The 72,089-nt window shown below is 43.1% G+C and overlaps 1 protein-coding gene across 4 annotated transcripts; it reads right to left on the bottom strand.

The window, feature by feature from the left end:
- Positions 1-30,828: 30,828 nt before the first annotated feature.
- On the bottom strand, positions 30,829-54,023 carry LOC147429423 (IAP-like protein 1). Of its 4 annotated transcripts, none has more exons than XR_015185861.1 (8): positions 53,760-54,023; positions 34,189-34,444; positions 33,978-34,104; positions 33,542-33,867; positions 31,671-33,474; positions 31,335-31,579; positions 31,132-31,260; positions 30,829-31,042 (listed from the first exon to the last, which is right to left on the bottom strand). XR_015185861.1 is itself a non-coding variant. In XM_086495666.1 (8 exons), the coding sequence occupies exons 3-8, from the start codon at positions 34,405-34,407 to the stop codon at positions 31,204-31,206; spliced, it is 2,778 nt and encodes a 925-aa protein (XP_086351792.1). In that variant the 5' UTR covers positions 34,408-34,444; positions 48,633-48,737; positions 53,760-54,023; the 3' UTR covers positions 30,829-31,203. The 4 variants fall into 4 exon arrangements, 2 of the variants coding, with proteins under 2 accessions (XP_086351792.1, XP_086351791.1); XR_015185862.1 differs by having other exon boundaries at positions 30,829-31,036; XM_086495666.1 differs by adding an exon at positions 48,633-48,737 and having other exon boundaries at positions 30,829-31,260.
- Positions 54,024-72,089: the final 18,066 nt, after the last annotated feature.

Raw genomic sequence — 72,089 nt, 5'->3', positions numbered from 1 at the left:
CCTCTGCTGTCTCCTGTGGTTGGACTCTATGGTTGGCTGTTGCAGCCACTGGGGTTTGTCGGGCCGAGCTTGTTTCCTCTGACTCGTTTACTCTTGCTTGCATACGCAGCTTCTTGTCTTTAAGGCGGGCTACTTCGATTGCCAACTCATATGTTGCAGGAAACCTTCCCTTCACCTTCTCTCTAAGCGGCGACCATAGACCAGCAATGAAACGGTCCTTCTTCAGGAAATTAGCCGCTCCTTTGCCTTCCTCCAGTGTGGCAACCCATCTGTCCCATAGGTCCACAAACTTTGATTCATAGGTGGCATACTCCAGCAGGCCTGCCTGCTTTAATTCTGTCAATAGCTGCCATAGCTTCTCCGAGGTTGTGCCTCCACCAAACCTCTTTACAAAAGCAGCCCTTAACACATCCCATGCATTCTTGGTAGCCTGGGGAAATGAATTGTACCAGGACTTGGCCTCTACTTTCATCAGTAGAGGAAAAAATCTAAGTCGTGAAGCGTCGTCATCTTTGTTGGAGACGACACAAGCAATGTCAAAATCATCCAAAAAGTTGGTGGTGAGATCCTCTCCCTTCTTTCCATTGAACGTGGGGAAAGAAACACTTGCCATGGTGGTGACTCGGGAAATTACAAACCCTTTTTTTTTCTCTTTTTTTTTTAAAAAAAACATCAACAGCAACTGCTCATAGGGGTTTCTTTCAGGGGCGAATGGATAGGCTAAAACAAGATAAAAATAGAGACATTAAAGGAATGATGGTAATCTAGTATGGGGAGAATGATGGGGTTCGGGGAATTGAGGATTTCTCCTAGTACTGCCGCACCAAATAGGTAGACGATCTTCTGTTGGTAGAAGACTTTCCTATCCACATAGATGTTTACATGCATATGCTGCAGGAATCTGAACGGGAATGCCGTCGGCCCGTTTTCCATTATGCACAAAGGGTGAAATACCTACTTACACTCTTACCGTGCCAGTGTTGATGAGTTGGCACATCCACAAGAGGTCGTGACCTTTCATGGGTTCTACCCTTCCTTCGTTGCTCAGCACGTAAGGGGTGATGGCGACGCGTCTGACCACTCCCAGTCTCTTGGCTAACAGCAATTGTAGGTAATTTCCGTAATCAGCGTGTTGCATGAATTCTACTCCATCTAGTTGCAGCTCATCTCCATCCCACTGGGTCTCTCCCGTGGTAGAGAGCTTCTTCAGGATGAGTTGTACAGGGAGGGGAGGAAGGTCCTCCACTCGCTTCCCAAAACAGTGAGAGCAGTAGCCAAACCACTCCTCTCTAGGACATGGGAATCTTTTCACCACTTCTTATTCTGGATTGTCGAAGTGGATTGGTAGCACTCGCATACGTCGTGCAAATCGGTAGGCGACCTTCCGCCGCTTTCCTTCGGGTGACTTCTTCTTTGACAAAGTGGGTACAACCCGGCTCTCTGAGCTTGAAGCACTTGCTTGGCCAAATGCTTCTCCCTTCGGGGTCATGTGTTTCCAGGCTAGCCTATTTTCTCCTTGCCCTTGGCTTGAGTAGCCCCTTTAGGCCACTTCGGGGTTTTATCTTTGACTGCTGTCTCTTTAGGGAAAAGAGGCCTTACCGTCTGCTCTCCTTCCTTGACGTGAATGACCTCCTTGCGATGAATGTCAATGTAGAAGACTTCAGCCCTTCCGCTGCCTTCGTTGCTGGCACTCATTGACCGTGTGCCTTGGTTGACAACAGTGATGGAACCTCACCAATCTCCTACCTGATGCTTTCAATTTATAGTTAGAACGAGCGATACAAGATGGAGAATTTACCTCTTGAATGTTGATGACACTGCAGCCTGGCAGCAGCACCTCAATGAAGGTGGCTACGGCCTCCTTCGTCTCTTCTTCTTCCGTCCTCCAGTTAGAAAATTCCTTTAGCCACTTGTCCTTGATTGATAGTGGGCGTCACTTTCAGCATTGTAAACTGAAGGGATCTTAGAAAATCCCTCTTCAGTGGGGGCACCAAATGAGGGACGCAAAGCAGACCCCGAACCCCGACGGCCTCTAAAACGCCGGGGGCCGAATGGCTCGCCTCGAGCCTGCCACGGTAAAGCGAACAGGGGGCACCACCTAGCTTTGAGAGGCTAGGACGCAAAGCCCACGATGATATGAACACCGCAATCCTACACACACACACACACACACACACACACATACACAGAGAGAACATTCGCAATTGATAAAAACAACCTTGGGGGTGTGAGGGTGAATTATTTCTACAATATTTACAAGGTGGCGTGCCATGGTGGTAGAGAGGTAGGAGGAAGAGATGGTGCAACCTACTTGGTGCGTTCTCTAGGGCGACTCAATGACTTCAAATGTTCATTGCCAAGAGCATGCATACGTGTGTGCATCGACCATTGGAGTCGAGAGATGGGTGTGAGTCCCTTCACATGGTGCAATTTCCAAGGCAAACCCAACACACAAGACCCTAAACCCTCTCCCCGTGATGGTGTCAATCCCTCCCACTACACTCTACCCAATGCTTGGTTCCACACAAGTTGCCCCCCCCCCCCCCCCCCCCCGATAGTGACCTCTCAGTGCCAATTTATAGGTGTTGGCTGCTTGGATTATGGTAATCCCAGTGTGGTTAAGGTAATCTTAATCGGGGAGACAAAGAAAGTGGTGGGCCCGGAGTGGTTGACCCTTGCTTTGTTTTGGGAATGGTTATTAAAAGATGGGAATCTCTAGGTGGGCCTTTGTTATTCTCACCTAGAGAGAGGATATTTACAAAAGGGAAATTTACAATGGCTTGGATGAAAATTGAAGATAATGGTAAAATAACCTAAAATTACTGAGATGGCATCGAGGTTGCGTGTTGCCGGCGAATGGCGAGCTGCCGGTGTGTTGGTGTCGAGCGTACTTCTTTTCGGAGTCGGCCAGGGCATGACTTCGGCGCATTTTCTATTTTTGTCATTGGCGGCGCGTGCTTTGGATCCTTCTTCTTCCGTTTGTCGATGTCGTAGGCGTTTATGCATGTGTGTATGTATGTATGTGTGGGAGCATGTGTGTGTGTATATCTTTTTTTTGGTGGGTGAGTGCGTATATGTATATGTATGTGCGCATGCGTGCGTGGGAACACGGGAAAGGGGGAGGGGGGTTATATAATGTATATATATATATATAATTTATATTTTTTTTTCTCTTTTTTTTCCTGTGGCGGATGGCGGACTGTTTGCGCATGGCGGAAGGAGAGGGGGGAGGAGTGTGGTGGGGTGTGTGTGTGTGTGTGTGTGTGTGTGTGTGTGTGTTTCAACTGCTGCCGAAAGGCGAGTGTGTGTGGGTGTGTGGTATGCTACGGATGACGCGCGCGAGAGTGTGTGTGAATGAGTGGTATGTTGCGGACTGCGCATGGGAGAGAGAGGAGAGGTGGGGGGAAGGTGTGGTGGGGTGTGTGTGTGTGGGTGAGTGTGTGTGTGTGTGTGGCTGTTGCCGCAAGGCGAGAGAGAGAGAGAGAGAGAGAGAGATTTGCACTTGCGGCATCTGGATGAGAGAGAGAGAGAGAGAGAGAGAGAGAGAGAGTTGGCGTGCTGCCGCAAGGCGTGAGAGGGAGAGGGGGAGGGTGAGGGGTGAGGGGATAAGGGATAGAGAGAGTGTGTGAGGGAGAGTGAGGGAGAGAGGGGGTATGGCGGGGCATGGGTTTGTTTGGGTGAGAGGAAGAGGGGGAGGGTGGTGTGTCTTGCATGGGCTTCAGGACGAAGGACAACTAAGTCAATGGGGGGGGGGAATATATCCGCGGGCCGGGGGGGACAAAATGAGGTCGAAGGAGGGTGGGGAAGAGGGAGGGGGGGGAGAGGTAGGATAGGGTAGAGGGTAAAGAGTAATGGGAGAGGGGTGAGTGTAAGAGTGAGGGGGGGGGGGGGGGGGAGTGGTGTCACGCGCCTCACACCGAGGGAGCACGAGAGAGGGGTTGGGGGGTTTCTTCCTAATTTCTGCCTGGCTGGGGAGAGTAAATCGGGGGGGGGGGGGGGAGAAGAGGGGGAGGATGGTATGTAAAGAAAATGAGGGGAAAGAGTGCGAGAGTTTTATCTGATGCCCGTGGGGCGGGAAGGGAAAGATGAGTTACGGTGGGGGGGTACTAAGAGTGGGGGGGGTGAAATGAGTTTTTTTTTTTCTTTGATTTTCTAAAAGCCGGCTATCACCATCACCAACTCACTTTATTCAACAACAAGGTAAATCAATTTGAAATTATTACAGTTTTTTTAGTATTCCTGAAAAATTTGCAGAGACTTATAACCTTTAAGAACTTTTTTTTTTGGAGCACAATTTGAACTCGTCTCCCCTGCTAATGGGATGGTGCTTCTATTTATGTCATGGATATCATATTACTTTTATTCTACTAACTCTCTATAAATAAATAGAGTCTTATCTATCTGCAAGTTGTAGAGATGGAATCAAGATCACAATGGATCCTCCCATCACATATCTGTATTTGAAGCCATTTAAACAAGTGAGTGGCATAAAATGGTAACCATCTTTTTGCAACATTTATCAGCCTACTCAACGTCCTCTTCCTCATATGTGTATATATTTTTCTACGCTATTAAGTTATCTAGAGTAAATTCTCCCTCTTCGTTTAACCTTTGTGGCAACACATACATTATACTCTTCCCAAAAATGTCACCTTAGTCATATATTTATATTACCACCCTTTTCTTTTTTGCTTTGTAAATAGAATAAGCATACAATAACCAACTATATAGCCCCAAACTTTCTTACCTCTTGTGAATTAGTAGTAGAAAAATAATATATCCATCTTCCACCCCATATAGATAAATTCCCATGGAAATTAACTCTCCACTTGTCTTTACCAAAGATTATGGTCCCTCTCTACAAGTCTTCTATGCCCCCTACCTAGGTGGCCCAATATCTCTTAAGAATATACATATAGTTACTCTCCTTTCAAAAAGACTCCAATTGTATATTCTTTTCACAAGCAAATAATATTGGGCCCTCCTCTATTTGTTTAAGCATCATAGCCTTTTGAAAAAGCATGATTCCCCTTAGATGCATACAAGCAAAGGGCCCATACAAGAAGACTTGGAAGCAAAAGGTTCCCTAGCCTAGTGTGGACCTTCCAAACCGAATTCCTTGGTGCATGGGCGTGAAGAATAGTCCAAATTCATATCAAACATGTTGAGAAGGTCAATTTTGCCTTTTGAAGCATGTCATTCCGAGCTACAGGTAAAAAGTTATGGTCAAAATAGTGTAAATCTGTCAGATTCGCAGCAAAAGGGAACTGTAAATCAAGTAAATCAAGAGGGTGAGATCTTATTTTTCCCCTACTCATCTTCTAGAAGAGAAATGAGTGTTCAAGGTCACTTGCATGTGATGGGACCAACCTAAAGATGCTTTCTAAATGCCAAGACAGACAAGTTGAGATACCCCGCAGGAGCCACCCGTAGGGCCTCATGGTGGGGCCCACCTACATTATGCACCCCTATGGAGCCTTCACGGTCTAAAATGCTATTTTTGGTGAATAAATAGTCCCTTTTATGTCCAATATTCAATGAATGGTCAAAGGACACTTAATTAGGTCTAATCACTTACTCTAATTAAGTGTAGCATAATCCCACTCCTACACAACTATAAATAGCCCCCCTTGGAGAGACTCAAGAATACACACCTATATTTTCAACTTCATGTTGTTTCTTGATCAATAGTAGAGAAAACCCCAACTCTCCCTCTTTCACATCCTCCCTCCTAACCCTCCTCTTTGGAGGAAGTGCAACTCTATTCTCCACTCTTTCCATTCTACAATCTCTTACTCCATCAACCCAATAAATCATTTGTAGCACCTCAATAACTTGTAAATACATCATGATCTCTCTCATGGTTATGTCAATGATCATGAAATCATCTTCAAAACTTTCAAGTGTCGCAATTCGTGATGGTTAGCCAGCGTCTGTCCTCCCCTTAAAAGGTGTGCGAGAAATCAAGTAAGTGTTCTATTCTCAATTTACCATTGGTTTGTTTCTCCACACTTATTCAATTGGTCTAAAGAAATTTCTCACTCCAACTCCCTTTTGCTTCATTACATATGCATGTGGCTACCTCTCATGGTGATTTTATTTGTGTCACGGCATTGCATAGATGGAGATGAGCTCTCTATGCAAAGTGTGTCAGTTTGATGTAAGTGATTCTCTTGTGTGTTTGAGAGGCAAGTCTTGTGCGCATGATTTTTTGATGAGTGCTTGAGAGAGGAAGAGTTTGGATGTATTACGGGTATTCTTATGGGGAGAAGGTGAATGCTATTCCACAAATTGCATATTTCATTTTGATGCACGGCATTGGGTTGCATAATCGTTGATGGTGTTCAAGTGTCCAAAGTGTATATAAAGTAAGGGGGTTTTCAAAGTGTGTTGCTTGAGTGGGTGAGTGCAAGTGTTATTTTGATTGGTTTCCTTCTCCACTCCCAAAATAAGGTGGTGCCCCAAGTAGTGTGCGTACCTCTTTACGAACATTTTGTGAGGGTAGGCCCATTGGTTTGGGTTTAGAGGCCCCATTTCAAAAAGCTCACCCTCATAAAGTGGTGCCCTCACTGAGGAACATATTTCCAAGTTACCTTCAAATTTTTTAGTGATGAACAATGGAGTTCCCATCTATCCATTTCATTTTGCACAACACATTAGAGTAAATGTTCACATAGATAGAAAAGTCTTTTTCCAGCAACGCATTGTTTTTATGTTTGGTGCAGAAAGACTTGGAGAAATACTAGCATCACCCAATCCAATTATACTTCCAATCATCAATTATGAAACTTCTTTTGATGTTCACGTTTTCATTTTGTTTTAAAGGCAGGAACAAGGAGTGGTGAAGGGGTGCTCAAGGGCCATATGAAGGAACGAGGTCTTCAAACCAACAACGAGGAGTAGCACATGAATCATGATCAAAACAATGAACCTTTTAGGCCTATTGCTCGGCAATCCATTCATATAATCATTGCAACTAAGTTTAGGTTTCAATCTATCATAAGGAGGATATTCGGATCCACTCGCCTCAATGAAATCAATGCTTCAATTAATCCATTTATTCTACCTATGATAAAGTACAAATTAACAATGGATGTGTACATCTTCATTTTAATGTAATCAGATTTATAGTGTCAACAATCTTGTGCGGCCCGTAAGAGAAAAGTTTCTTTAAAAAAAAGAAAATTCAAAAAGTCTAAACAAAATGTCAAGTTCTTTTCCCACGTTCTATGCAAGAAGTGGGGAAGATGCGCAAGAGTTTCTTGACAACTTGGAGATGGCACATCTCATATCCGGGAGAGATGAAGAGGAAGTAAAGCTGCGAGGCTTCCCGTTGGTTCTAAAAGCAAAAGCTAAAGCATGGTATGAGACCTTGCAACCCCAAATCAAGTCCAATTGGGAGAGACTGCGAGCAAGCTTCCTCTCCAAGTTCGGGCAAGGTGATACTTCTGAAGGACTATGGAAATGTCTTATTGGACATAAGCAGGTATCACTTGAAGACTATCCCTCTTATGAAGCAACCTTTGTCAATCTATGGGGTAGGTGGGAGGCTACATTAGAAAATCATGGTGGTGCACCTAACTTTCTAAAAAAAGAGAGATTCATGGTTGTCTTGTATCCACTTTTAAAGGCTAAAGTAGAGCTAAAATTCCCATCCACCTTCGAAGAAGCACGTGAAGTAGCCATCATCAAGTTTAGAAAACTACACTTCCAAGCACATAGAGCAAGGGGTTTGAATGAAGTGAGTGAGAGGGAGTCTTCACAAACCATGGAAGCACCAATTAGGGCCCCTCTTGCACAATCTTCACAAATAGGAGATAACTCTCAACAAGAGGTTTTACAAAGGCTAACTCAACAGCTTGAGAACCTCACTCTGAATCTAGTGCAGGGCCTACCTCAACAACGACAACCAAGAGAAGGGAATTGCAATCAACGAAGACAAGCTCAAGAGTTGCGATGTTGGAATTGCAATGAAATGGGCCATGGCATGTACAATTGTCCACATCCAAGGCGACTTCCGGGAGACATATATCCCCCCAGACCGCCTCCTCTCACTGTGCAGCAAGAACTAGCTCAAGGCCCACAAATCCTTCGTCGACCACCACCACCAGCAAATATACCTCCCGTCCCACATGAGGAGGAAGAAAGAGGAGTCAACATCATCAAGCTAGAAGAGGTAATAGATGATCATATACCTCCCGTCCCACATGAGGAGGAAGAAAGAGGAGTCAACATCATCAAGCTAGATGAGGTAATAGATGTTATGCCGGAAGAAAAACGCACAAGAGCACATGATAAGGATGAAGACATGAGAAGTGAAGGAACAAATTCAGCCAGAAGGGACAAGAAGAAGAAGTCAAAGATGGAAGAAGCTGAAAGTAGCAGGAAGAAAAGATCAAGGCGAAGGGAAATTGGTATCAACGACTTCCCATTGGGAAAGGAGCTAGAGCCCTACAACATCCTAGAGGATTTACAAACCCAAAAGCCAAACATTTCATGGCCTCAACTTCTACACCTATCAGCCAAAGTAAGAAGGCAATGGCCAAAGTTGGTAAGTAAAAGAATTCCAAAAAAGAAAGCAAATCTTTCCATTAAGGTTGTGGCCTCAAAGCTACAAAAAAGATGTGGAACCCATTGTGGATGCTTAAATAAGGGGTAAAAAGGTGTCTAGTGTATATGTGGATGGTGGAGCTCAAATGTGTGTGATCACGGAAAAATCAATGAACAAGTTAGGGCTTGAAATTACAAAGTCCTCTAATTGTCAAGCTAGGCTAGCCAACAACTCAAGTGTGAAGTGTTTGGAGATCATTGAAAATGTAAAAGTCTCTGTATGTAACATAGATCCACGAGTGGATATGTATGTCATGCCAGCTAAGGGGGAGGGCTATCCCATCATCATAGGGAGGCCTTGGCTCATTGTTGTGAATGCAGATCAAAAATGGGGAAGTGGTCATTTGATTCTTAAGAAGGGTCAACCTGTGGTGTATGATTGGCGAGAAGGAAAGCAACTAGATATCAACTATGAAACCACGGTAGATGAAGAGAGCGAGGAGGAGAGTCCTTACTCAAGTGATGAGGAAGCATCAACCAGTGCATCAACAAGTGAAGAGGAGTCTTCTTTGGAGGTAATGGGAATTGTATTCAACGCCAACACTCAAGATGTTCCTATAGAAGAAAAGCCAACAGACAATCACACACGAGGGGATGAAAGATGCCACCACCTTGAAGAAGGATTTGAGAAGATGCTTGCAAAAGATCTTACTTGTGAGGAGAAGAGGTCCTACATCAATATGTTAAGGAGGTATCCCAATTTGTTTATCACTGACTACTCACAAATAAGAGGTGTAGATGTAATAGAGCATCGAATTGAATTGAAACCAGGGACCAAACCCGTGGCTCAAAAGTTAAGGCGACTAGGATCTGTGCAACAAAAGGCTCTCCTACAAGAAGTGAATCGACTCTTGAAGGCTGGCTTCATCTATCCAGTATCCAACTCCGAATGGGTATCACCTATTGTAGTCACTCCCAAGAAGAATGGTAAGTGGAGGGTCTGCGTGGATTACAAACCCCTCAACGCTGCGACAAAGAGGGACCACTTCCCTCTCCCTTTCCAAGATGAAATTTTGAATGAAGTAGCAGGTCACGAATGCTACACTGTGTGTGATGGGTATTCAGGATATTTTCAAATTAGAATAGCAGAAGAGGACCAACCAAAAACCACCTTCATCACACCTTGGGGATGTTTTGCATTCAGAGTAATGCCTTTTGGGCTCACCAATGCTCCTAGCACCTTCATGAGATTCACAATATTTGTATTTCAGCCATTCTTTGGAAAATCTATAAGAGTATTTATGGATGATTTCTGTATTTATAGTTGTAGATCACTTCACTGCCAAAAGGTTGAAGAGGGGCTTAAGAGGCTCCATCAATTTGGGGGACAACTCAACCCAGAGAAGTGTCATATCGGTGAATCTCAAGTGGTTTTGCTAGGCCATGTGGTTTCTTCACAAGGAATTCAAGTGGATCCCTCTAAATTAGAGACCCTTTTGTCATTATCTCCACCAACAACAACTAAGGAGCTAATGACCTTCAACCACAAAGTGAGGTACATGTCTCGCTTCATCCATCTCCTAGCAGAAGCCATCGCCCCTTTGCATAGGTTGGCAAGCCAATCTACATTTGAATGGGGGAGGGAACATGCAAAATTTTTTTGAGGAAGTGAAGGGCATTCTTAGCTCTCTCCCAATCCTAATGCCACCAGATCCAAAGGAGACCTACTATGTCACTCCAAGTGTAGGTTTCAAAGCAATTGGTGTTGTTTTGATGCAAAAAGATCCTAAAACGTCATACCTGAGGCCGATCTATTTTGCAAGCAAGGTGATGACTCCGACCGAGAAGGGATACACTGAAATGGAGAAAGTGGTCTTTGCAATCTTGTTTGCGGTAAGGAAGTTTCGATCGTATCTTCTCCCTGTGCCATTTGTTTTTCTCACCTTAGAGCACAATCTACCATATGTAGTACAACACATGAGCCTCTCATCTAGAATAGCAAAGTGGGTGCTTGAACTCCAAGAATTTGAATACACTTTCCTTGTAGAAGATAGCACAAGAGCAGGACTTGCAGACATTCTCACCTACAAAGTGAGAGAAAGGGAAGGATCACGACTACAAAGAGAGGAAGGCTCAAAACAGTTCAAAGTGAAGGAGATTGATAATGCCCATACTTTATGCTTTGACGGAGCTTATCAACGCCAACAAGACAAAGCAGCAGGGGGAATCATCATTTTGAACCCACAAAAGGAGGTAATGGTTAGAAAAGGTATCACTCTACCCAGTGTTCACTCTAACAATGAGGCTGAGTATGCTTCTCTAACCCTTGGGTTAGAAGAATGCAAAGAATTAGGCATACAAAGACTTATTATAAAATGTGATTCTTTGCTAGTGGTCAGGCAAATCCAAGGGACTTGGAGGTGCAAGAATCGTACATTGTTTGAGTGGCTTAGTAGTGTAAGAGCTTTGATGAAGGGTTTTAAAGCAACACAGGTACAACACATTGTGAGAACTCATAACAAGGAAGTAGACTTACTCGCAAATGAAAAGCTTCAAATGGCGGTAGGAGGTGTGAAACTATATGAACCCAAATATCAAGGTCAAGAGGAGCTAAAAGACATTATCTTCTTTCTACAAGCAGGTGAGTGTCCCAAACACTTAGACAAGGTGCAAAGACATAGACTAGTTAAGAAGGCCACACCTTACCAGTTGATCGGGGATGATTTATATCACAAAGGGAAAGATTTGGTCTTGAGGAGAGTACCAGGTGTGCAAGAGATAGAGAAAATTCTTCTTTCATGTCATGATGATGTCTGTGGTGGTCACTTTTCTCAAGATATTACAAGTAGGAAGATTTTACAAGCAGGGTTTATTTGGCCGAGCTTACATCGTGATGTCCAATATTGGTGTAAGGAATGTAAGCCATGCCAAATTGCTGGGGATAGACGACTAACATATGAGCCTCGAGTCCCAATAATATCTTATGGCCCTTTTGAAAAGTGGGGTGTGGATGCAATAGGTCCCCTACCTCGTACTTCTACAGGGAAGGTTTTCATCATCATGGGTGTTGACTACATGACACGATGGGCGGAAGCAACAAGCACAACCCGAATCACAGCTGAAGAGGTATCAAAGTTTATTTTTGATCATATTTGTAGTAGGTTTGGAACACCCCTAGAAATCTTATCAGATCGAGGCCCGGGTTTTAGGGCTGACCTTCTGAATGATCTCTTGAGGAGGTTAAAAGTGAAACACCTGCATTCCACACCCTACTATCCTCAATGCAATGGATTGGTGGAAAAATTGAATGGAATGATATGTAAGATCATTTCTAAGCAGCTTGTGGACCGGCCTAATGATTGGGATCTCCATTTGACGGCTGCTCTTTGGGCGTATAGGACATCTTTCAAGGTATCTACCCAATTCACCCCTTTTCATCTAGTTTATGGACAGAGACACTTCTCCCCATTGAGGTAGAGCTCTCAAGCTTGCGCGTTCTTGCAAGAGTGGCAAAAAAACCAAAAGAGGTTCTACATGAAAGGATCTTAGATCTCCAATGATAGAGAAGAGTCCATTGATCACTACATCACCAAAGCAACAAGCCAAAGGGATAAAATCAACAAGAAGCTCAAGGGGAAAGGATTGAAGGAAGGTATGTTGGTTCTTCGCTATGATAACCGACTTGATACTCGACTCGACAAAAAGTTTTTGCAAAGATGGGAGGGACCTTTCATGATAAAAACAAAGTTTGGGAATGGTAGTTACAGATTAGCAGATTTATCAGGAAAACTCCACAAGACCAGAGTCAATGGATGGAGATTAAAGCCCTACTTTCAACGTATCAATCCGTTGATAGGCAGTCATCTACCTACATCGTCTAAGCTCCAAATTGACATGGCTCCCTTCGGCTTGGCAAATGCTCCACCTATTTTTAAAGCTTTGATGTGCAAAGAAGAACCAGCCTTGGAATCTGAACATACCCAAGGCAACCCTCCCATCTCCGATTTATGGGATTGAGGTAATGAAAAGCAGGTCTAATGGAGTAAAAGAGTGCATGACACTCTTCCTATTGAAAAAAAAAAAAAGTGGAAAAGGAAAAATGACAAAAAAAAAAGAGAAAAAAAAAAGAAGAAAAAGAAGCAACACCGTCCTCCTAAAGATATGAATATCTCTAGGCTTGGGGGAGGGCTAATATGAGTGGCATAAAATGGTAACCATCTTTTTGCAACATTTGTCAGCCTACTCAACGTTCTCTTCCTCATATGTGTATATATTTTTCTACGCTATTAAGTTATCTAGAGTAAAGTCCCCCTCTTCATTTAACCTTTGTGGCAACACATACATTATACTCTTCCCAAAAATGTCACCTTAGTCATATATTTATATTACCACCCTTTTCTTTTTTGCTTTGTAAATAGAATAAGCATACAATAACCAACTATATACCCCCAAACTTTCTTACCTCTTGTGAATTAGTAGTAGAAATATAATATATCCATCTTCCACCCCATATAGATAAATTCCCATGGAATCAACTCTCCACTTGTCTTTACCAAAGATTATGGTCCCTCTCTACAAGTTTTCTATGCCCCCTACCTAGGTGGCCCAATATCTCTTAAGAATATACATATAGTTACTCTCCTTTCAAAAAGACTCCAATTGTATATTCTTTTCACAAGAAAATAATATTGGGCCCTCCTCTATTTGTTTAAGCATCATAGCCTTTTGAAAAAGCATGATTCCCCTTGGATGCATACAAGCAAAGGGCCCATACAAGAAGACTTGGAAGCAAAAGGTTCCCTAGCCTAGTGTGGACCTTCCAAACCGAATTCCTTGGTGCATGGGCGTGAAGAATAGTCCAAATTCATATCAAACATGTTGAGAAGGTCAATTTTGTCTTTTGAAGCATGTCATTCCGAGCTACAGGTAAAACGTTATGGTCAAAATAGTGTAAATCTGTCAGATTCGCAGCAAAAGGGAACTGTAAATCAAGTAAATCAAGAGGGTGAGATCTTATTTTTCCCCTACTCATCTTTTAGAAGAGCAATGAGTGTTCAAGGTCACTTGCATGTGATGGGACCAACCTAAAGATGCTTTCTAAATGCCAAGACAGACAAGTTGAGATACCCCGCAGGAGCCACCCGTAGGGCCTCATGGTGGGGCCCACCTACATTATGCACCCCTATGGAGCCTTCACGGTCTAAAATGCTATTTTTGGTGAATAAATAGTCCCTTTTATGTCCAATATTCAATGAGTGGTCAAAGGACACTTAATTAGGTCTAATCACTTACTCTAATTAAGTGTAGCATAATCCCACTCCTACACAACTATAAATAGCCCCCCTTGGAGAGACTCAAGAACACACACCTATATTTTCAACTTCATGTTGTTTCTTGATCAATAGTAGAGAAAACCCCAACTCTCCCTCTTTCACATCCTCCCTCCTAACCCTCCTCTTTGGAGGAAGTGCAACTCTATTCTCCACTCTTTCCATTCTACAATCTCTTACTCCATCAACCCAATAAATCATTTGTAGCACCTCAATAACTTGTAAATACATCATGATCTCTCTCATGGTTATGTCAATGATCATGAAATCATCTTCAAAACTTTCAAGTGTCGCAATTCGTGATGGTTAGCCAGCGTCTGTCCTCCCCTTAAAAGGTGTGCGAGAAATCAAGTGTTCTATTCTCAATTTACCATTGGTTTGTTTCTCCACACTTATTCAATTGGTCTAAAGAAATTTCTCACTCCAACTCTCTTTTGCTTCATTACATATGCATGTGGCTACCTCTCATGGTGATTTTATTTGTGTCACGGCATTGCATAGATGGAGATGAGCTCTCTATGCAAAGTGTGTCAGTTTGATGTAAGTGATTCTCTTGTGTGTTTGAGGGGCAAGTCTTGTGCGCATGATTTTTTGATGAGTGCTTGAGAGAGGAAGAGTTTGGATGTATTGCGGGTATTCTTATGGGGAGAAGGTGAATGCTATTCCACAAATTGCATATTTCATTTTGATGCACGGCATTGGGTTGCATAATCGTTGATGGTGTTCAAGTGTCCAAAGTGTATATAGAGAAAGGGGGTTTTCAAAGTGTGTTTTTTGAGTGGGTGAGTGCAAGTGTTATTTTGATTGGTTTCCTTCTCCACTCCCAAAAGAAGGTGGTGCCCCAAGTAGTGTGCGTACCTCTTTACGAAAATTTTGTGAGGGTAGGCCCATTGGTTTGGGTTTAGAGGCCCCATTTCAAAAAGCTCGCCCTCACAAGCTCACCACCAACAGTCAAATCTCTGTACAGAAGTCAATCGAATGAAGAGCTTGAGCCAACATGACCAAGATACAAACAACCACACTGCATTAGATGAAGTGTAGATTGCACAAAAGGTCACGAATTGGTTTACATGTAGAATTTCAACCAAAATTTAATGCTTCAATCATGTGAGGCCAAAGGTTGTCTTCGCACAAGTTGACATACCATAAATTCCATATAATTGATAAGTATTTTCTATCAAAATTAAAATGTCCATAATTGCTCTTTTGTATCTTTATTTAGCATAGTTTCCAACAGTAGATACCTTATTTGTAATCAAGGACAAAATTTGTGCTTATTGTGACCTTGATAGGTTCTCAATTTCAATCTAGTTCTAGGTAATCTTCAACCAATTCCTATTATCTATGCTTTGAACTTTATTAAGCTTATGACCCACCTTATCATGGTAAGACTAATCACATGCCATGTTGAGTGTGTGGTTGTGAATATGATTTGTAAGTCTCTCGTTTTTATCTCTTTAGAAAAAAAATTCTTGATATTCACTCATGGTACATTCATTTTCCGCTATCATAATTTATTTAACAATTTTCATTTATCTTTGATGACTGCAAGTTATACTTTTTTCCATTTTGATGCTACCAATCAAAGCACAAAGGCCACTTTAATTCTAATGTTGAAAATCACAAAGGTGGTCACCCACTCTTCAGTATACATTCTCTCAAGAATTGTGAGTTCCAAACTTAGATAAGTATCCAATTTATAATGGTTTGCACTATCTATTAAAAGGCCAAATGCCAAGATATTGAATTTCTTCATTACTTTATTGCTAACTTGATTTTAGGATCAAAACATATGTATTATGAAATACACCAATGGATCAATAATAGCATTTAAGTATTTAATTGAAAAGTGTAATTAACAAGTGAATATGGTACAGCATATCTTGCAACATCGGGTTTACTAGCCCTTTGAGATACTAACTTTTGGGTAAATTTTTGCTTTCAAAGATTAGACTTGTAGCCACTCTATGTGCCGCTTCAATGGATTTTAATTAATCATACCTTTGGATACATGAATGTTAAGACTTTTATCCAAATGTTGGAGTTTCGATCGAGGATTCCATTTCCCCTATGACCTTAGATTATGCTTGGATGGCCCCTAAGTTTTGGGTCATGGTGCAATGCCCAACCATACCTACACATGATGTAATGTGTTTTATTAGTTAATTTTCCTTCACACTTGTACATTCACAATGCATTTCACATTAGTCTTACGTCCCTTTCGAGGACCCCTACCTACACATCATATATATGAAAATCCACCCATACTTGTAGATCAAGAAAGAGCAACTGGCACAGCTTATAATCATTATCTTTTGACTTTTAAAAGCCACCCTAGAGACGATGCTAAGTGGATGCCTGAAAAAAAATCCGAAACTTCCCGAATGTTCTCTACACATTTCATCACTCACGGTACAGTTGATTCTCTATTGAGCAACTAAGGACAGTTGCTATCCTTGGAGGGAGAGATGTTACAAGACTAGACACATTTATGTTGTATGTGGTTAACTAAAATTGGGATAGCTGGAGCGTAATAGTTAATTAATGTGTTGTCTTTCTATTTTTACTAACGGTGAGTTGCTAACTTGTGAATTGGAATTCTAGGAGTTGAGGAGAAGGCATTGGCAATAAACAAATCCGTCTTTTACATTTGCACAATTTTTTGGATCTTTTATCAATAAGCCATTATGGTTACTTTGTAAATAGGATAGTGAGAATTCACCCTAAGCCGGGTCATGCAATAAGTGATATGCTTCACTCATAAACTAAATTGGGACTAAGTGTAAAAGAGGGGCCTTCAATTTTTGGCACCAATAAGCAATCTCAAATATTTAATACCAAAATCCACAAGAGGTGTCGTGGAGTTTGGAGATACAATCTTTAAGTCATTCTTACGTGAGATGCTCTAAATTTTCCCTTTCCCCTCTCTTAACCTATGTCTTGGGCAATGGAGTTTCTCTGTGTCATCTTCTTCTGTAAGAATATGTAAGAGTTTGTCTCCTATCCTTCCTTCTGTATTATTATGGTAGGTGTGTGTAAATGTCAACATCAACCTCTCTCTCTCTCTTCCTCCCTCCCTCTTATCCTATGTTTGTCAAAGTCGGTGATGCAGAAGCGTGTAGACCAAGGTGAGAAAGCACGAGAGAGAGAGAGAGAGAGAGAGAGAGAGAGAGAGAGAGAGAGAGAGATGCACTAAACCAATCAACCAAGGCAATGAGATAACAGATGATAATACAATGGGGACTGAGGGTTTCTTATATAGAAACCTCAGTAAATTTCCCCACCCAAACTTTGAAAATAAGTGAAATAAATCCCTAAAAACCAAAATAAATATTGGGTTCACACTGGTCAATTCACTTGAGATGCCTAAACTTTAACACCCTCTCTGCAGCTCATAGTGGACATCAATAGTGAAACCAAGTCGATGAAGAAGCTACCATGGACACCCCAGCAGCTGTAGACTACTGTATACACCTTGGTGTTTCTCTCCTCAACTTTGTCCCTAAAAGAACTGGCATCTTGAGCATCGATTGCCTCTGTAGAAAATCTGAAATATAAACAAGACTACTTCCAATAATCCCCATTCATGAACTGTGAACATATCACGTGCAAAATATAACACTCCAAGATAATGAACTCTGGAACATGATCCGACCAACAACACTAAATTGGTGTGTCCATCCATAGTGTCTTTGATACGCCTGATTGGTTCCCTGCCAGAGACATGTGCCTTCAACTCTGACCTACAGGTCCAAACACCAATAACTTGAACTCCTACACAAGGGTCTAAATCAATCATAGGGAGCACTGTATGCCCCTCTCTTCCACACAAGCCTCTCTCTGGATGAAGCTAGTGGTGACACCGATCTGTATGTGACTAGAAGGCAGGAATTCGTGCCAGTGTGGTTGTCACCACACCAACAGCCTCTCTGTTATCCTTCCCTGAGTCACTATCAATGTTGTCCTCCTGTTGCTTGGTTTTACCTTTGTCCTTTGCAGAATCTTTGTCTTTGCCTTTGGATCTGCAATCCTTGGTCAAATGACCTCGCTTTTTGCACTTGTAACAACAGTACTTTGTTCTTTTTCTGGAATCAGAAGTAGCATGTGGCTCGCCATGTGTGTCCACCGTCTCAGAAATCCAATTTTTGCCTTGAGTAACCAACACGGTGTCATGAGTTTTTTGGAGCAAGGGATTGCGCATATGTACATATACATGCATGGTGCATCAAATAAAGAATTGCCCATTTATCAGAGCCAATGGTTACGTGGGGCCCACATGTGTACAGGTAGGACATGGTGTACATAGTGCATCGATTTTCACTATTACCAGTACCACTGTGTTTTTCTACAATAAGGAGGAGTTGATAGCGCATAAAAATTCTCGAAGAAGCTATCCGCGGGCTGACGACATGAGGTAAGCAGGTGCGTCAGATGGCATCTAGTGGCGCCAAGAGGTCGAATGGGGTCAATACTTGCACGTGGAAGAGTACAGACACTACGTGGGTGTTTTCTTGTGATACTTATGCAAAAAGGTCATCATGAGGACCAATTTTTGGGGCTACTTCATGTGGTTGTGGGATGCATTATTGGGAAAGCTGAGTGCCAGGTGTGTGGATGATGCAAAAAGGTGACAACTATGGAAAGACAGGTACCAAGAAGCTTTATAATATGGACACAAGGAAACGATTAGAGGAGCTTTATGAAGATGAGGATGAGTCTAGTGATGAATACTCTTCCACGGTGAAAGATGAGGACAGTGATAGCACTACCAGCAGTGATGAGGATGCTGATGTTGCATTTCTTTTGATGGACAAAGAAATCCAAGAGTTTGGTTTAGTTGCATTTGCGAATGAGGTTGAAGATGAAAGTGAAGGGCCTTATGAAGTGATTGAAGGGCTGATGCAAACCAAGGTTGAGTTGTCAAAGAAGCAGGAATTGATGACACAAATGATCAGTGGAGACCTCTCAGCTATGGAGAAGGATATATATTTGCACATGCTGGCTAGTTTTCCTGATTTGTTCATTACTTCATATGAAGAGATCAGAGGGTTCAGGGGCTGAAAGAAGGTGCTAAGCCAGTGCGGCAAAGGCTAAGAAGGATGGGTCAAGAGAAAATGGAAGCCTGGCGAGAAGAGGTGGACAAGTTGTTGAAGGCAGGGTTCATAGTCCCTGTGGAGACCACAGAATGGGTGAGTCCAGTTGTAGCTAGTCCAAAGAAGGATGGGAAGTGGAGAATTTGTGTAGATTTTAAACCCTTAAACGCAGCCACTAAGAAGAACCCATATCCTCTTCCATTCATCGATCAGATCTTGGATTCAGTGGCAGGTTATGAGAGGTACAGTGTGTGTGATGGTTTTTCAGGCTATTTTCAATTGAAGATTGCTCTTAAAGACCGCACAAAGACCACTTTTATTACGCCATGGGGCTGCTATTGCTACACAGTATGGCCATTTGGGTTGTCAAACGGACCTTCCTTCTATCAAGAGAGAGCAAATTGGGTGTTGGAACCATTCATTGGTAGTTGTGTTAAAGCTTTTATGGATGACTTCTGTGTTTATAGCAGTAGGGTTGAACACCATGAGAAGCTGCAGATGGTATTGGCTTGATATGATGAATGTGGAGGACAACTAAATCCAAAGAAATGTCATCTAGCACAGCCAAGGGTGAAGTTATTGGGCCATATGGTGTCAGAAAATGGCATTATTCTTCTTCCATCACCTACGAGTACGAAGCAATTGGCAACTTTTATACACAAAGTGAAGTACATGGCACGGTTTATTCCATTGTCTTCGCAGCTTCTTTATCCATTACAGCAAGTGGCAAAGCATGATCCATTGCAATGAGATGACAAGTGTGAAGAAGTGTTTCAAGAGGTGAAAGAGGTGTTAGGGGGGTTGTCAGCCATGCAGGCTCCTGATTGGGAGAAAGTGTTTTATGTAAATCCATTAGTAGGGGATGATGCCATTGGAGCCATGCTATTGCAAAAGGGGAAGGGCAGCCATTATATAAGGCCAGTGTATTGTGCAAGCCGAGAGAAGTTGGTAGCGGAGAGAAAGTTCTCGGAAGTAGAGCTAGTGATGGCCAGTGTAATATTTGCTTGTCGACGATTTCGTCATTACTTGCTACCACGACCTTTTGTTTTCTTGACGAGTTATGCCTTTTTGCCACAGTTAATTAATGGTACTAACATGTCAAATGTGGTGAAGAAATGGGTAATTGAGCTGCAAGAGTTTGAGTTCTCTTTTCTAGTGGAAGATAGTACAAGGGCTACCCTAGCTGATTTGTTGACCTACAAGGAGAATCCCCTTATTGTTAAGGAAGAGGTGGTGAGAAAGGTAGTTGAAGAAGTGCCACAGATCAGGAATGCACATGTGTTGTTCTTTGATCGTTCATACAGAAAGAGCCATGATGCAGCTTCAGGGGGTATAGCACTTTATGATCCAGAGGGAAAGCTAGTATGCAAGAGAGGGTTCAAATTGGATGCTCATAGTAACAATGAGGCTGAATATGCTACTCTGGAAGCCGGATTACACATTTGTTTGAAGCATGGGGTTCGAAGGTTGAGCATAAAAGGTGATGCCTTGTTAGTGGTGAAGCAAGTGCTGGGTGTGTGGAAGAGCAAGAACACCTCATTGAAGGAAATGTGCTTCAGAATTAAAGGCCTGTTAAAAAAGTTCGAAGCATGGATCATCAGACACATTGAACGTGCTCTAAATGGAGAGGCACATGAAGCAGCTCAAGGCATGATTGGGGAGCTATTTGTGTTGAGGACCAATTTACCTCTTTATCATGGCCGGGAAAGTTTGGCTCAAGAAGAGGAGTTTTTGCTAACAGGAATCATTCCAAAGGAGATTCATAAGTCTAAGAAGTATGGCTTTGTGCGTAGAGCATACAGGTACAAATTGATTGGTGATGTCTTATACATGAAAGGGGCTGATCTCGTGTTGAGACGTGTACCTTGGCAGGTGGAGCTTTACAGAGTGTTGGAAGAGAATCATGAAGGCGCATGTGGTGGCCATTTTGCTCTAAAGATCACCTTGCATAAGATTTTGCAAGAGGGGTATGTATGGCCTAGTTTGCACAAGGATGTTCACCATTGGTGTAGGTCTTGCAATAGGTGTCAAGCATTTGGGAAGAGAGTGTTGAAGCCAGAGCTACGAAAAACCATTATGGCATTTGATGTGTTTGAAAAGTGGGGGATTGATGCAATAGGCCCGTTACCTATCACAAGCAGGGGCAAAAGCTATATCTTGACGGTAGTGGACTATCTCTCTAGATGGGCAGAGGCTATAGCAGTAAAACAGATCACTGCAAAGGATGTGGCAAAATTTGTGTATGATGAAATATGTTGCAAGTTTGGGGTGCCATTAGAGCTACTTTCAGATAAGGGGCCAGGATTTAGAGCTAAACTGCTAGACTTCTTATGCACAAAGATGAAGATTAGGCACCAGCATACCACTCCTTATTACCCGCAGTGTAATGGCTTAAATGAAAGATTCAATGGTGAGTTGGTACAAATTCTTTCTAAAGTGACAGAGCACCAAGGAAAGAATTGGGATTTGGAATTGCCTAGTGCATTATGGGCTTACCGTACTTCGGTGAAGACAGGTACAGGGTTTACTCCATTTCATTTGGTGTATGGAAAGTAAGCACTATTGCCTGTGGAGGTAGAGTTGCCTGCGGTCAAGATGTTAGAGAAGTTTCTTGGGCCGCCTAGTGATGCATTCAAAGAGAGGCTCTTGCAGTTACAGGAGGTCCAGTTGGATAGGATGAGCACATTGGAGCATTATGGGCAGATGCAGGATAAGGCTTTGGCAAAGATAAATGAAAAGGTCAAAGGTAAGGGTATCAAGAAACATGACTTGGTTTTGCGCTACAACAGTAAGCTGGACAACACCTTCCAAAAGAAGTTTCAAATTAAGTGGGAAGGCCCTTTCAAGGTAGTGGAGTGTTTTCCAAATGGCACATATCAGCTGGCTAACCTGGATGGTGTTCTACATAAGTCAAGGGTAAATGGATTGTGTCTTAAATTGTATCATGCTAGATTGATGATGGTGGAGCAAGATGAGTTGTGTGTGGATCAAGCAGTGTTGGTGAGGGATGAGGAGACCTGTGATGCGGCGAGTCTCATATCTCTCTTTGCTGCTGCTGATCATGAATGATCTAGCAGACTAGGGGATGGGCAAATTATGTCAGGAGTTTTTTGGAGCAAGGGATTACGCATATGTACATATACATGCATGGTGCATCAAATAAAGAATTGCCCATTTTTGAGAGCCAGGCGGTTACGTGGGGCCCACATGTGTACAGGTAGGACAGGGTGTACATAGTGCATCGATTTTCACTATTACCAGTACCACTGTGTTTTTCTACAATAAGGAGGAGTTGATAGCGCGTAAAACTTCTCGAGGAAGCTATCCGCGGGCTGACGACGTGAGGTAAGCAGGTGTGTCAGATGGCATCTAGTGGCGCCAGGAGGCTGAATGGGGTCAATACTTGCACGTGGATGAGTACAGACACGACGTGGGTGTTTTCTTGTGATACTTATGCAGAAAGGTCATCATGAGGATCACTTTTTGGGGCTACTTCACGTGGTTGCGGGATGCATTATTGGGAAAGCTGAGTGCCAGGTGTGTGGATGATGCAAAAAGGTGACAACTATGCACTGCGAGGTCAGTTTTTGGCCTGTTCGGGGTCCGTTTGAGGTCATCTAAAAGGCCACGGGTGCCCAACTAATAAAGCTAAGTGTGGGAATTGAAAAAACTGAGAGAAGACCAGAAAAAACGTGGAGAAGAGAGGAGGAACAGCCGCAACTGTGTTTTTGCTCATTTTGGAGCATTTTTTGGCCCTAAACTGCTCATCCGAGGTCAGATTTGAGCGCTGTGACATTGTAGGGTGGGGTTTTTGGCCGTTCCGGACGCAATGGCGCTGTCCATTTGCCAAATTCTTCACAGATTTTCTACTATTTTTCTGTGTAATCTTCTCCGGTGAGTGAAGCTTCTGCTTAACTTTGTGGTTGTATCTGGTGTATTTCCTCAATACTGTGTAACCTATTTGTCCCATTGGTGTTGGGCTGAGCTTCATTGAGTCTAAACAACAGAAATTTGCCTCCTTTGAGCTGAATTGAGAGTGTGTGTGTGTGAGTGTGTGTATGTGAGTGGTGAGTGGGCAAGTGGGAAATCTCTCTCTTCTCACTCCTTGTGTGTGTTTCCTGTCTCGGCCAGGCGGGTTGTGTAAACCGAGTGGTGCCCCATAGTGTGTCGGGTCATTATAGAGGCGATGTGTGTGTTTTCATCCCGCTCACAACGGCTTCCTCCTCAATGAGAAAGAGCTGAGATCATCAAATTCCAGCTCTTCCTTAGTGACTTGTAGCCGTAGGGTTCTAGCCACCATTTCATACTCTATAGGCAACTTTGTAAGGACCAAAGCAGCTAACTGGGTACTGGTAAGTGCACTCTTCATAGTTGACAGTTGATCATGCACAACTTTGATCTTCATCGGAAATGATTGCATGGAACTTCCTCGGGGGAAATGGATTTCAAATAATTGTCCAAGAAGGGTGACTGCTCACATCGTGGAATCTCGATCAAACATTCCAACAAGCTTGAACCACATTTCGCTGGCAGTCTTCAAGGTCTGAATGGTTCGAGATAAGTCCTTCGTAAGAGATTCCGCAATGGCTGACATCGCCTTCGCATTGGACACATCCCAATCGACACACGATTGGAGGTGCTCTTCATCTTGAAGGCGGGTGTACATGTTGTTGGAATCCCTCGTGGGACGAGGCTCCGGGCCGTCGACAATATCCCATAACCTTTTTCAAGTAAACCAAAGCCGCATAATCAAATTCCAATGAGCGTAGTTGTTGCCGTTCAATTTGTCATTGGAGCTCGAGCAAGGGGGAGCCATCGTGAAGTTGTGAACTCCAGATTCTGGCCGCACAAATCCCAAGCCGCACAAGTTCTTCCCTCCTTTGCCGCTCCCACGCCACTCCAACAGATCCCTCTTTGCCACACCAAAACTGTCTCACAAAAAATCCTCCTTCGATGCCCTTCTCTTGGGTCTCCCCACCATGGGTTTCCTTCAAAAACGCTAGGCCTTCAAAAACTCTGCTGGCTGCTTTCCTTCAAAAACTCCGGGGAAAATTTTTCAAAACGTTGGCCTTTGTAGAGAAAAAAAACGACAGTTGCAAGTTTTTCAAAACACTAGGCAGCAAGGTGGGTTTTCGCGCTGAGAAGAGGATAGGGCAGGGCAGATCCTTCGTGCTGGAGAGCAGGAGAAAACCGCCATGCGACCAATAGGGCAAAATTCAACGCTGGGCAAAAATCTGAAAACACAGGGCAGCCCTTCTTCATCTTCTCCTTTGGGACACCTCGCTCCGCCAAGGTCGATCCCGTCTCTTGCTCTGATACCATGTCAAAATCGGCGATGTGGAAGCGTTGTAGACCAAGGTGAGAGAGAGAGAGAGAGAGAGAGAGAGATGCATTGAACCAATCAACTAAGGCAATGAGATAACAAATGATAATACAATGGGATTTGAGGGTTTCTTATATAGAAACCTCAATAAATTGCCCTACCCAAACATTAATATCTATACTATATATAATGCATCTTAAAATTTTCAAAGAAAGAGAGGGCCTCCATGTGTCACTCATTGGTTCAATTCATAGAAAACCTTACAAAACATCTAATCTAAAATGTAAAAGGAAGAGTAAGATTGTAAAAAAAAGAAATCTTTCACAGCTTTTGTCATAATGTAAAAGACTTCCCTTTTTCTTGAAGTAGTGAAAGTCTTTAGTAATAGAAAGACTTTCTACTCTATCTACTCTACTTATATTAAATGTATTCGTTAAAATGTACATACCAATAAAGATATAAATTTAGTGGAGATTTTATTGTTTAATGAGAATTTAACTTTTGAAAATAAATCTGGTTTTATCTTTTTAAGAGTTTTCAAGATTAATATTGATATTTTATTTTAAAAAATTTATAATTTATAATTTTTTTAAGATATTGGAAAAAAAGAAAAAAGCTCGTGGTGTTGACTTGGGGTTGTTTTGTTTTGAGAAAATGCATGCAAACGAAGGAGTCGCTATCCATGTTATTGATCATGAATGTGTGTGTGTGTGTGTGTGTGTGTGTGTGTGTGTGAGAGAGAGAGAGAGAGAGAGAGAGAGAGAGAGAGATTTTATCGAGCTCATAAGGCTCGGTCTCACCAAGGACACCCTTCAAGCCCTTCAAATTTTCAAGAAATTTCTTGGAGTTACAATGTATTTTCAAAAGGGTAGCTATCGTTTTTCACCCATAGAGAATAAGTAAGATGTCCAACAAAAATCAACCCTCACATTGGTACCCCAAGTAGGGAGAGATTGCACAGTTGACAAACCTTTATCAGTTCTTGGATATTTTGTCCTTTTTATTTTTAAGAGTAACTCTCTCTCTCTCTCTCTCTCTCTCTCTCTCTCTCACACACACACACACACACACACACACACACACACACACACGTGTCTTGAAAAAAGAAGAATTTAAAATGTTGTAGGAGCGATCCAATGAGATCTCAAAGATCTATCCGATAGTCTCAAGTCCAAGACTAGAGAGAGAGAGAGAGAGAGAGAGAGAGAGAGAGAGACCAATCATAGCCATCTTTACTTTTCTTTAAAGAGATTAAGAAAAAAGAGTTTGCTCATCCTTTTCCCGCGTTGAATTGGGGTCATTACTTAAACCGCAATGCCAATTTGTCAATTATTATATCATGATGAAAAGTCGTATGTGTATGCACACATGAGCTCCATGCAAATTGCTATCCACCTAACATGTGTGTGTGTGTGTGTGTGTGTGTGTGTGTGTGTGTGGGTGTGAGAGAGAGAGACAGAGAGAGAGAGAGAGAGAGAGAGAGGTTTTGGGGGGGAGAAAGGGGGGGGGAGGCATAAAAACTGTGCTGGAACAACAACAAGAGGCTTCAAGGATGTGATAAATCTTCGATATAAGAATATAAATACACACACACACACACACACTTATTTATGTGTGTGTGTGTGTGTGTGTGTGTGTGTGTGTGTGTGTGTGTGTATACATATATATACATATGTATGTATGTATGTATGTATATATATAATGTGTGTGTGTGTGTGTGTGTGTGTGTGTGTGTGTGTGTGTGTGTGTGTGTGTGTAATCAAGTAGGGTATGATACTCATAATCTCAAATTTTCAAGGAACCTAATGTGTACACAAAAAGAAGTTGTCCTACAATGCATATTTAACGGAGCAACAACTAAGCCAAATGGTTGGTATGGTATAGATTGTGCGCAAGAAAATAGACTAAAGCATGTAAATGGTTGAATACAATCTGCTCTCTCAAATTAGAGGAACATTCTTTTGTAATCAGAGGATAGAGGGAGATACAGATCAATGATATGGATGATTTTTTGTCACAACCTCAATTTTACACCACATCCTTCAGTTTAGCATAATGGCCAAAACTCCTACAAAAATAAACAATTGAACAATCTTATTTTGCTTTCATTTCTATCACATTTTAAGATGCAAATAAATGATGTGAAAGTGTATATGAACAAATAGTGTGCACCTTATCATACTAAGCTACTTATGTATTGTTGTGATTAGGTGATGATGTAAATCATTACCATGCTTGTGAACATAGATAGAGATGCAAGCGAAGCATCTAGAGAGCATCATAGATGTAAGGGTCAATCACATTCCTAATATTAAAAGAAAGTCAGCTATCTCTTTGAAACTTGAAGATTTCTTGGTACATTGGAAACTATGAGCCGTTATCTTTTCATAACTCTACTCTTAGACATGAAAAGTTTTATAATTACACAGTGTAGCAATTCTGGGCCTTCATCTTTAAAAACTTGCTTGCTTACCCAATTTGTACTTCTCGACTTGATAGCATCTTTGTCAACCCTAGGTAAACCAAGGGAAAGATTTTCTTCCTGCTATATAGGAGATTATGATGTACACTTCTACCATGTTTTGCTCATAAGAAAGACGCAAGGATAGAAGAAAAGAAGAGAGTGGAGTAGAGGCATTGAATCCAATTGTGTTCCTATTGTTGAAACCAATTCTAAAACCACTCCATTTTCAAAAATTGTTTTATTATTACATTGATTTTAGTCGACTTTCATCTCTTCACACCATGCTAACTTACCTAATCTATATAATAAACGTTGATAGCATTGCTAGACCAAGATACACTAAAAGGAGGACTCTCTCTCTCTCTCTCTCTCTCTCTCTCTCTCTTTACCACAATAGAAGTAGAGCACTCCTAAGTTTGTTGAACAAGGGCTAGCACCTCATGAAAAACAATGTCTATAACAAGCTCCCAAGCTTGGTATTAAAGAATGCTTTGCAGCATCTTTTATGTAAGATGCTTTGCAGCATCTTACATATATTTATGTTTGCTAGAATTTTCAAGAGGTTGTGTAATGCATCACTTTTAGAAATGCAATAGAATATACAAGTAGAAAGAGAATATTGATTGTGTTTCATTTGGAAGAGAAGATAGCACTACAAGAATAGAAGCGACGTTTCTTTCGCCGCAGCAACGCGCGGGTCACATACTAGTATAAGTAAAACAAATCCCTAAAAGCCAAAATAAATACTGAATTCGCACTGGGCAGTTCACTTGAGATGCCTAAACTTTAACAATGTTATGCTATGTTGTGTACTCTGTTTTTCCTTCTCCAACATGGCAAGTCAATGGTTATATTTCATGGCCAAGGGTGAAAGCTATGATATATATATCTTATCATATGCTAAAGGTATTATTTGTGCTTTTTGTATATTAAGTCTATTATTGCAAGTATATACTTTTCTCTCTCCCTCTCTCTCTACTGTGTAGCTATGGCTACTTTCAACTTCAAGCCCCCTTGAGTTCAATGCACCCACCATCAATCCCTACACGGGCCTGTCAAGGAAGGTGGAGAGGGTGGGGAGTTGGAAGGAGCAAAGAGGCCGTTTCTTTTCTTCTTTTTTGTTTGTGTGTGTGTGTGTGTGTGAATTGGGTTTTGTGGGAGTGGGGTGGGGTTTTGGGGGGGGGGGGGGGGGGGGGGGGGGGTGTTTAAGGGGGGAATCTTTCAAACTAATGGATTTTATTTTCTGCTATGTTACTAGTAGGCCCCCATTGAAGGGCAAAAGAACCTTGGAACTTGCTGACATAAAATTTTGACACCATGTTTGGGCGATGAGATGTCAAAAGCCTTAGTTTAGGCACAAAGGTGTCAAAAGCGATATCTTTTATAGAACCCCAAGGTGTTAAACAATGCCTTCAAAAAGACCGTAAGGTCCAAAGTACGTGATGTTAGAATCTAGCCTATCAACTAATTTTCAAGAGTATTGCTAGTAGGTTGTGATATGTAAAGGTCTTATTAAGATGTCCTATAGGGTACGAGGGCCAATAATGTGAAGAGAGATGGACGAGGGCTAAATATTGAATTGAGTCTAACGCCCTTTTTGGGACAAGCAAGTGGGTATGGTGAGATGGTTACCGCAGTACATCTCATCTTCTGATGAGTTCGATCCCATGTGGCGTTCTTGTCCTTAATATCGCCCCTGTGACGCTTGCTATTGAACCCATTTTTTCAACAAAGGAAAACGTTAGCCATTGCCGTGCGCGCTGCGAGAGTTCCTCAGACTTTTGCTACAACTTGACCTTAATCCCATTGCCGCGCGCGCTGCGAGAGATGCCATAGTTCCTCAGACTTTTGCTACAACTTGACCTTAATCCCATGTACCTTCCACACTAGTGAAGTAGAAAATCTGAAAAACGCACCCAGCACTCACTTAAAGGTTGTTTAAGTGGGGGTTTTATCCTAAGAAGAAAAAGAAAAAGGTTTCCAAAACCATGGTAAAGGGGTTCTGATCGAAGTTGCTATTTTTCTTCTTCTTTTTTGGGATTGGGGGGTCCCTCATCTTTATTTGCAAGAGGTCATGGAAAAGGGAACAGTGCTCATGAGGCCATCAACCATTTAATCAAGGGCCATTGATCACAAAAAACGTAATCCCACAATAAAACTAAAGCTCAAAAGGATGTGCGGAGGCCCTTCGATTTCAACTCTCATCATCGTCACAGGAATTCAACACTATAACCAGCATGTGTGCGTGCATCTTTTTGGCATGGATCTAAGGCATACATTAACGTTGTACTTTTTTACAAGACTAAATGAGTAGGGGGTACCCAATCTGTTTTAATCTCTTATTAGCAAGAATCTGGAAAGATCCCCTTGCTACCTGAACGAGGAAGAGCGAGCGAATGAAGGCGTCAGCCATCCAAGGCAAAGGGTGATGCGCAAGCGAGGGCGTCAGCCATCCAAGGCAGAGGTGGGCGATGCACAATGAAAAAGTATGAGGTGGCGAAGCAGCAGGAGACAGAGGCGAAGATGTAGCAGGTGGAGAGTTTGCTGCTTTTGTTTTACAAATCACCAGCGGTGGCAACATTAACAGCTGGTGCTTGTGGTTAGGCCAGGTAGCAATTTTCTCCGCACGCCCTTGGGGCTTGAGATCGATTCCTGGCATTCCACTTTTAAAGGGTGAGGCCCTGACTCAGAGGGTGAGATTCGCATAGGAATCTGCGCTGAATTGAATAAACTGATGAAGCTGCCTCTAGTAGGGGGGCCCAATCCTTTTTAATGATTAGGGTTGTACTACTCTAGATAATTTTGAAGGCTGTAATCTATTAATAGATAAATAATCCGTTGTACTAGGTACATATGGTGTCACGGTCATAGTCAATTTGGCTTATTCCCATCATAAATGATGCAAAGTCCATAGGCATTCAGCCTCTCAATTTGAGTTCGCCATATAAGAGAGTGGCAATTTGAGCTCACTAACTTGGTTGTGTAAATCAGGACTACCTAGTACCAAGTCCAAGATTTTCTCGAGGAATTTTAGAGTAAACGGAATATCTACCATGTCATCACAAAAATATGCATGCACATCCAATCATTCGCGTGTGAATTGTGTGTGTTAATACGTGCCTGTAGGTGTCTAAGGGCAGGAGTGCACATGCCACACGAGGGAAAAGGAAGGGCTGCGTGGGGGTTTTTCTGGTGGGATCCACAAGTAATTTAGGACCCACAAGTGCTCCATGGGTGACTACCCTTTTTCAATGCTCTAACCATGTAAATTTCCACCTCTTCCATAAGATACCGATTCCGACAATGAGAGCCGTGTGTATTAGTCAATTAAAATATATCTTTGCACTTTTAAAAAACCTGGCCTAGAAAGCCACGCATATTTAAGAGTTACTTCAACCATAGAGGCAAATGTTTGCCTGCTACTTTGGAACAAACAAATTGAACCACCGAACAAACAGTTTGGGTCGTAAGAGCACCTCCAGGCCAGTAAACCTAAACATGGAACAAGTGCAACTCCACTTAAGCCTACATCACTACCTCAAGAAACTCATCTTGACACATTCATAAGTAAATCCATGGGCACAATGTGTTGGTACATGAGAGAGAGAGAGAGAGAGTTCCTTGCGAAAGCCATATGCAAGCCACGCCTTCAAGATGTTTTTTTCATAAAACTATTGAATGCAACCAATTGGCATGCCCTCGGAATAACTGGGACTGCAATGCAGGAAAAGTGGGCATATTTAAAAGCAGCAGCCAGTGTGTAGATAAATTCAATTCACAAAAAAATTCTCACTTAGCCCTTTCTTCGTAGTCTTCCGACTGCCCCATATATTTCCCTACATGCTACCAAGTGAACCAATGCTCGGTCCCTTCTCTGCCAGCATGCGAGCTCTAGCCCAAAAAGTAAAAAGCTAAGTCCCTTATCTAGCTGACATTGAAACATTGATAGGTTTGGAAGATTGAAACTGTGCCACTTTTTCAGACCCAACAAGTGTTCAGACGAGCTTGCATGAACTATGCACCTCAGTCATCCCTCAATAGCTTGTGCAACGGACAACACACACGCACTGAAGAGAAACCCTTCTGAGCAAGACTAGTATGTAATAAGTAAGACTTTCTAAGCCTTTACACATTTTCCATCATCTGTTTAGATGAAAAAAATAAAAGAGCAACAGCTTCACTAATTGTTTGAAGCTTCTCTAGTTAAAGGATAGCAGTACTTCGGACTCTTTATGCATACACTCCGCATCAGTCGTGGCAAACATTCCAAATGTTCCTGATTCTTAGAGTGATCAAAATGTCAGTTTTGTTATGTCCTTGGCATCCGCAAAAACACCACATGCACAATTATTTGACATACATAATACTTACCTAGCCCTTTCCACAATGTCACGAAGAAAATCCTGAAGTAGACTGAAGCAAACTGATATAATTTTCAACTTATTATCTCCTGGTGGATGAATGTTTTCCCTTGTAATCAATTGCAGCAAAACCATTGCCCTACATGCAAAAGCATTGAACTTATTTTCGAAGTGAATCAAGGACTCTGCACAAGACGCACAAACCTTACTGACCTTATGCATGGATGCTGCAGATTCTGATTCCATTGGGGCAGCAAAAAGGCTGTTGGGCACTTGGTAAGCATCTAATGCATCAACAGTTAGTTGCCAACCACACAAAGCAGCCTTCACATTTGCATCTCCACTGGCAGCTGCTGCCGCAACACAGCCATTGATCCATGGGCAATAGAAATGGTGCTGGTGAATTGGATCAAACTCCTCCACCTGTTCCCTTGATCTTCTATGCCCCCGTCGCCTCCCTACAGGATAGTGCAAGGTAAGAGGCAATACATACCATACAAATACACATTCAAATAAGCTCTTGTAAAAACTCGATTAGATCATCAAAACCTTCTCTGTGAGCAACGGGAGCATCTGCTGCTTTAAGCCCAGGGCTTGCCAGCTTGCTGCTGGCATTGGCTTGCACAAGCACAGGGTTGGCCACGTGGCTTGCGTCTACTAATTTTTCGCCTAGCGATCCCTGGCTACCTTTTTGTTTACCCTCCCAAGACTCTTCTTGACCAGAATCTTCAAGTTTCACTCCAGAGGACACCTTTGCCACTGACAGAGAAGGCACAGCCTCGATGCTGTCAACTTGATGATCCAATGCATTTACCAATCTTGTCTCATCTGGCAAGGACTGTCCTGTCAGTGCTTGTCCAGGAACCGACTCACTTGTTTGTCTTTGAGGATCAGTCACTTCGGTCATTAGCTCCCCTTCGTTCATCATGCTTTCCATCTTGTGCACAGACAAGTCTGTACCGTGAATTTCAGCTTCATGACTTGCACCCATTTGAACACTTCCTCCGCTTACTCCTACACTCAACCCTTGCCCCATGCCAATTGCAGCATCACAGCATGCTGCATCATTATCAAGTGCGGTATCAATATCGCCCTCATCACTGGTACTAACTCCCTGATCTGACGGCCCAGCATGAGTATCTCCAGCATTACCCTGGTGACAGGTGCTTTGTTGTGCTTGCTCAATATAATTAAGATCCCCATGGCCTACTCTTTCATTCTTCTCCCAGCTGAATGCAGTACCTTGCATGTCCTCATCTTGTGGATAATTCTCTACACTGTCCAAAGAATTTTCTGGTTTGCCTTGACTAGTATCCATTGCAATGACAGATGAAGCATGGACCGAGTTTCCCATAGGCTGCACTGAAAATGCCCTCGGTCTGTTGAGCTCCTGCAGCATTGCTTCTCGGCGGCTTCTTTTTAACCGTTCTAGGTCTTCGGCTTCATAATCAGGTTCTGTTGGAGTAGCATCCATATGAGCTGCCCCATATGATAACTGATCAGCACCTGAACTTTCTCCACATTTGCGCTTTGAGGACTCTCCAACGAAATATCTCTTTTTTCCCACCTCTCCATTGTCAGCCTCATCCCCCTCAAAATCTAGTACAGTCCCTTCAATGCTGTCTGCTCGATGCATCCTGCTTTGCGGCCTGTCTACTGTGCTCCCCCCTTCATCCATGCGACACCCTGGAAACCCAGGGCCAAAGGACTCATATGAAGCAGCAGCACCACCCATTTCACTGCCTTCAGGCTGACCGACAAACTGCTGACTACCAGTTGCAGGTTCTGCACATAGAGGCCCGGCAGTGGAAGAATCAGGAAGAGCTGGTCCACGTGCAACTGCACCTGTACCTACAGGGCCATTATAAGAAGACATTTTCTCTTCACCTACGGCTGTTGCATCCAACGCCGCCTCCTTACAATCCTTCTCCTTCAGAGAGGCTTCCACAGCACGTAAACCCTCAACACCACTGGCAGCACTTGCGTTACGCTTCAAGGAGCCTGTATATTTTTGTGGTAGCTCAGGATCATTTACCAAACCCGAAGTCATCAAGGTTGAAGGCCGCGAAGCTGTTGCAAAAGATTTTAGGCCAACAGTGGCACCACAGAGACTACAATCGAGTACCACAGATGCTGGATTGCAGTTTAACTCTGAGGGCATCATCATGTTCTGACCCACACCATGTTTATCCAATCTAGAGGAGTGAGATGATAAAAATAATCTGTTTGAAGGTCCTTCGCTGGGACTTAAAGGCTTGTCTTTTCTTTTAGAATATGCAGAGTGCTCCTCACAATCCACCACGTGGGGAAGAATCCTTGGCTCCCAACCACAAAGACTCATTAACTTTTGTGCCTGTCAAAGAAAAGATCCTAAGTACAATTCATCCCTATTTAGATGAATCAGCGAGTATGAAGTATACCTGGAAGTAAGGGTTGTTTGCGGTGTCTATTGAATCTTGTCTTACATCAAAGCCATCATCGAGCCTTTTCATAGTTTCCCTAACAGGTTTTGTAAGAAGCCTATCAATTTCAGCACCCCTGGTAGATTTCATTTCATCAATTGCCGAACCACATATGACAGGCAATGATGAAAATTGTAGCAATGCATCACAACGGTCACTGAATCCTCCAATAAGAGCTGACATTGGAGAGGGTAAAAACTGGGCTAAACTGTCTGTACAAGGATTTCCTCTCCAAGGGCAAATTGGTTTATGCCCTACATCTAGCTGTTCACCATACACCTCCACTGATCCATTGAGAAACACAAATATGAGCAAACCTGTTTTCTCAATGTACTTCCAACAAAAGTAATCGAATGAACCCCCTCTTAGGCAACAAGACAAACAGGTCACATACCTTCATGTTGAGTCCATGAAGAGGAAAGTGGAAACCTTAGTTGGACACCACATGCCTCGCAAGAAATTAACTCGTCATCATCGACATTAACCCAGCCCCTTCTTGCACATGCAAGGGGTCCACAAACCTGTGCGAACGACACATTTCCCTTCAGGGCTTCTAGTCAATAAACCATACATGCATACAGGAGAGCGCTTGAAATTCTGCAAACCTTAGGTGCAATTAGCCAAACTGCTGACTTGAAAGTTGATAGTCGCTTCAACAAATCCCCCCTATCCCATGGCCTGCATACTGGTTGAGCCAACCCTTGCGTCGAGCCACCACCTGTGCTTCCACTAGTTGCAGAGTTCCACAGAGGTTGAGGACCTGATTTTGATAGTGAGGCCCCCTTCCAACCCTTGTCCAATCCACACCAGTCTACGCTTGCCATGTTTGCTGGGATTGCAGGAGATGAAGCTCCGGCAGAGCTGCACGTGGAAAAAACATAAGTCAAACAGGAGAAGAAGCAGAAGACAACCCAAAATGTCTGATCTTTACACTTCATCTTCAAGATTGTCTGATTCAGTGCAAACAAAATACACACATATTGCAGCACTTAAACAGCTCCAATGGACTATGACCAAATGTCTATAGAATGTGCATAACAAAACTTCCCTATGAATAATTGACTATCCAACATGCCAGTTTGCAAAATACAAAGGCCACTGTTTTTCAACCAAGATTCCAGAAAGATAAGATGACCTAAAACAAGAGCAGTGCCCCTTGCACTATTCTATAATCAAAAACAGCAATGTGGTACATTGGACCAAGACTACGACTCCGTAGATAACTTTTGAGGGAGAGACATGACTCAGAGCTGACACAAAACGAAGCTGTGGCTCTTGGCTGTTGCACCTTCGACTTCAGTCTTATGAAGTAAAAGGGGCGAGGGGCCAATGGTTCTTTGAGGGGAACTCTACCACTCTGGTCTTCTGTGTGTCAGAATAGGCTGCGTAAGATGCAATGAAGACACAGACCGGCCTCTGATCCAGTGGAAACCTGGACTCCAATCTGGCTCAACTCCGAAAAGATTCTTTGACTCTAGATAACTCCTACAATGCTCCTGCAATGCCACATAAGGCAAATGTGGAGAAGAGAGATCATTGTGGTAGAAAGAACCAGGACATCTGAGAATAAGAGAGAAAAGAGAGAGTGAGATTTGGGAAAGACTCATTGTGGTAGAAAGAAACAGGACATCTGTGAATAAGAGAGAAGGGAGAAAGAGCGAGATTTGGGAAAGACTCTCCATGCTGATAACAAACTGCATCTACCAATGACCAAGGGTGGTCCACCGGCATAGATCTGACATGCCGTCGATGGATAGACCCATGGTACACACACAACTGCTATTGCCATCTACTCTCACACACGAGACCACTGTTTCAGCCTCCACATGGATACCAACTCTTAACATGCTCTATGAGCATAAATCTGGTGCATCTCCTCTGGGCAAGAGGACAGATCTGGAGGGGGAGAGACGACTCAAGGCATGGCTTGCATCTCGGATGGGAAACTCTCCCACTCCATGATCACAAAGCCTGTGAAAAGCTGCCTTAGGAGGGAACTTGTCACAAAGTCATGACGTGGTGACATGACCACCAGGAACACCCCTTATTTTAATAGTTGTTCCAACTTATGGGTCCCTTCCCAACAGGGCCCAAGGGACACTAGAGTTCATAAAAGAACACAAATCACGTGGCTGGCTGACGTGGCTCGACGCGCTGGCTGCTGACGTGGCAGGTTGTACGGACGCCCGCGATTTGCGGCGGATTTCACGCAGGAAGCGCTGCAGTTTTTGGGAGCGCCAGCTTTTGGATTAGATGCTTTTGAGTTTGAAACTTTTCATGTACTGCTTTTGAGAGGGCCTTGGGCCTATAAATATGTACATAAGGCCTCTTTTTCTCTTAGTTTGGCCAGAGAGCACTGAGCAGAGAGGACCCTCCGACTTTGTAACTTTGCTCAAGCATTAATATAAAAATAAATACCAAAAGGGGCACCAGATTTTGGGGCCAATACCTCTGGGCACGGAACTACGTCGGGCCGTGTCCACTCTATCGAAATGCGATAAAGTTTGTGAAGTGTTTTTAAGTGATTCTCTCGTGTGTCGTGCCAGATTCCCGACTTGGGGTGTTTTAAGTCTGTTACAAAACTACACCATAGAAGGATCACCAAGGGTTGCTTCTGCTGCCGGTAAAAACGCTAGGGCACACCTAGAAAATGCCACATTGGTTCCGCAAAAACACAAGGAGGAAGCCTCCCGTCAAACTACCCACTGGGCCTAATCTGCACCTTAGGGGCTGCCCCATGAGGGTGGCCCCCTGTTGGGCCCAACTGCAATGTACAAAGATGGTACCCCCACACCCACAGCCCCCCGGCTATATATATAGGTGCCTATGTTGGCTATCCTACCCAACTCCTCAAGGTGGATAGCTAAGATAAACACAGTATATAAAAACGTTCAAAAATATTGCACAATATCGATGATCACTAGCAATACAAAAATTTCGTTAGGTATCGAATCATACAGGCATGCACACATGTATGTGTATTTGTGTGCGCATATAATAAAAACCCGTACGTACTGACAATATTTATTGTACAGTATGGGAAGACTGATAAATATCTGTTTGGAATGCAACCTTGAACCTCCTGCACAAGTAGGGGAAAATAAATGATGAACTAGGAAAATACAACAAAAGAGGCCACCAATGCCAAGGGAAAAATACGACGAGGCTCCGAAAAAATACTCCTAGCTTGCAAGAGACTATATGGCAATGGAATGAGCCAAAACCCAAAAGTTACACATGGCTGGAAAATCCCAATATGAGAAAACTACCTCGATCTTACCAGGCACAACCACAAACCCTGTCACCTGTCCCTGGAGATACCGAGACTGACCAGACAAACCCCCAAAGATGCCATAACTTAACTGTTAGGTGCAACGGAATTAATGTTGTATTTCCTCAAGATTAGTGATATTTATTGCTCAAGGTTCCTTTTAGTTCTTAGGGAAAGAGAGAGCTTTCCGTCTTATGGAGAGTGCTATGATCATGAACAAAGTGAGTGGATATTGTGCGTGCAAGTGAATGAGACTGAGAGAAGGAGAGAGAAGAGATACGACACCGAGAAGTTGTAAAACCCTCCTCCTAAGGCCCCACTCTCGTCGGCGAGAGTGGTCTACTTTGATTGCACAAAGGTGTACAATGCGAATGCAATGGGGCTATGCTGATGACGACGACGGTGATGACAACGGCAACTTGATGGCTGAAATCTAGGATCTTCTAATCGCAGAATTCAGGGCTGTTTCGGTGGCTGAAAATGGGGGAACATCTGCAACCGTCTGGGGGCAGATCTACTACTGAGTCATAGGCTGAAAACTGCGAGGATCTGCTGCTGTTTTGGCGGAGAATCAAAAACGCTGAGGTTCCTTGCTGCTGGCCAAAAACGCCAGGCTGTTCTGCATCTGAAATCCAAAAACGCTGGTATGCTGATTTGCAGATCTGCTGAGAAGTTGCCTGTTGAGCGGGAAGCTCCTGCTGCCTCTTCTGCAGAAAGTGCTAACTTGGGTTTGCTTATATATTAACTTAGCAAAATTGCCCTACCTACTTTTGTTGGAAAGTCACTTAAAAATAAAAAGTGAAAATCCCAATAAATAGGAAAATAGGCTAAATGCACTGGAAAATTCCCCTAACTGATGCGAATGGATTCTGATGGGAATTCCGATGATCATGTTGTGTGCAACCGGAGGATATGCATCTATGCTAAGTGACCAGGCATGCACGGTCTACGAATAGACTCACAAAAGTACCAGATCACTGCTAATCTAACTTGATCGGACTGATTGAACCCTGCTGTGGTGTAGCTTGTCCACGGACACATAGGGTTGGGATGTGTCACGTGACATCCCCTCCTTTTCAAAGTGAGGTACTGGTACCGAACTATATGGCGTCGAGGGAGATCGCCAACAGCATCCGGAATTCTGGAAGTGACTCTTCGCCGGCCCACTCTGATGTGTGGGTCGTGCGGTACTTGAACTTCATAAAGGTCTGCAATGCTTGCTTCTTTGGGCATCGCCGAAAGCGACACAAAGTCTTCTGTGGCTCCTTCCTTGCTTCAACTTCGTCTAGAGACTGCTTCTTTCGTCTTCAAGAATCTCCATGGCTGAAAATTTCTGAAACCGTTTCCAACACAAAATCGTGAACATACCCATTCCATGTAAAGTGAAGGGAAAAAACCTTGTCTTCTCTAAAGACTGTGTATGCAATGTAGATGAACCTAGAGACGGAGTGACAACCCGTTCATCAAACACATGCAAACAATGAGGTCGAATCTTTTCTGTTTGATCGAAATCAATCGACTGTGGCAAATCACAATGGAAATGCCCATGCTTGGTGCTCATACAATCATGTGCTCGTTCGGAAACTGTGTCATGCCAAGGAAGAGACATGGAATATGACTTCCTGACATACAAACTTTTCAACTTTTCATAAACAATCCGCATACATTCGTGCTCATCCATGAGAGAAACGTGCTCAACATACAATATGTCATGCCTAGTAAAAGGGATCACATAACGATGCTGACTAAAATACAGGAAACCTTCACGAATGAAACAATAGAACAATACGTGCATATCAATCATGCGAACACATAATACTTTCTGTGATGGTTCTTTGGACCAAGGCTCGAGAGCCAAGATCGCTTCTTCGGGATCTATTGAATCTTCTTGTGGGGGATCTGTGGACCTCGACTTGAAAGCCAAGATCAATTCTTGGTGATTGATCGAATCTACGACGAGGTTAGCTTCGCTAGAAAAAGCATCAACTAACACATCATCTTTGTGAACAATCACATCATCGTCATGTAATTCATCATGCTTGTGAGAAATCTCATCTTGATCATGCAAATCATCATGCTTGTCATTGTCAATCAAATCATCATCATGTTTCACACAATCATGCAAGTCCTGTGTGTCATGCTTGGGAGAAGAAGAGACTGAGAAAGTCTCCTTTGCCCGATCTTGTTGCATCTGTGCTTGTATTCGAGAAAAGAGTCGCAACATCTCTTGCCTTACTGCTTTGTTCTCGCGATCAAACTTGGCTTGCATTTCTTTGTTCTCACGATCAAATTCTGCTTATCTTGCTTTGGCTTCCAAGTGTGCTTGCTCGCTCTCACGCGCTATGGCTGCCGTTCTTTCTTGCTACTGGCGCTTTATGGCTGCCATGTCTTCTTCGTAGGCTTTTCTTTCTGCTTCTCTTTCTTGGTCCAACTCCTCCATAGGAGTTAGTGCAATCTTTGTCGTAGATGGGGAAGGGTCGGAAAAACCTCCTGGTGGGGAAAATTCTTCTTCGCCTCTCTCATGCTTATCACCTCCAAGCGAAGTATCCATTCCGCTTCGAGTGACGATCATTCTGAAGTCGTGGGTTCTTGTGGGTTCTTGGGTTCTGAAGTTCACGAGGAACTTGGGTTCTTGAGGGTCTTGGTTTCTTAAGTTCACGAGGAACTTGGGTTCTTGAGGTTCTTGATTCGTGAGAATCTTGGGTTCTTGAGGTTCTTGAGTCTTGAGGGTCTTGGGTTCTTGGGGTTCTTGAGGTTTTCTTTCGCTTGCAAATCGCGTTGGAGAAGGATCTTCGCTTCACCCGAGTTCTACTCCTTTCTGCGGGCGCACCCCTTGGCGGCCTTGAGCTCACACCAAGGTTGCTTTTTTCCACCTCACGTCAATTGGCCGGCCGCTAAGTGCACGGTCCGATCTCAATGAGTGAAAAGAGACACAAGGGGAGGCTGGACAAGCCCTTCTTTCTTGGGATTCCTGACACTCTTCAACAAAACACGATTAAGAATCGCCACGCCCAAGTAAACTTGGGTTCGTGCGATCGCAACAAGCAAAAAAAAATTCTTGTGGTTCTTTCCTTGAGTAATGCAGAACACTTCCAAAGCTCTGATACCAATGTAAGGTGCACCGGAATGAATGTTGTATTTCCTCAAGATTAGTGATCTTTATTGCTCAAGGTTCCTTTTAGTTCTTAGGGAAAGAGAAAGCTTTCCGTCTTATAGAGAATGCTATGATCATGAACAAAGTGAGTGGATATTGTGCGTGCAAGTGAATGACACAAAGAGAAGGAGAGAGAAGAGATACGACACCGAGAGGTTGTAAAACCCTCCTCCGAAGGCCCCACTCTCGTCGACGAGAGTGGTCTACTTTGATTGCACAAAGGTGTACAATGCGAATGCAATGGACTGATGCAATGGGGCTATGCCGATGACGACGACGGTGATGACGACGGCGACTTGATGGCTGAAATCTAGGATCTTCTAATCGCTGAATTCGGGGCTGTTTCGGTGGCTGAAAATGACTGTTTTGACTGCGTTTTTATGGCTGAAAATGGGGGAACATCTGCAACCGTCTGGGGACAGATCTGCTACTGAGTCATAGGCTGAAAACTGCGAGGATCTGCTGCTGTTTTGGCTGAGAATCAAAAACGCTGATGTTCCTTGCTGCTAGCCAAAAACACCAGGCTTTTCTGCATCTGAAATCCAAAAACGCTGGTATGCTGATTTGCAAATCTGCTGAGAAGTTGCCTGTTGAGCGGGAAGCTCCTGCTGCCTCTTCTCCAGAAAGTGCTAACTTGGGTTTGCTTATACATTAACTTAGCAAAATTGCCCTACCTACTTTTGTTGGAAAGTCACTTAAAAATAATAAGTGAAAATCCCAATAAATAGGAAAATAGGCTAAATGCACTAGAAAATTCCCCTAACTGATGCGAATGGATTCTGATGGGAATTCCGATGATCATGCTGTGTGCAACCGAAGGATATGCATCTATGCTAAGTGACTGGGCATGCACGGTCTACGAATAGACTCACAAAAGTGCCAGATCATTGCTAATCTAACTTGATCGGATTGATTAAACCCTGTTATGGTGTAGCTTGTCCACGGACACATAGGGTTGGGATGTGTCATGTGACATTAACACTATGTTCTAATTCAAGTTCATGTTTGTTGTTTCGATTCAATTTCGTGTTGTTGCAATCTTTCTACCGCTTTGTCAAATAACTGATTAGAGTGGTAACACACCTCAAGCAATTGTTTTTCTCAAAATAATCTAGTCCAAGATTGCAACAATCACCATTGAGAGTAACATCTTTTCATCTTCAAAAGAAGGATAAGAGAAAAGAGTTCAACAATATGTGGACAAGGAGACTGAGGAGATAGAAGCCTTCGACAAAGTTGAAGCAATTAAAGAACTGGAAGGGATGCAAGGGAAATCGGTTTCAAACTCAACAACGTCTACTTCTGAATGCAATAAGGACTAATAGTCAGTGGTTGATGTGTTTCTTTGAGGGTTCTACAAAGTGTTTGTTTCGCATGCGAAAGAATTGAAATGGTGAAGATCTAGGTTTTACACTTTCACGCATCCCTTCTTTCCTTGTTGCCTTTAGCTTGAATGATGGTTCCTTTTACTTTCCCCGAAAGAGGGAATGAGAGAGCGGTAGAGAGAGAGAGAGAGAGAGAGACCCAATGGGGTCCCAACCAACCCTCTCAAGGGCCCGTCACACTTACTAATGTGGTATTTGCTTTTGATTGTGTAAATGGAATGTACGCATGCAATACCTCAAGTGCTGACTCTACTGACTCGAATGGGGAGTGTCGCCTCAGTAACTCTTCAAGATGAAGCACCTCTGGGAATGATTTGATGCACCTTTGGATCCATCTCGACATGGGATTGTGAATGGCCACCAAGGGGTTCTGGGGCTGATTTGCGTTCCTAATGCGAGAGGAATGAAGCGCTGAAAACGCACATCTCTAGGATGTTGATGATGGACAGCAATGGGTGTCACGTGCACATCTAACCCTATGTGCATGTGGACAAGCTACTTCATGACAAGGGTTCAATCAGTCTAGCCTAGGAAGTGTTCTAGCACCTTCGTGAGTCTGTTCGCAGACCGTGCATGTCCAGACACTGAGTAGATGCATATCCTCTGGTTGCACATAGCATGATCATCAACATTACCATCAGATTCCATCAAGAGCGTTTTAAAGAGCAGAAAACCTAGTTTCCCTATTTTAGCCAGTTAAAGAGACTTTTGTTGGGAAACTGGGTAGGGCAATTTGGCCAAGTGACTATATAAGAAACCTAGCGCTAGCACTTTCTGGCAGAAGAGGCAGGAGACCACCGTCACGTGCACCTTCTCAGCAAGAACAGCAAAAAGACCCTAGCGTTTTCAACCTACCAAGACCAGCCAACGTTTTCTCAACATTGCAAATCATCCAGCGTTTTGCATTTGCAGATCCAACCTGGCAACAACAGGACAGCAGGAGCCCTATCGTTTTTGTTGCAGACCTCAAAACAAGCCTAGCGTTTTTGCAGTTTCCCGACGTCTTCACCTTCTCAACATCAGCGTTTTCAGTTTTCAGCGTATAGACTCCGCACCGTAGCCCCCAAACTTCGCAGATCTCACCTTCCCGCAACAGATCCTCGCCGCACGGTTAGATCAGCCAAAGTTTGCAGATTCAGCCCACAAAACGCAGATTTCAGCATCTGCGTTTTCAACGTGTCGTCATCGCATCGTCACCATCGCCGTTGTCATCGACATAGAGTCAGAATTCAGCAGATACAAGATTTGCAATTTTCAGCCCTTAGCGTTTTCAGTTTTCAGCCCTTAGCGTTTTCAGTTTTCAGCCCATCTCGTCGTCAACATCGTCGACGAGTCCATTGCATTGTAGAAATTTGTGCAATCAATAGTAGAATGCTCTCGCCATAGAGAGTGGGGCCTTCAGAGAAAGGTTTGACAACATTCTGGTGGCGTATTCTTCTCTCTCTATCTCTCATTCTCAGCACCTTCATTCACAGTGTTTGCCACTTTGTTTGTGATCATTTGCACTCTCTCACTAAAGGAACGGAAGGCTCTCCCTTCCCTAAGTAAAAGGAACCTTGAGCACAGTTCGGAGCACTCATCTTGAGCAAAGTTCAAGATTCACATCCGCTGCACCTTACAATGGGAGCACTCGATGCGGAGAGGGAATGGCAGAGGAGAGGCTCAATGGGCTGCAAAGTACTGGACCGCAACGGGAACCTTGCGAATATAAATCCAAGCCGTTCTCTAGCGACAGAAAGGGCTGAAATCTGAAAACACTAACGTTGACCTGCTGTAGAAGCTAGCGCTAGGGCTGATCTGGCAAAAACGCTGGTTGCATTGCTGCCAAAACCCCAAGGCTGATTTGGGAATTGAAAACGCTAGGACTGATCTGCTCCTCTTGCTAGCGCTTCCTCCATTGATCCAATACGCTAGGATATCTGCAGGGACTTTTCACTGGCTATAAACCACTTGAGGTTGAGGTAGGACAAAACCTTTGTCAAATTCCTTAAATAATTAATTAGGATGGTTTATTAATAAATTTGACTGTGTTCAGTTTTTGGGTAAAATTGTCGCATACTTGTCCACCCGGGAATCCGATTGACGCAGGGAATGGCTCGTTCGATTCCTCTTAACCTAAAACTATCATGTCAGATGCCCATCGTAGTGTAATAACATCTATCAACAAACCATTTATGCAAGAGGGTTCCAAACTAGAAAACCTAATCTAATGGACTTGTCCGGACATGCAGATCCTGCGAACAAGCTCACAAAATTGTCGACAATAATCAGATATAATCCTCCTAGGATTCTAGACACTCATACCTAGGGATGCGCGCAAAATCATCTCTAGAAGTCGATGAAGCATGTCCACGTGGCACACAAAGCCATGTGCACGTGACACCCCCTTCTGCTTAAAGTGAGGTACAGGTGGTTGCTCCTCATCTAGTGCTCCTTGGCAACTCACCCTGAAACAATTTAAGCCAAGAAACATGGAAAACTTTATGCATTGTCCATGAAGGTGTCAAACATAATTGCACGGAAACATCATTTACCTTTTTGACAATTAGAAACGGACCATACATACAAAATGAGAGTTTAGGACACCACTTATTAACTTGCTTGAGTCGTTGCTTCACGATCCTTTAAAAAAACCCAGTCACCCTCCTTAAATGAGACATCTTGTCGATGCTTATTAGCATCCATAGAATAGGACTCTGAAGCCTTGCTGTTAGGTGCAACGGAATGAATGTTTGCTTGTATATTAACTTAGCAAAATTGCCCTACCTACTTTCGTTGGAAAGTTGCTTAAATTAATAAGTGAAAAACACCAAAAATAGAAAAAATAGGAAAAATAGGAAAAATGCACTGGAAAATTCCCCTGACTGAATCTGATGGATTCTGAAGGGAATACTGATAATCATGCTGTGTGCAACCAGAGGATATGCATCTACACTAAGTGATTGGGCATGCACGGTCTACGAATAGACTCACAAAAGTGCCAGATCACTTCTAATCTGTACTGACTGAACCCTTGTCGTGTTGTAGCTTGTCCACGGACACATAGGGTTGGATGTGTCACGTGACATCCCCTCCTTTTCAAAGTGAGATACTGGTACCGAACTGTATGGCGTCGAGGGAGATCGCCAATAGCATCCGGAATCTTGGAAGAGACTCTTCGCCGGCCCATTCTGATGTGTGGGTCGTGCGGTACTTGAAGTTCATAAAGGTCTGCAACGCTTGCTTCTTTGGGCTGCGCCGAAAGCGACACAAAATCTTCTGTGGCACCTTCGATGCTTCAACTTCGTCGAGTGTCATGCTTCTTTTGTTAGGTGCAGCGGAATAAATGTTGTATTTTCTCAAGATTAGTGATCTTTATTGCTCAAGGTTCCTTCTAGTTCTTAGGGAAAGAGAGAGCTTTCTGTCTTATGGAGAGTGCTGTGATCACGAACAAAGTGAGTGGATATTGTGTCTGCAAGTGAATGAGACTGAGAGAAGGAGAGAAAAGAGATACAACACCCAAGAGTTTGTAAAACCCTCCTCCGAAGGCTCCACTCTCGTCGGCGAGAGTGGTCTACTTTGATTGCACAAAGGTGTACAATGCGAATGCAATGGACTGATGCAAGGGGACTATGCCGATGACGACGACGGTTGTGACGACGACTTAGGCTGAAATCTGTGATCTTCTATGGCTGAATTCGGGGTTGTCTTGGTGGCTGAAAATGATTGTTTCTTGCTGTTTTCATGGCTGAAAATGACTGTTTTGGCTGCGTTTTTATGGCTGAAAATGGGGGAACATCTGCAACCAACCTGGGGCTGATCTGCTACTGACCATAAAGCTGAAATCGCTATGTATCTGCTGCTGGTTTGGGCTGAGAATCCAAAACGCTGGGCTGCCCTTTTCCTTGCCAAAAACGCTGGGGCTGTGGAGACACAAAACGCTAATAGGCTGAAATGTCCGAGTCCAAAAACGCTGGGCTTTACTACTCTGCTAGTGACCAAGATGCTTATGGCTTGGTTGTTGCAGATGGGTAAAAACGCAAGGGAAGGGATCTTGTGGGTAAGGTTTCTGTGAAGAAAACGCCAAGGAAGTGGGAGGCTGATCTACTGCTGGAAAACGCTAGGGTGCTGAAGGGGGGGTACTGCTAAGAAGTTGCCTGTTGAGCGAGAAGCTCTTGCTGCCTCTTCTGCCAGAAAGTGCTAACTTGGGTTTGCTTATATATTAACTTAGCAAAATTGCCCTACCTACTTTTGTTGGAAAGTCGCTTAAAAATAATAAGTGAAAATAACCAAAAATAGGAAAATAGGCTAAATGCACTGGAAAATTCCCCTAACTGATACTAACGGATTCTGATGGGAATTCCGATGATCATGTTGTGTGCAACCGGAGGATATGCATCTATTGCTAAGTGTCTGGGCATGCACGGTCTACGAATAGACTCACAAAAGTGCCAGATCACTGCTAATCTAGACTTGACTGAACTGACTAAACCCTGCTGTGGTGTAGCTTGTCCACGGACACATAGGGTTGGGATATGTCACGTGACATCTTTCTTCTTCAAGAATCCCCATGGCTAAAAATTCCTGAAACCACTTCCAACACAAAAACATGAACATATCCATTCCATGTAAAGTGAGTGGAAAAAATCTTGTCTTCGCTAAAGACTGTGTATGCAATGTAGATGAATATAGAGACGGAGTAACAAACCGTTTATCAAACACATGCAAACAATGAGATCAAATCTTTCTCTTATGATCTAGAGCAATCAACTGTGGCAATTCACCACGGAAATGCCCATGCTTGGTACTTTTACTTTCATGTGCTCGTTCGGAAACTGTGTCAGGCCAAGGAAGAGACATGGAATGTGACTTCCTTACATACATACCTTTCAGCTTTTCATGAGAAATCCACATACATTCATGCTCATCCATGAGAGAAACGTGTTCAACATACAATGTCATGCCTAGGAAAAGAGATCACATAATGATGTTGACTAAAATACACGAAACGATCACGAATGAAACACTTGAACAATGCGTGTGTACTAATCATGCAAACACATAATACTTCCTGTGCGGGTTCCTTGGACCTAGGCTTGAGAGCCAAGATCGATCATTCGTGATTGATCGAATCTGCAACGAGGTTAGCTTCGCTAGAAAAAGCATCAACTAACTCATCATCCTGGTGAACAATCACATCGTCTTCATGCAACTCATCATGTTTGTGAGAAATCACATCTTGATCATGCAAATCATCATGCTTATCTTTGTCATCCAAACCATCATGCAAATCATAATCATTCAAATCATCATGCTTGTCAGTGTCATCCAAATCATCATGCTTATCATTGTCATCCAAATCATCATGCAAATCATTGTCATTCAATTCATCATCATGCTTTGGAGAAGAAGAGACTGAAAGAGTCTCCTTTTCCCGATCCTGTTGAATCTGTGCCTGCATTTGAGAAAAGAGTCGCCACATCTCTTGCATTCTTGCTTTGGTCTCGCGGTCATATTCTACTTGTCTTGCTTTGGCTTCCAAGCGGGCTTGCTCGCTCGCACGCGCTATGGCTGCCATTCTTCGTAGGCTTTTCTTTCTGCTTCTCGTTCAGCATCTCTTGCTTTGTCTTCTAAATTCTTGTCCATCATCCTCTTGTCGAAAGCCTCCATAGGAGTTAGTGCAATCGGTGTCGTAGATGGGGAAGGGGGAGGGTCGGAAAAACCTCCTGGTGGGGAAAATTCTTCTTCGCCTCTCTCATGCTCATCACCTCCAAGCGAAGTATCCATTCCGCTTCGAGTGATGACCATCCACTGAAGTCTTGAGTTCTTGTGGTCTTGGGTTCTTAAGTTCACGAGGAACTTTGGGTTCTTGAGTTCTTGAGGTTCTTGAGGTTTTCTTTCGCTTGCAAACTACGTTTGAGAAGGATCTTCTCTTCACCCGAGTTCTACTCCTTTCCGCAAGCGCACCCCTTGGCGGCCTTGCGCTCACACCAAGGTTGCTTTTTCCCACCTCACGTCGATTGGTCGGCCGCCGCTAAGTGCACAGTCCGCTCTCAATGAGTGGAAAGAGACACAAGGGGAGGCTGGACAAGCCCTTCTTTCTTGGGATTCCTGTCACTCTTCAACAAAACACGATTAGAAATCGACACGCCCAAGCGAACTTGGGTTCGTGCGACCTCAACAAGCAAAAAAATTCTTGTGGTTCTTTCCTTGAGTGATACAGAACACTACCAAAGCTTTGATACCAATGTTAGGTGCAGTGGAACGAATGTTTGCTTATATATTAACTTAGAAAAATTGCCCTACCTACTTTTGTTGAAAAGTCACTTAAATTAATAAGTGAAAAACACCAAAAATAGGGAAAATAGGCTAAATGCACTGGAAAATTCCCCTGACTGAATCTAATGGATTTTGAAGGGAGTACTGATGATCATGTTGTGTGCAACCAGAGGATATGCATCTACACTAAGTGACTGGGCATGCACGGTCTACGAATAGACTCACAAAAGTGCCAGATCACTTCTAATTTAGACTGACTGGACTGACTGAACCCTTGTCGTGATGTAGCCACGGACACATAGGGTTGGATGTGTCACGTGACACTTGCTAAGCCGAAGTTTAACACTCTCGAGTACCTCCGCATAGATTTGACTAACACAATTAGCATCATCAAATTTGGAAATGGACCTAGTTAACAAAGATTAAAAAGGTCGGCCAAACGCTTGCTCATATAGAGTACGATCAATTACACTAGAGAACGAATCATTTATAACAACTAAACTAACGGTAAATATTCTTCCGACTTAGATTGTTTATCATGAATATACACTTTGAGAACGTTGTATATTTCAGTTTGCCCATCAGATTATGGATGAATTGCCCATCAAATTGTGGATGAAATCCAAACGAAAAAATCAACATAGTGTCAAAAATTTCAAACAAAGCACGCTAAAAATGGGATGTAAACTTGGTATCATGATCCGACACAATTGATTTGGGTAGACTACACAATAGATACCAATGCTTCATAAACAATTGTGCAATATCTTGTGCAGTAATATTGATCTTGCAAGGGACTAACATTCAAGATTTGTTAAATCTATCAACGATAGTTAAGACATTGCGTGTTCCGTGCAGATGAGGAAAGAGATAAATTAGTTACAAAATCCATTGTCATGTCTTCAAATGATACGTCAGCCATGAAGAGACTAACTTTTTGACATATAGCACACTTTGTAACATAGTTGTACACATCCTTACGCATCTCTGGCCAGTAGAAAAATCGTTTAACTTTTTCCAATGTAGCATTGACACCTCTATGACCACCCGTTAATGCATGATATACGTCATGCAAGAATTAGTACCCTGTGAAAAGATAGCACACACAAACGGTTCTTAGAAAAAAGTCAACCATCACAAATGACATAATTCCACAGACCTTGTGCATTTAGTCCTTTTAACCAATGCTTTCAAATTCATAACCCATGTAATTGTCTTGAATATCATCAAAACCAACCCCTTGAATAGAGAGAAAAGAATGAGTTTCTAATGAGAGAACTTAACTTTTCCTACTCAATGCATCACCAATATACTCAATCATACCACCAAATTGCTCAAAAATTTGAGACCATCATGCTTCACTATCACTCCAATGTACACTAGGCATAGATTGAAGCCACCTTAGGGCTTGGTCATCCACAAACTCACGCTCGTAGTTTTAAAGCATAAATGACAGAGCAAAGTTCCTTATCATACATAGAATAATTTTTCTCAATACTATTTAGTTTACGAGAGAGAAATGTCACTGGATGATAGTTTTTTCGTAACACTACACTAATGGCAATGTTAGTAGCTCCAATCCAAATCTCAAAAAGCTCTAGTAACTCCCCCTTTGAGTGCTTTACAAGCACTCTTAGCGGCATCGCTCGTGACCACGCGCTGACAGCGAGTCTTGACACCTATTAATGCCGTCGAGAGCGACGATGTAGTCCAAATAACACACAGTAATCAGAAAAAATTCTGACTTCTTTGTTGTAATATAAAGACGGTTAGCATCCAATCGGACCAAAACTTTCTCTACATCTCTAGTATGTTGTTCCCCAAAAGTGAGGAAAATTAGAATGCCATCTAGAAAAACAAACACGCACTTACTGACCAAGTCAATGAAGATATGCATTATCATACGATGAAACAGAGCGCCCTCGATAGACCAAACGACATATCAATAAACTTGTAATGTCCGCGCTCAGTTCTAAAGATGGTCTTGTAGATGTAAGGCAATCTTGTAGATGTCTCGCTTTGCCGTTCTTACCTGGTGGTAGCCACTCTTCAAGTCGATCTTCGAAAACACTATAGCCCCCCATAGAGACGCTCCAAAATGTACTTGACACGAGGCATAGGAAGCTTATTCTTGACCGTTATCTTATTGAGCACCTTCTAATCCACACATAACCGCGATGAGCCATCTTTCTTACCAACAAAAAGAATTGGTGCGTCAAAGGGCCTTACACTTGGACGTATAAAACCCCTACCCAACAACTCACCTAATTGGCGCTCTAGCTCCTCTTCATCAATCTTCTTCAAACGATGTGAAAACTTACTTGCACGTTGTGCTCCGTCCACTAGGTCGATGACATGATTCTCAGGTCGTTTAGAAGGAAGTATAGAAGGAAGATCATCCTAGAAAAACAAGTACTCACACTTAACAAACAACTAAACCTGTCAAGAATACCAAGTTCCTTGATGAGGGGTTGACATTGATGACCGTTGCTTGGGCTCCTCAACGTAGCTCTCTTTTAGCTTGGACGTGAGACGAGAGGGAGAGAGGGAATACCTCTCTCGGAACGAATGAGGATTGGCTGCGACACAATATCATTGATGAGAAGAGTAATCTTCTCCCAACCAATAATGGGCTTGAACCCGAGAAACCACTTAATGCCCAAAATGATATCACATCCTACAAGTTTAGAGACTACAAAACGACGAATGAATTGGGTTTGTTTAATGACCAACTTAACATCATCACATTCTTGAGAGATCGAAGCGTCCATGCCTTCAGAGAACCCCTGCACCGGGAGGGTGTGGATAGGAGAAGTTTGAAGACGTGCACGTTTCACAAGAGATTCACTTATGACATCATGAGAACTTCCAAAATCAAACAGCACAATGACTCTTTGACCATAAACATGTCCATAGAAATTTTATGAGTTCGTCTTGCTTGACCCTCTTTCTCAAATTCTTGCTCTACCATACTCATAGAATTCACTTGAGGGATAGAGTGGTTTCCTTTTCAGATTCTTTCTTAGGACGATCCTTTTTCATGTGACCTATATTGTTCTTCTCTACTTAATTGACCACTTACGATTCTTTGAGCAATCATCTCATCGGGTATGAGTTGAGATTTCTCATATTTTTCTTTACCCTTATGCTTAGATTTGTCACCCTTGGATTGAGATGTAGACAGAGAATTAAATTAATAGAATAACTCGAACAGTTCTTTGTATCATTACCATTCCCATTAGAATTTTTGTCCTTGTCTTTCGAAGAGTCTTGAGAGGAAGAGTTACCATTACCATTGGTTGTCTTGAGCTTACCCTTGTTGTGCTTCATCTCTTGGAGTTAAGCCAAGCGTATCGCCTCTTGCAATGCCTTTGGATTTGTCACAAGACGGGCACCACGTGCCAATAGAAAAGAAAAGATTGAACAGACTTTTAGCACTTTAATAACAATTGAATTGAGAGAGAGAGAGAGAGAGAGAGAGAGAGAGAGATGCCTCGCGACACGGAGTGGCGGAATTCCACCCCAAAGAGTATTCACCCCAAACCTTGGCGCCTCTTTCGGTATTTCTTTATATTGCATCAACACAATACAAGCAGATACTCCAGACTCTGCACCTTCTCTAGGAAGCATGCCAAAGAATGAGCCCTGAAACCTCATATTTGAAGGCACTTGGCCTAAAAAGCAGTTACAGTGAAAAGCCTTCAAAACTCAAAAGCTCCTGGTTCAAAAGCAATGTAAAAAAGCTACCAGAGCGTAAATCACGGAATTCCGTACAGTAGTCAAGCAAAACGCAGAAATCCGTACATCCTACCATGTCATCATGCCAACGCAATTTCCGAAAATCTGCCACGTCATCAGTTTGCGTGCGTGTGCAGATCCTACTTTATTTTAATCTTTTATGTCACTTGGGGTCCCATCGGACGGGGTCCCCATAAGTTGGTAGGACTTCTTCTTCTGTTACTTGTTCTTCTTAGGTTTAGGCCCCTTGGCCGGCATCTGCAAGTTGGCTCCCTTCTTTAGGGCTTTGACACGTCAGCAATTTGTGACATCTCCCCTTCTTGAAAGAGAGTAATCGTCCGCGATTACAGCATATCTACAAAACAACTCAAGTTAGCTCAAAAATTTCCGAGGAACAATCAATTTGCTCTTTTTGTTCAGGAGTTAGCTTCTCCTTTCGGCTCTTTTGATCAAGGAGTTAGCTTCTCCTTTCGTCCAAATTGGAACTCTTGATATTCCGGCATAGTAAAATTAGCCATCACACCCAAACCATACTGATCTTCCACAGGTATCTTGATGCACTAAAATTACATACCCAGGCAATCTCATCCAATTAGAAATATTCACTGGTTGGCACATCACAATGCAACACAAATGCTCACATATGCATGTTACAAGACATAGAAACATAAAGCCGCCGATGATACTCCCCCCACAAATAACCATCCAGGTCCAGGACATGAGCTGTTCAACGACTCCCTCATCACTCCTCCCGCAAATAACCTAAAAAGGTCCGGGCCATGAGATATAGAGGCCTTTTACAACCAAACACCCCCCAGACCGCAGCCTGCGTCGTTTGGAGGTGCTAAGAGTAATCACTACTCAGACTTCTTAATACTCCCCCCGTAAATAACCATGTAGGTCCGGCCATAAGTAACGACACTTTTCAATAATTCAATACTTCCTCCGCAAATAACCACAAGGGTCCGAGCCATGAGTATGAACAAGCATTCTCAAACATCATTTCTCACCCTATACAGCCTACTGTGTTTTTTTGCAGGTTTATGGTTTCCCAAGGGAGCCTCGGGAAGGCCTTGGGATGCTTCGACAGGGCTTTGGGCACCTGACAGTGACAAAACATATAGAAAATCAAAGGTCAAAAATCTTATGGACTACTTTTTAGAGTATTCACAAAAGACAAGGCCATGAAGACAGTGTTCAACCAGTGGAAAGACCTAAAGGCCCCTTTTGATTCTCACCTTGAGGGTACAATTAGGAGACCTCTTGTTTCCGAACAAACCATGAAGAGTTCTACAGTCAAGAAAGTCAACACGACAAAAAGTGGAAAGCAAGGTCAACACAAAGAGTTGCGTTAGCAAACAAGCATAGACTAGACAGTTTTTCCGGATTTATGGAAGGTTTTCCAACATATTCGGGGTCGGCAAGAGAAGACACTCTTCATCGGAACTGAGATGCGTACAGTGCTTTCGGACCATGTTATAGGCAGGGACCTTCGAAGTTCACAGTCTGTATTTGAATTCATGATACCAAGTTTCCACAAACATCAACAAGGACCCCATGTACAATATGTGAAGGATGACATCACAAAGAAGGTGGTGAAAGTGTGAAGTTTAACACTTCCCATTTTATACGGGAAGCTAAAGACTTTCACTTTTATCCAACAATTTGATGCTTCTTCTTTTTGAAGAAAATTTACAAAAGCATCTATAGTTAGGAAAGCTTCGTCGAAAACCAATTCAGCAAGTTCCAAGTCCTCCGCCAACCATTTGATTTCTTGACATGAATTTGACAAAGCTAGAGCCCTAAAAATTTCAAATTCAAACTATGGAGCAAAATGTTTTCACAATTTTTGACTAAAGATACATTCATAGTTAAAATGTTAACAAACATGAACTAGATATATGTCAATAGAATACTATGGACACGAAGGTGTCCACACCTCATTTTACTACCTTAAGTTCCTTGCACAAGGTTGTGCAATTACAACCAATAAGAGCTTGACGCTACAATACAATCTCAGGTTCATACCTTTTTTATTATATTAACATTCATGTAGTCAAAAATATATTTATAATTTAAGAGCTTGTTAAACAGAACAAACTTGAATATGATAATGCATGAACCAACCCTAGAACTGGCAAGCAACTTGATCGAATTCAAGATTGATTCCATTTGTTCCAGAACCTAACGCATTTGCCTAAACAGCTGAAAATTGAAACCATGGATAACCCTTCAATTAACGCCTTGTTCGAAATGCCTAGCTATAGTCCAAAACCTAACCGATGTGGTATAATTCTTTATGGACTCCATGCATGAACGCCAATTCACACGACTGCAACATCGCAATGATAAAAATGTGAAAAGAAGTACCTAGCAGCTGGAGTGGGAGAAGAGGAGCCGTAAAGCGCTTTGCCGGTGTCCTCGGCCATGGCGCAAGCGGGGATAAAGGGAAAAATTAGGGTATGCAGGTCGCTAAACAGGTGAACGGTCACCAGTGGAAATCCATCAGCAATGATAGATCGCCCACTGTCCCGCCTCTTTTAGGTTTACAAAGCGTGAGCCTCGATCAGATAATCAGATTTCCTCCGTAGGTAAAACACACAGGACTACCCGGGGACCCGCACCTTTGCTGAGAAATGAGAAACTCTAAGGCCTTTGCTCATGGTTTGCCCATGAGAAGCGCCCGGCCGTCGAGGTGTCCGTATGCCCAAAAAATATAAATTGGGTGCTTTCCAATTCTCGATTTTTTTTAACTTTTTTTTTTATTATTTTTTAAAGCAAAACTCACAATTGTGAGTGAATTATATTAATCAACCCAAGTAGTTACAAGGTCTTGTCATGCTCGTGTGGAGCCATGACATAATCCGAGCCCCAAATTACATCGACTAACAGGGCAGCCACCTTATCCTTGATACATAAGGTCCATTATCATGTTCTTCTGAGAACTTTAATAGCCAAGATTTTCTCTCGTCCTAGGCATGCCCTCTACTGACAGCAAGGCACCAGTAGTCCTAGACCAATCCTCCGATTTTTGCTTGCGCCCGAGCGTCCATATTAGCACTTTGCTTTCTTGTATAATTTCTGCGAAGCTTGCCACCTCAAGACCTCCTTCACCCAATTCTCAATTTTTAAACTAGTATGCCTTGATTGCTTCACTATGTATATGGTAAGAAGTAAAGAAGTGATAATAGTATGGATTATACCGCAAGGTGTAGCTTTTGGTGATGCCTCCATAGCATCTCTCCTCAAAGATTTCGCCCAAAACTCTATGACCTCGCATCACAAAGAATATTGTGCATTAAAAGATGCATGGAGGTGAAAATTTTCTCATAACGATAAAGATTGAGAGAGATGCATTTCGTGCATTGTGATGCTTATGCCCAAAAAGAAAAACAAAAACCATACATATGTATGGTGTGGAGTTGGCACCGTTCTCCACATTTATAATAGTACCGTAGGAAACGTGTCACTTTTATCCCCTCTGGTGTTGAAGGGGGACTTATGCTTCTCCTTCGATATTGGAGAGACTTTTTTAATGTAAAAATATTTTAGTTGTACAAGGAAGAACTCGTTACCAATGTTTTAGAAAGACATGTATCTTTCCACGTTGCCATGTTGTGGTGTATTGTCCGCATGTCCCTTTGTTGAGGACAACAAGTCCTTGTGACCTTCATCTAAAATCTTTTCAATGGAATACAAGTTTACCTTTGAAACTCGTCGTCTGCATCATCGAAGCACAATCTTGGATGGATCAACTGCTAGACCTTCCTTGCATTGTTCCATCACCTTCCAGCTAGTATGTGTTATGTCATCATCATCCCTTCTGCGACTTCTACCAACATGTCGACTGTCACATTCACTTTTTCTATCATGCCTACCATTACCTACACTACTTTTAATGTTCGTGGTCTTAGGGTAGGTTGAATCTACCGAATTGTCTGTCTATAAGCTCACAAACTCGCAATATTTTGGGCACCTCATGTGGCATACATATTGATCAAATCACAACCAAGCACACCATCTTTCTCCAAGAGTCCCTAAGCACGATATCTTTCTGCAAGAGCCCTTGCCTCACATTTGCTAAAAACGGCCTAGAGCTTTTTGGCATTGCCCTTGGGGAGCAAATCCTACAATTAGGAGAGAGGCCATTGCTCCGCATCTACCAAAAAGAGACGAGCTTTCTGGCCCTGTCGCTATGGTGAAAATCCTACAATCAGTGCATTCCAAGAGTCCCCGCTCAGGACAAGGAGTATTTTGAGAAGTTCTAGTGCTCTCCAAACTGCACAACATCTAGCAAACATGTCAACCAAGGCATTGCCAAGCATGACATCTTTTTCAACAACCCTTGACTAACAATATCAGTGTAATTTTTATGCCCATATCAACATCTTGCATCGCGTCACATTTTTTCAAGATGCACGCGTATGTGATTGCATCAAGAGAGAGGCCCTCAATTTGCATCGGCTGAAACAGCCTAGAGCTTCTTTACCATAGTTATTATGGAAAGTCAAGGTATTCCAAGAGATGACATTAGCAAGATGGGGATTGGATCAGTACGTTGATATTGCACGACATGCATCTTTAGTTGTGGTCTCTTCAGGGAGGCGTGCACCATCCTGTGGTGGAAGGATGCCACTCTTCAAACCCACCGCCTTGCAGCAATAGTGCTCCCTTCCCTCTCCTCGCTTCAATTGCATTCGTGTAGTATAGACACATGATAGCGTTGTTTTTTGAATGACACTCGCTCAGTTTAGACTGCCTTCTCTACGTTTTACCATTCCCCCTCCAATCAACCAATGCTAACGGTGCTGCCTCTGCTGGACATACCCCTTGATCAGTGAATTCCAGAAGACTACATTCCAGACAGCGAGCACTTTTTGTGATTTATGAAGTACACCACCTTTGGCATACATGTCGACCAAGGCAGTGCCAAGCATGACGCTTTTTGGCAACAGCCCCTAGCTAACAATATCATCTTGAACTCTTTTGCTGATACCAACATCTCGCATGATGCCAGATGCCTTCAATGTGCACGTGTAGGTGATTGCATTTGGAGAGATGCCCTCTCTTTGCATTTGCTAAAAATACCCTAGAGCTACCCTCGAGCTACCTGGCTCTGCATGCCTTCCAGATGCACACGTAGGTGATTTCATCTCGACAAAGGCCATCACTTTACATCCACTAAAAATAGCCTTGAGCTTTTTGTCCCTGCTCCTGTTGTGGGTATCCTGCAATTAGTGCATTCCAAGAGACGTCGTTTCAAACACTAAGCTCCTCAAGCTGCTTATAAAGTGCACCACATTTCGCATACATATCGAGCAGTGTCAAGCACGATAGCTCGTTGCGCTTCGATAAGTACAACCTCAAGCACTTTTTGTGCCTTTTGAAGTGCACCATATTTGGCATACATATCGACCAAGGCATTGCCAAGCATGACATTTTTTGCAATAGCCCTTGGCTAACAATACAAGATGAAGCATTGAAGCCCATATCAGCATGTTGGGTGGAGTCACATGCCTTCAAGATGCATGCAAAGGTGATTGCATCTAGACAGAGGCCCTCACTTTGCATGTGTTGAAAACAACCTAGAGCTTTCTCACCATGCTCCTCTTGTGCTAAGCACAACTGCTCGTTGCGCTTAGACAAGTACACAGCTCCTCAAGCACTTTCTGTGCTTTCTGCACTGCACCGCATTTGGCATACATGTCAAGCAAGGTAGTGCCTGTTGAGCACGTGTAGTGCGTGTACGGAGTGTGTGCAAGAGAGGGGAAGAAGAGAATGGGGAAGGGGATGAAGCATAGTACATAGCAGGGAGTTTGGGTTAGTGGAGAGGAAAGTGAGAGAGTGATCCACTCTCTCCCTTTCTCTCCCTATATTCATTTAGGTGAAAGTATAAACAGGGGCGGTTTCCCACGGCCACCTGGCCTACACCCCAACAACCTCCCACTTGAAGGTCACGTTGCCAATAATGGCATTAGTATAGTTAGTCTATACAAAGTTGATGAAGCATTGCCGAGGCTTCATCCTACACCCATAAGTTCTATACAATGTGTAAATCGCTCCGAGGCTAGGCTCTTTGTGAAAGCATCTGCGGGGTTTTCATCAGTGTGAACCTTGACAAGCTCGATACGCTTGCCAGCCAATGCATCTCGTATGACATGGTATCTGACCTCTATGTGTTTCGACTTTGAGTGAAACACCGGATTCTTTGCCAAAGCAATGGCACTCTGACTATCACAATGTAGTACTGGAACCTCGTGAATGCCTAAATCTCCCACTAGACGAGCCAACCATATGGCTTCCTTGCTGGCGCCAGACGCAGTAACATATTCTGCCTCAGTGGTAGATGAAGACGTGCAATCTTGGAGACACGATCTCCAAGAGATAGCTGCTCTAGCAAACATGAACACATAGCCAGATGTGGATCTTCTACGATCCACGCAACCCGCATAATCCGCATCCGTGTAACCTACAATAGATACATCACTGTTTTCAAAGCGTAAACACTTGCTAGCTGTACCTTTCAAATATCTGAGGATTTTCTTCATTGCTTCCCAATGCTTCTTGCTAGGGTTTGCCATGTACCTACTAACCACTCCCACTGCATGTGCAATGTCTGGTCTTGTGGCTACCATAGCGTACATCAAACTGCCAACTGCTGAAGAATATGGTACTTTCGCCATTTCCTCTTTCTCAGCCACTGTCTTGGGAGAGTCTTCCTTGCTAAGTTTGGAGTATGCTTGCATTGGGGTACTCATTGACTTCACCCCCTGCATACTGAAACGTTGCAAGACTTTGTGAATGTACTTTTCTTGAGATAATTCAAGAATTCCACGCTGCCTGTCTCTCTTGATGTGCATACCAAGAAAGTAATTGGCATCTCCCAAATCCTTCATGGAATACTGAGTGTTTAGCATCTTTTTCAACTGATTGATCTCATCAATTGATTTGCCTGCGATAAGCATATCATCTACATACAAGATCAAGATGATTAAAGAACCATCGTTTAATCTTTTTGTGTATAAGAAGTGATCCTCTTGACTTCTTATGTAACCCTGAGACTGCATGAATTTGTCGAATTTTTGATACCATTGCCTTGAACCTTGCTTGAGGCCATAGAGTGCCTTTTTAAGTCTAGAAACCAATTCTGTCCTCGTTGGTTTTTGGGTTTCACATACAAATCCCTCCGGTTGTTTCATGTAGACATCTTCATCTAGATCCCCGTGAAGAAATGCTGTGTTCACATCCATTTGGACAAGTTCCATGTCCTGGATAGCAACCAAGCCAAGCACGGTGCGAAGTGTAGTCATCTTGACTACTGGAGAGAAAATTTCATCAAAATCCACACCTTTCTGCTGCTTGAAACCCTTGGCAACTAGACGAGCCTTGTATCTAGGCTCGGGATCTTCCACTGTATACTTCTTCTTGTATACCCACTTGCAAGGTAAAGCATTTTTTCCTTTTGGTAATTCAACCAAATCCCATGTCTCATTAGCCACAATTGGATTGTATTCTGATTGCACAACCTGCTCCCACTTAACGCTATCATCCATTTGTATAGATTCTTTGTAGTAGGTTGGTTCTCCATGGTCAGTGACCAAAATGTGGTGTATACCCGGCTCAAATCGCTCGGGCGCACGTGATACTCTCTCAGAGCGTCTCAGTGCCTGACTGCTGGACTCTGCTCTCTCCGGAGCAATAGTAGTATCTTGCACTTGAGAAGTAGGTACAACACTACTGAACTGAGTTGGTTCTGAGGCTACATCCTCAAAATGAACACGTTTGTACTCAACATCTTTGATGGGCTTCTTGTGCATTTTTGATTCATTGAAAATCACATGTGAGCTACGAATGACTTTGTTTGATTCTGGGTGCTAGAGACAATATCCCATCTCTCCGTTTGCACCATAGCCAATAAAAATGCATTTGTGTGATCTGGGATCTAACTTTCGACGAAGTTCTTTGGGCACATGTGCATATGCCTCACATCCAAATACACGTAAATGCTCATAGCTTGGCCTTTTGCCAGTCCATAATTCCTCTGGAATTTTGAAATTCAAAGGAGAATTAGGTGACCTGTTGATGATGTGCACTGCTGTTAGAACCGCTTCCCCCCAAAACTCTGGAGTAAGCTTCGCCATAGACATCATAGAGACAACTCGCTCTTGAATCTTACGATTCATTCTTTCAGCTATTCCATTTTGTGCAGGTGTGTATGGAGCAGTAAACTGCCGCCGAATGCCTCTTCTATTTGCAAAATACTTGAACTCTATGGAGACGTATTCTCCACCATTGTCCGTGCGAAAAGCTTTGAGCTTTGTTCCTGAGGTTCTCAACCATGGCGAGGAATTTTTGGAATGTCGAAAAGACTTCTTCCTTACGCTTAAGGAGATACACCCACACCTTTCTGGTAGAATCATCTATGAACGTGAGAAAGTAGTTCGCCCCCCCTAGAGTTTTATGTGGCATTGGACCACACAAATCACCGTGCACCAAGTCTAGAGGTTCGCCTAGTTTCTTATTCAATGGCGAAGATGTCAATCTAGTCTGTTTGCCATATAGACAATGCTCACACAATGGAACGTCCGTGTAATCTAACACAGGTAAGTAGCCAAAACGCTGAAGTGTTTTCATTCCCTTTTGGCTAATATGCCCTAGCCGGCTATGCCACAACTCAGGAGACGGCAGCTCGACAACATAGATAGAGTGTTCGTCGACACTCGATACAAACAAAGAGTACAGGGATCCATTTTTATTACCTTTCATCATGATAAGGTTGTTCTTGCGGATCATCCAAGAACGATTACCAAAAACTGTAGTGTAGCCAAGATCATCCAATTGCCCTATAGAAAGCAAGATTTTCGTAAGCTTGGGCACATGTCTGACATTCGGCACCACAAAAGTAGTGCCATTATGCATCCGAAGTTTCATATCACCAATGCCAATAATGTCAAGCTCATAGGAATCACCAAGCTTGACTATTCCATGCATGGATGCATAAGAGGAAAACCACTCTCTATGCGGTGTGACATGAAAACTTGCACCATAATCAAGGATCCAATTCTGTGCATAACCCTCATCCTGTGCAACCAAAGCATCTGGAGTGAAATCTGAAGTGAAAATGAGAACATCTGAGGCATTTGCTGTCACCTCGGCATGAATCTTTGTGGGCACAATGAGCATCATTGGAGGAGGAGCATCCTCTACTGCAGTGGTAGGTATGGGAGACTCAACAATATTGAGCTCCTCAATCTTTACTGTACTTTTGCCTTTGCCAGAATTATCCTTTTGCATGTTTTTCTGATCTCTTAGGAAACTGTGACAATCCTTTTTGTAATGACCCTTCTTGTGGCAATAGTAACAATCGACATTTCTGGCATTGCGGTCTCTACTTTGGTTCCTATGTCTGCTAGGACTACGAGGATTTCGCTCTCTACTTTTGCTTTTGTATTTGTTCCTGTCACGGCCTCTTGCCTTTGTTGAACTGCCAGCCATATATGCATCTCCATGACTAGCATTATCAAGAGATTTACGACGAATCTCTTCAGTGAGCAAGCATATGTGACAACATTGAACTCTAACTTGCCATTCGGAGCTGAATTGCTAATGGCTGTGCAAAAGATATCCCATGAACTGGGTAGAGAGCATAACAAGAAGATAGACTTGAGTTCATAAAGCCCTGAGATGTCAGCTGACTAAACAAGGAGTTGAACTCATTTAAGTGACCGAAAACTGTGCTACCTTCTTTCATGTTGAGCTTCATAAGCTTTTTCATGAGAAAAACTTTGTTGGATGCACTTTTGCTCTCCCATGCTGAACATAAGCTATCCCAAAGTTCCTTGGTTGTTTTCTTCCCTATGATAGTGAAGAAGACTGACTCGACTAGATGTAGACGTATCGTAGCCATGGCTTTTGCATCCAAAAGCTCCCATTGAGCTTGTGTATAATCATCATCCTCTGCGCGCTCTTTCAACGGTTCTGAGAGGCCTTTGTTTATCAAAACATCTTTCATGCTCTCTTTCCACACGGTGAAGTTGCTGCCATCGAACTTCCGAATAAAATACTCCTCCTTTTCTGAAGAAGAAGCCATCACTGATAAGAGGGTTTGAGAGGTGCCAAACTATGGCGAGAAGCTATACAAATTTGGGCAGAGTAACCTTTGTATCGGGAGTAAAATCTCAACCGAAATAGACTCAAAAGTGCCACAATGAAGTCACGACTCGCGGAAAGGAAATCCGGCAGAGTCTCCTTTGTATGAGGAGTCAAAACTCAACTCAAAATGCATATAAATGTGCCCAACTGCACTAACTGGGCATCTGCTACACAAAACCACTGCTTTGTGAGTGCCAACTCGACGTCAAAAGCATAAATAACCGCCCAGTTACATATCCTATGGCGAGGGTACCGTAAAAGGGAACTCCAGCTACTTGTATCACCGAAAGTGTCTCAACATTCGAGCACACCCTAGCTCAAAGAAAACCTCACGCTATCGACCCTCCAATGGCTAATGCAGACACAAATGGACTAGCCAGAGTCTCAGAAAGGGCTCTTTCAGTCCAATTCTCAGAAAACGGCCAGGAAAAACTGCCAAAATAGCCAAAAATGGCTCCACACGTAGTATAGTGGGCAGTGTCCGCAACTCAACGTACATGAGTAAAACTGCGCTCAAACAGGCACCAAGAACTGCTGCATGCAGTGAAAGTGATCCCTTCAGGGATATCTGCTCTCAAAAGAGCTCAGTAGCACTAGGTGTGCTCACAACAAAATGCATCTGTCAACGCATCTATCCGTAGAGAATCTGTTGTCGAAGTGACTGCCAAATCGCCTGTGAAAGCGTTGTGTTTGGTAACCTGGAGAATCTGTGAGTGAATGGGTTGAAAAACTCCCTGTAACCTGTAAACTGCGTGTCGGTGTCGGTGTCGCTATGTGCCGATTTCTGCCGTCGGGCAGCCGCCAAAGGTGTCGTATCTGTAAACTATGTCGTACAGTGCGATTGGTGCGCTCGATGCCGATGCCGGGTGTCACTCCTCTATGATAGAGGTACCTCACCGGCGCATGTCGCAAGCACGGTCGTCGATCGCGGGAACGCGCTCGTCTGGGGAAACTCTGGTGTTTGGGTCGGATGTCGGAGATCCGCCGCAATGAATAGTGTCGAGCTGGTGCGCATGAGCGGTGTCGATGTCGATGCCGCCTTTCGCCGCCGGGCGGAAGTGGCTAGCCGAGTAGCCGTAAAACGCTAATGCTCGAAGCCGATATGTCAAGATCGCTCTCAAGCTCGTTGGACTCGGTGTGCGGACGTCGAAGTTGGGTGACGATGTTGAAGAAGTCGATGTCAAAATCGGAGAATCGTTGATGTTGATGATGAGACCCTGGTCTTTGTCTCTCACTCACTCACTCACTCGCTTTGTGTGTTGCTTGGGCTCGCTCGTAAGCTCGGTGTCAAGCTCGCCCTTTTGTTTTTTTTTTGGTAAAAATAAATAAATTCTTTTACTGGAAAAGAATGACGACGTGCAGACTCACACGAGCTCTGACAACAACGAGGGGCGTGTGTGTGTGGACGTGCTGCAAGGCTTGCTAGATTGTGTGTGTGTGTGTGTGTGTGTATTGTCCACACCACCACAGAATAGCTCTGTCGGGTGTATTCAACGCTGCCTCCTCACTCGCTGCCCGATTCTAGCGCTGCCTCAATTGGCTAAGTGTCGAGCTCGATTCAAATCTCCCCCCTCGCTCCAAGCCTTCAAAAGGCTCTGCTGCACTCTTTCCATGCTTGCCCGAGAATGACTTGCCTCTGTGCTCTCGAGTCTGCAAGCACCTTGCTCCCTTGCCCAAGGCTTCCAAGCCTTGGTTCAATGGACCGCTCGAATCTGCCTTGCTTACTATCTGCAGAGCCGATTCTCGTTTTCCCCCAATAGGCTCGATTTCAAGCTCTTGGCTTATTTGCTGCTTCCGATTCATTTGCTAAGAAACTCGGTGCTTCTCGGATGGTCCAAGCCTCTGTCGACTGCAATGCTTGCTTCTGATTTCAATTCTTTGGCTGTGTTCCCTTGTTGCTCACGGGTTAAGCCCGATTCAAGGCCTTGATGCTCAATTTCTGAGATGCCGACTGCCTGCTCTTCAACTCACGGACCTGCTGCTTGCTTCGTCCTTGCTTTCTCCTTTTCTCAGGGTTGCTTCATGTGTCGGGTAGCCCGGGCTCGAGACTGGTGCCTTGAGCTCTGATACCAATTGTTGAGCGCGTGTAGTGCGTGACGGAGTGTGTGCAAGAGAGGGGAAGAAGAGAATGGGGAAGGGGATGAAGCACAGTACACAGCAGGGAGTTTGGGTTAGTGGAGAGGAAAGTAAGAGAGTGATCCACTCTCTCCCTTTCTCTCCCTATATTCATTTAGGTGAAAGTATAAACAGGGGCGGTTTCCCACGGCCACCTGGCCTACACCCCAACAGTGCCAACCATGACGCTTTATGTCAATAGCCTCTGACTAACAAGATCATCGTGAACTCTTTTACCCATACCAACACCTTGCATGATGCGAGATTCCTTCAAGATGCACGTGTAGGTGATTATATTTGGAGCTTGAGGTCCTCTCATCGCATTTGCTGAAAACAGTCCGGAGATTCCTGGCCTTGCCCAACTTGGGTATATCCCACAAGCAATGCACTCCAAGAGACAAAATTTTGGACAAGAAGCTAGTTCAATTGTGTTGATTCTCTCTCTCTGTTCAATCGTGTTGATTCTCTCTCTCTGTTCAATCGTGTTGATTCTCTCTCTCTCTCTCTCTCTCTCTCTCTCTCTCTCTCTCTCTCTCTCTCTCTCTCTCTCTCCCCCCCCCCCCCCTTGCTGCAACAAAAAATAGTCCATAGCTTCCTAGCCCTACCCCTGTTGGGCATATCCCGCAATCAATGCACTCCAAGAGACAAGAATTTGAACGGAAAGATTTGTCGATTCTCTCTCTCTCTCTCTCTCTCTCTCTCTCTCTCTCTCTCTCTCTCTCTCTCTCTCTCTCTCTCTCTCTCTCTCTCTCCTCAGCACTGTTCCCCATTCCCACATAGGCATAGGCTGCTAGTAATGTAGTCCAGGGGATACTAATTATCATCTAAATGTGTACTTTATGAAGCTCTACACACTTGGCATAAACAATACCAAAAGCATGCAAGTACTTTGACTCCACAAACCCACGTCTGTGAAGGCGATTACAGAGATGATCACGGTGGATAAGAAGGAACAGAAATAGTGTGCCAGATGAAGCCCCCAACAAAGAAGGTCAGATAACGAGAAATCTATATGGGGCACGTGTCATGGCGTCATACTGAAATACACAAGCACTCTTCCATGCATACTACAATAAGTTATTGCTCCACCATGCATTCTGGAATATGCTAGCACTCACTTCCATGCCTTTGCTTCCTCTCTAACTCAAGTAGGCAGAATATTTCATAGTCAAACAAAAAACAACAATTCATAATCAACAATACATTGCCTACCTATCGAATGTCGTTGCAGTTCTAGTTCAAAACAAAATCTTTACCAATAATTAGATTTGTTGCATTAGCTCCACCATGCATTTTGCAATAGGTTACTGCCTTCTCTTCTATGCCTTGTCTTCCCCTCTCACTTCTAGACATGTTGAGGTAGGTTTGAAGTAGGCTCAAATAGAAGCATGCCATTAAAGCCTGAACAACCCTTGTAGGATGACATTTGACTCCATGATCCATGCTCCACATCATAGAGAAGGGGAGCACTGTAAAGTCCTTCCTTATACTCATCCAGATAATCAATAGCCACCATACATATATGCCTTCCATCAGTAGCAAAGGAGATGTCATGCTCACTAAGAAAATATGCATCGTATGGTTCAACAAGCTCTATGGCACACCATCATCTTGCTGCCAACTGCACCCAACATGCTTGAGAATAGCCATTCTGGACTTGAAGCTTACATACAAGCATACCCTCTACTAGGGGTGACCCAACACTAAATGCTAGAACAACATCTCCTCTCAGCTTCTTGAGAAAAAAGGGCATGCAAGCACTAGTGTGTTTTAGAGAAGTCGGAGCAGAAACCTTTTTACAACTCCATGTATCTGACTTTGTGTGGTAGCCATAGAGCATACACCTACCTTCAACACTTCCGTGGAAAGGATAAAAAAACAAGTCAGCATTGGTGATATCATTTCTTGTGATGACCGTGGGTTTAAGAATATTCCAAGGCCCGCTCTTAGAATCATAAACATGTGCTTCTGTAGGCCTTGGTTGTCACACACAAGGAGACAACACTACCATGTACGACTTGCCAGCTTGGTCATAATCCATGGACAAGAGAAAGACCAGGGGCACAATATCACGTGGTCATGGTGGCAATGCCTTCATGTGGCCTGTAATAAGCACGTTGAATACCAGCAAGGTAAACTGATCATCTGGGAATAACGCAAATGGATCTGCAATCTTCTTCCAGTCTCCTTGATGAAAGGGCACGGGCACTGGTGACACATTGTAGACCATGCAGCAGATGAGGACTCCAGCTGATGCTATTTGGAAGTTTCCAGTAGAATAGTCCCCAGTTGTTCGTAGGTATACCAGCAAGGTAAGCTGATCATCTGGGAATAACGCAAATGGATCTACAATCTTCTTCCAGTCTCCTTGATGAAAGGGCATAGGCACTAGTGAAACATTGTATACCATGTAGCAGATGAGGCCTCCAACTGATGCTATTTGGAAGTTTCCTGCAGAATAGTCCCCGGTTGTTCGCAGGTAAAAACACAAGCAATGCGAATCAGTTCTGAGTGCGTTGGAAATGTGGCGAAAGCGATGAAGGGGAAATAAATGTGGCGAAAGCGATGAAGGGGAAATCGAACCATCGACTGAGGGAGGGAATATAGGTGGCAAACTCCTTAGCAAATAAGTTGGAGCATGGGACCTTCCTCACCATTTGATGTTGCTCCAATTGATGCTGGCCTAAAAGGATGTTCTACATGACTTGAGGGGAGCAGAGCCAAGAGTTCCATGCCCAGGACACGCATAGCAATTGATAGATGTAGAGGGAGCGCCAGACATGGTAGGACATTGTTCAAAACATCGTCATCAGGCAAGACTAGCTTTTGCTCTGGCTCCTGCTCCTCCTCCTGACCGTTCCCCCCATCGTCCACATTGAAGGGCTCTTGAAATCCCCTCCTACTTTGTTATTTGTGCCCTCTTCCCCTTGCGGCTTTGGCAGACCCTTTTTGTCGGCCTTCCTATATTTCTCCAATTTCTCCTTATGGTCTCGAGTGGTCATCCTCTTCATTCGGCCTCTTTCTCTAGCCGAATCCTCATGCTCTGTGTCCAGGGTGTCGATCTGCAAAACGTCACCTTTGTGTGTCCTGGTGATTGGATGCATAGCCCCTTTGTGCAGAGACAATGATTGATCAACCGCACTGAGCCAATGATCCCTATTCGTGACGGGCTATAAGAACTTCCATAGAGCTTTTCTTGGCTTCTCACCGTACAAACATTACTATAGAATATTATGGCTTATGAGATTCCATCCTGAAAAAATACCTTTGCATTTATTTTGACCCGTTACTGATTCTCTCTCTCTCTCTCTCTCTCTCTCTCTCTCTCTATGCAGCAGAAAACGCCCCAGTTGGGCATATCCCGTGATCGATGCACTTCAAGAGACAAGATTCCAAACAAGAAGCTTTGTTGATTATCTCTCTCTCTCTCTCTCTCTCTCTCCACACCGAAAAATAGTCCAGAGCTTCCTGGCCCCGCCCTTGTTAGGCATATCCCGCAATCAATGCACTCCAATAGACATGATTCCAAACAAGAAGCTTTGCTCTCTCTCTCTCGCTCTCTCTCTCTCTCTCTCTCTCTCTCTCTCTCTCTCTCTCTCTCTCTCTCTCTCTCTCTCTCTCTCCCCCCCCCTTTCTCTCTCTTTCTGTGCGTGTGTGTGCTGCAGAAGACTACGCACCTAATTCTCTCTCTCTCTCTCTCTCTCTCTCTCTCTCTCTCTCTCTCTCTCTCTCTCTCTCTCTCTCTCTCTCTCTCTCTCTCTCTCTCTCTCTCTCTCTCTCCGGCTACCATTCCTTTTCTAGAATTACCATCCTTTGCCCTCTCTATTCTTTAATAATAATTAACTCCGTCCAATGAGATGTTACCAAGTGGCGTCAGTCTTCTTGAAGCATTCTCAAAAACGATATTACATAATCAAGGTAACAAGGTTGATTTTTAGCGGGCATTTTACCCCCCCGTATATGGGTAGTCTGCCTTATATTACGGGTATTGATGTGATCTACCCCAAAAAGATATAATAAATTAGTGTACAAGTTGTGAAATTTGAGGGGCAAGCGTGCCTGTCAAAAATCAATCCTAGGGGCAATTAGTTCAGTCCCAATTCACCATCCGGATCACCCCTAGGTGGCCCTCACGTCAGACGAGGTTGAACTCAAGACCTTATATTCCGCACACAAAAGCCTTACCACCACACTATCTAGACCCCCTTGGAGGAAGCCCGTGCTAGATACTGATGAGGGGCGCCCAGTGGCCGATTTGTCACTCAAGAACATCTCTCTCGAAGGGGATACATGGTTGAACATAGACTACTTGCATCACAAAATGTCTTGGAAGTTGATATGAATGTGAGTTCAGTGTGAACCTGGTAGATGTGAACTGGTTATAAAATAAGTGTGAACTTTGCAAATTTGTACTCATTGAGTGTTGTCCGTGTGAATTAGGTGTGAACGTGATGTGAAGTATGATCATGATGAGCCGAAAGGTACCAGCTTCAAACATGTCCCTGTAGGATTAGTAATAGGTTTGCATTCCTCAAGGCCAAATCTATGCAGCAATCTCTCAATGTATTTTGTTTAACACAAAGTAATACCTCCATCACACTACTTAAATTGTATGCATGAATAATGATGCAAAAGCCCCAAATTTGACATGTCGAAAGAGGCACTAAAATTAGCCTTAAATCAACAATACTCTGCTCATTTGGTCCCATGAGAATCATGTTAGGATTAATGAGTACTAAGTTGCAATTAGAGTGGTGTACTTAATGGAGAGAGATAAATCATACACGAGAGAGAGAGAGAGAGAGAGAGAGAGAGAGAGAGAGAGAGAGAGAGAGAGAGAGAGAGAAAGAGAGAGTAGAGAAGAGAGAGACAATGACAAAGAGCACACAAGATATTCATGGTACACTCAAGTGTGGGCTACGTCCATGGGAAAGCAACCAATCAATGGCTTTACATTTCAAACTTGAAGTAGTTTACAAAGGGATTAGAAACCCTTAATGGTCATCCCACCTATTTCTCTCTACCTTGCATTTCTTTTGCTTCTTCTCACTTCTCCTTGCTTCGCTAGAAGAGTTCTCCTTTTTATAGATGCAAAGGAGCCTCTATGGGCTGCCCTTTCTCATGAGAGACAACCATCCATGTGTAAACGCGTCCATGTGTAGCTGCCCATGTGTAGACGAGTCCACCTAAAACTCGACCATCGACCGTTGAACGGCACCCATGGCCACCGATCGGTGGTCATATATCTACGGATCATTTTCCAATCACTTTTCGACAACCATCTTGCCAATATATTTCAACAAAAGGGAATATTTTTGGGAGATTGAGTGAATTTTCTCACGTACGATGGCTTATCCTCATAACAGGGGCCTTACAAATGTGTGTTTTTATAATTAAAAATAAAAGAGTAAATTAGGCTCCATACTTAACACACCATGTCATTAGCATTTACAACAACAATCAAAGTCCAGCTATAGCCAGCACTCAATAGATGGTAGCTCCACAATAGATAAAATCATATTTTACATAAGACGCATGCATGGAGTAAAGAGTACCATGCTTATGACCTTTGAGAAACAGAAGATATCCTTCTTGATCATCGAAGATCCGTTCCCAAAGACTATAGTGTACTCCAAATCATCTAGTTGTCCAAGCTCTTTGCTAGCTTGGGTACATGTTTGACATTGTGTAGTATAAGGTTTGTGCCATTATTCCACACTGACTAGATGTCTCTAACACCAACTATATCATCAAGTGCATAAAGAGTCTCCAAGCTTCACTATGCCTTGAGTCTTCACATGAGTAGAGAACCAATCTTTATGCCTTGAGTCTTTACATAAGTAGAGAAACAATCTCTATGCAGTGTAACATGGAAGCTCGCACCAGAATCAGTGACCCAATTCTTTGTGAAAGTGGCATCGTGTGTGAAAAGAGCATCCATTCTAAGATCTACTATGAATATCAAAATATCTGAAACGTTGGTCTTGAAATATTCAGCCACATTGATCCCTCAAGCTTAGATTTTCCCTTTGTGTCACTATTAGGCTTCTTCTCGACTTGAGACTTCTTCTTCTCAGTCTGCCTTGATCTCCAATCCTTCTTCACATGCTCTTTCTTGTATATAAGGAGCTCCAAGTCCCATTGTAACAATCATCTAATTCATTGTCAAGTTGGTTGATTCGGTGAAATCATAACATAATACATTGCACAAGGAACCACGATATCTGTTTTGAGAATTCTTACGATCCTTATGCTTGGCATGATTATAAGTGCACCCTTACTATTTTTGTGAGCTAGTAGCATATGAATCACCACCTTTGGTGGGGTTGGTGGATTTCCTGTGAATCTCTTCAGCGAGCTGACTATCGATTGTTTCATCATAACCCAACTTGCCCTTTGGCGTAAAGCTACTTATGGATGTGCAGAAAGTGTCCCATGAGGAAGATAGAGAGCATAACAAGAAGATACATTTCACCTCTTTGTCATAGTCGATTCTTGGTGACATCAACTAACTGAAGACTACGATGAACTCATTTAAGTATTCAAAAAAGGTGTTGCCTTCTTTCACATAAAGCTCAAATAGCTTCTTTATCAAATAAACTTTATTACTTGTGATCTTTCTCTCATACATACTGCAAAATTTATTCCATATAGCTTTAGAAGTAGCTTCACTAATAGTAGTGAAGCACACCAACTTTGCAAGGTATAGACAAATAGCACATCTAACTTAGGTATCAAGCACTTTGCATTGTGCATCCGTGTAGCTATCACCCTCTTGGTACTCAAACAATGTCGAAATTTCTGGATCAAGACGTCCTAAATTTGCTCTTTCCATATGCAAAAGGTCATGCCATCAAACTTCCTAATGTTATGGATGTCTTTCTCAAAAGAAGAGGCCATAACTACAAGAGGTAAACATTGTGTCGAAAAGACCAAGCTTATGGTGAGAATCTGCAAAAAATTTGGTAAATTCTCCCATGTATTTGGAGCAAAGTTTTAATTGAAAATGAAGTAATCTCAAAATAGAAATTATGCATAAAGAGTATGACTAACTAGCTTTGTGCCTAAAATAATCACTAAATTGACTTAAACGGACCACTGACATGGCTTCAAAAGCACATAGTCCTCTCGATGCATAACATATGTTGAGGCCTTGAAAAAGGGGTGCTCCAACAAACATGTTTCAATGAAGGGATCTCAAAATTTGAGAATCCCCTAGCTCAACAAAACCTCACCACAACCATCCAAGGGCTCAACAGTTTAGACTATGGTTAAGCTCAACAATGACCATCTTCCAGACCAAGTCTCAAAATGGTTGGGAGTGTCGTAAATGCCAAAGAATGGCTACACAAAAGTGTATTATGACAGTTTCCATGACACAATGTACATCAAAGTATAATCACTGCTAACGATATCAAGAAAAAATGCATAAACATGCACCAACAAACAATGCAAGCAAGATTGTGTGGATGCCGCTCAAGAGAGATCACATCGCTCAAAAGAGCGTGCTATATGCACCAACCAATATTCATACTCCCATTGGAAAGCATAAACATATGCAAAACCCTGCCAAAGTGGATCCAAAAACCTATACTTGTATCCAACATCACTTGTAAGCCAATAAGCTGAAGCTAATGAGTGGTTTTAAATGCTAACTGTCTTTTGAGCAAAACAATAATCTATCTATTTTCCATCACATGCAAATAAATAAAATTGGGTAAGCATTTTCTCTATGGTTTCTACCAAGGGGTACGATATATGCCTTCTAGGCCACCCCTTCCCCGCCATGTGACCCAATATCTTGTAGAATCTCTATATGTTGTTTGCCTTGTTGAGAATCCCACAAAACCCCAAATGTATATCTTATGAAAATCAAAGGGTATCTGACCCTACTCCTTTGTTTAAGCTTTGCTCCTCTTTTGAAAAGCATGTTACACCTATCCCAATTCCATTTGCTAGTTTTGGTCTTTACCAATATTAGAGAAACCCCCAAGTCTCTCTCTCACTCACCCCTATCCCCACTCTCTCTATTCTACAAGCTCTTACTTCACCGATCCAATACATGTTGTAGCACTTCAATAATACTTAAAAACATCATGTCTGTCTAATGCTTATAATTATTGAGTTTTGAATTCTCTTCGACAATCAAGCGTTGTAATTCATGATGTTGTTCTCCCCTTCAATTTGCGTGGAACTCGAGTAAGTGTTTTATTCCATTGGTTTGTTTCTTCACACTCACTCCACTAGATTAGAATTTTTGTTTGTTTCTTCCATTGGTTTGTTTCTTCACACTCACTCCACTAGATTAGAATTTTTGCTCCAAAATCTCTTTTTTCCCATCACATATGCACGTGGCTCACAATTAAGGTGATTGTATTTGTCGTGGCATTTCATACATGGACATAAGCTCTCTACGCAAGGCATGCTAGTTTG

This window comes from Adiantum capillus-veneris, chromosome 22 (genome assembly GCF_014529385.1).
Source record: "Adiantum capillus-veneris isolate H3 chromosome 22, ASM1452938v2, whole genome shotgun sequence".
NCBI lineage: Eukaryota > Viridiplantae > Streptophyta > Polypodiopsida > Polypodiales > Pteridaceae > Adiantum > Adiantum capillus-veneris.
Note: the sequence above shows the minus strand (reverse complement) of the source record. Positions and strands in the feature narration are given on the sequence as shown.

Bases quoted from the DNA above. Each gene is read 5' to 3' on its own strand.
- LOC147429423 (XM_086495665.1), bottom strand. From the start codon at position 53,818: ATGGCCGAGGACACCGGCAAAGCGCTTTACGGCTCCTCTTCTCCCACT. The intron at 34,445-53,759 runs GTACTTCTTTTC...TTCCACGTGCAG, and splicing joins TCTCCCACTCCAGCTGCTAG to CTCTGCCGGAGCTTCATCTC. The intron at 33,868-33,977 runs GTATGTGACCTG...TCAATGGATCAG, and splicing joins TTCATGGACTCAACATGAAG to TGGAGGTGTATGGTGAACAG.